Source organism: Thermobia domestica, chromosome 3, assembly GCF_964235325.1.
Source record: "Thermobia domestica chromosome 3, izTheDome1.hap1.1, whole genome shotgun sequence".
NCBI classification, from domain to species: domain Eukaryota; kingdom Metazoa; phylum Arthropoda; class Insecta; order Zygentoma; family Lepismatidae; genus Thermobia; species Thermobia domestica.
In genome coordinates, this window is record NC_137456.1 from 33,308,187 (window position 1) to 33,380,275 (window position 72,089).

Here is a 72,089-nt window from a genome sequence, read left to right on the forward strand (position 1 = left end):
CAATGAAACTGACAACAATATGTGAAATCAACACGTACCATTCCATAGATATTTCAATCTTAAATGGGTGTACAAAATTTGGTCAGTTTCTGGTAAAACGTATGGCTGATAAAGTTGATTGTTTATTTAATAAAAGTTACCTCTAAGAATAAAACTAACAATAATATGTGAAATCAACACGTATCATTCCATAGATATCTTAATCGTAAGTGAGTGTGCCAAGTTTGGTTAATTTATGGCAGAAAGTATGGAAGGAAAAGCTGCATTTGGCACATATTGTTTGAGGCGAAATTGAGTGTTGAATAAGTTAGAAAGATACAGCAGTCATTCATAGAGGTTTATAAAACTCAAGTACTAGTTCAACCCAAAAAATGTAAACGTGCATTACAGTCATCCGCATGGTATTGCTGTTTTGAAAATTTCACATGAATTACATGTTTTTGAGGTCGCTCCTTCAGAATCTGGCATTACTTTTTTCTATGACCCTTTACTAGCAATTCACTAATTAGACTTGAACGTAATAGTATCTGTTTGCTGTCTATTTCATCAAGTATTCACTTGATAGCAGCAGGGTGTCTGTAAGCAATTATGCAGCAGATGTAAGTATAAGGAAGGAAAATTAATTATAAATTTAGTCCCTGTAATTGATATTTAATTTTATCTACAAATTAAATTGTGTAACATGCATAACAATGTCCCACTCGATCTCTGGTATAAATTCTTTTGTAGGTCATAGATTTTTTTCTCGTTTATGTATGAACAAATCAACTTACGTATCATTAGGATTTTAGTTGGATTTGCTTCTGTGATCCCGTGCTTCTGTACTGTAGACAAAGGAGAAATGGCACGTCGTGGTTGTAAAAATAGTCCGAATGTGTTTTGTTATATTTGCGGTGAATTTGTTCCTAAGAGACAACGGTAGTGCTCTACGAAATTTGTTTAAAAAGCATACTTCTATTATTTTCATATAAAACTTGGTGACCAGTCAAAACCATAGGCTCCACATAAAGTGCGCTGTTCTTTTGTTGAATCTTTGAGAAATTGGAATAAGGAAACACAGGTGTCAATGCCGTTTAGAATTTCTATGGTTTGTAGGGACTGAAGAATCATATTGACGATTGTTACTTCTGCTGTTGTGAAACTGTTGGTCTCAATGCTAGAAATAAAAAGAAGGAAGTTTACACAAATATTTTTATTCAGCTATAGGGTCTGTGGGTCATGGTCCAGACATTAGTATCCCAAAATCTTCATCACTGCTACAGTGTTAGTGATTCTAGTTCGCCAAGCCAGAAAAGTGACATAGAAAATGACAACTTCGAACCTCCTAGCGGTTCATCTCAGCCTGTAATTTTTCACAAAATGATCTTAATGATTTGGTTCCCAACTTAAATCTGTCGAAGGAGACAGCAGAAGTTCTTAGTTCTAGGCTTCACGAAAAGGATCTCTGTCATCTGGAACGACATTTGCTCGGTACAGACAAGGGCAATTTTCACCCTACTTTGTAGAAGAATCTCTTGTGACTAGTGATGTGTTGGATTTGCTTAATCAGTTAAGTTTCCCTCTATTTTCCACTAGCTGGAGACTGTTTGTTGATTCTAACAAAGGAAGTTTAAAATGTGCCGTTTTACACAATGGAAATAAATACCTATGTGTACCTATTGCCTATACGATTTCAATGAAAGGAACGATGAAATTAATTCTAAAGAAAATTAAATACCAAGAACACGGATGAGAAGTGTATGTTGTGATTTCAAGATTTTTAGGCATTTTACTAGTATAGCGATGTCGGTATACGAAGATGCCATGTTTCACTTGCGAGTAGGATAGTAGGACAAAAATTTAGCATTGGGTAAGAAGGGAATTATCATTATGGGTAATTTGGAATCCAGGATCTAAAAATATTGCACATGAACGTTTAGATCATTAGGACAAAATATAACTTCCACATCTTGGAATTAAGTTGCGAGATTGGATTTTCTCGGTAACTACAAAAGCCCAGATTATAAGAGCAGTGTAGATACTATGTTGTTATAATTTCAAGAACTTAGGTACGACATGAGTAATAAGATATATGTTCTGCATTGAGGTCTGAATAACATTCCAGAAAATCTTGATCAAAAAATGAAAATGAAATCTTTGAGTTTTACGTCCCACGGTTATGCCGGTTAGGCTAAAGGAGACGTAAAAATCTTGATCAAGTGCGTGAGAAGCAAGATGAAAGATTTAACTAGGAAATCAGATATGGAGCATAGATACCAGGGAAGGTGGAGTGTTTGCATGATAGCGGACTATTGCTGGAGGAAAAAACAGACAAACGGTGGAAGGAAAACATGAGAAACTCACCAAAGCTTACAGAAAAAAGCGTTTCAGATGTGCATGGATACCTCGGTGGAAGAATTCTTTTGATCGAGATTGTACCCACTCATGCATCACATTTTTCACCTCTTCATCACTACTCCAATGTTTGCCACCCATCGCTTCTTTGAGTTGTCCAAACAAATGAAAGTCACTGGGGCAAGGTCTTGTGAATAAGGTGGGTGAATGAGACTCAAATTTGATGTTATCGATAGTCTCCAAGTCGAACAGGCAGTATGCGGTCGGGCGTTGTCGTGCTATAGGGGTACTCCTGAGGACAAAAGTCCTCGCCGTTTACGCCTGATTGCAGGGTGAAGTTGATTTTGCAGCATGTTTGAATACGAGGCATTGGTTACTGTCACTCCTTTTTCCATGTTTTGTTCCAAAATGATTTCATTATAATCCCAGACGAGAGTAAGCATGACCTTTCCTGCTAATGGTTGAGTGCGGATTTTTTTTTGATTTCGGCGAAGAGCTATGTCGCCATTCCTTCCTCGCTTTCTTGGTTTCTGGTTGATAATGCACATCGCCTGTAAAAATTCTGTTCAGAAATGCATCACCCTCGGCGTTGAAGCAACGCAAGTATTCTTCACAGGCGTCGACGCGACGATCTTTCAATTCAGCAGTCAACTGACGTGGGACCCTTCTTTCTGATACCTTATTGAAATGCAGAACATTATGTACAATGTGTTGAGCTGAACCAAAGTTACTGTTGCGATTTCTTTCAGTGTAATATGCCTGTTGTCCTTTAGAACCTGTTCCACTAGCGCAATATTGTCGTCGGTCACTACGCGGTGAACCTGTCCCGGTCGAGGAGTATATTCCACAGATGTTATGCCTACTTTTAAAGTTCCTACACCACTCATACACTTGCTGCAGGGACAAACGCGAATCACCATACTTTGCTACCATCTTGCTATGAATTTCAATTGGTTCCACACCTTCTTTACTCAAAAACCGGAAATGAAATGAAAGGAAATTTAAGTTATACGTCCCACGGTTATGCCGGTTAGGCTAAAGGAGACGGTGATGATGAGAGATGAGTGAAATGGTGGAATAAAGAAAGTGGGAGGAAATGGGAGAACCCCGAAAAAACGCACGAGCACGTTTTTTGTCGACAACAAAGTCCACACGGCACGATCTGGGATCGAACCAGGGATCCCAAGCACAGAAGGTGAACGCTCTACCACTGAGTCACCGCGCCCCCTACTCAAAAACCGGATCACCGAACGCTGTTCTAATGCGGTGCATGTGGACAGTGGGGCGGCCATCTTGAAACTGCTCCTGTGGTGGCGCTTGTTTTACTACTCCCTTCTGCCGCCTACTGAATAAAGTAAATATTGTTAGAAACAATATTGCCAACTTTCAAAGTAATAGCATAACATTTGATATTTATAATAAACTAATAGCCACATTCTAATATTTATTTGTATAGACAATTATAAAAGTTGACATTTTTTATAGAAATAATCAAAACATCTTTGTTATATAACTTTGTCCACTGAAGTAGGAAATGAAATAAAAATTTTAATTCCCTAATTGCTAAATAAGAAAAGAAAGAAAGAAGAGAAAGAAAAAAGAGAACAAACATAACTGTAATATTATTCATAAGCAAAATGGGTCACATTTCACTGCAGTGGTGAGATTCAGTGCCTTATTTATTCATATAAGAAGCAAAAGTCTTTACGCTAATTTATTATTTTACTTGGAAGTTAGGTACAATTTTAACTACAATAATTAGGCGTAATAGACCTACTGACAGCTAGTCCTGCAGCATCTATTTCCGGCTGAAATACATATTGGTTCATATGATGCAAATAATGTGGTTAGCGGTAGTCATTGAGATGTGGAGTGGTTGTCATCGGACACACATGAAACACTGCTACATAACACATGAGGTTCAGTTTGAAACAATAGTTCAGCCTCATCATTCGCATTCCGTACAAGCTGACTCTTCTGATGGCATTGGTGATTGTCTTCTCTTGGAGATCGTAAACCCGCAGATGAACTGTAGGGCCATTCCACGCGAAAGTGAGCCTGAACCCAAATTTTCGAAAACTGTCAAAACCAATGCATTTTTACGTATATATGAAGTAAATAGAACGAAATTTACTTTTTCACAAAGAAAAACTTATTTATATTTAGAATTCACGTAAAATTTTAAGTCTAAGTTGTGAATTTGTAACATGTCAGCTGCAAGGAAATTTTTATTCTTGTTATCGACAACATTTTACGGTATATTGTGCATGTTTGGCTGACGGAACTTCGAGCTATTCAAGATGCTTCTGTTTGCTACAAGCTGGAGTTAAAAAAGTGTTTACAGGATAAAAATTGTTTATAATGTCATTAAAGATATAAACGTCAACTTGAATGTCCTGCCCGTGACAGAAAACTACCAAAAGTTATTGTACTGAATTACTAAATTTGAGAATGTGGTTCGTACTTAGCAGAAGTAACAATTTGCACGTGTACTTCACATTTACCAAATTTTGGACTAATGCTAATAATATATTTCGATTTATTTCAATTTTAAAACTTTTCCTGCCCGTGACAGTGGGCACGCCACTGGTGGGAAAGTTTGTGTACATTGGTTATTCATAATAGAAAATTATTCTATGTGTAGTAAAATAACGTTTTCTAAGCATGAACATCATATACTTAAAAAGAGGATTATCTGTTACTGTCAGTATGATGTTTTAACTTAAAATAAGTGTCATATAAATATTATCAGTAGCGTTACATTCTTGTTCGTTTCAAGAGAGAAGTGGATGGGATTGGAGTACGTACAAAAAGGCCAATATGGAACTTTGTGAAACAAAAGAAAGTAATTGTAGAATGTGCTGCTGATTTCGTAGCAACTTTAAGCTCTTCGTTTCAAAATATATTTGTTTTCCTGCTATCATCAGTAGAAATTGAAAAAAAAAAGAGGTTTTGAATAAAAGACGGGAAAACTCTCAATTGCCAATTGAAAGTCTCCAATCAAAACAGTTTTTTTCCCCGCAATTTGACAGTGAAAATTTGGTAGTTCGTCGAACTTTTAAGTCAGAGCTTCATCCGGGTAAAATCTTTAAATTTGTAACAGAGTTTTATTCTGATTCTGAAAATGATGATTCGGAAAGCCATGAAGCTATCCTGAGCGACGACTTTGGTTTGCATGTTAACAAGGCTTGTGTTAGACCAGCTGTTGAAGATATAACACAAGGAACATTTTTGTTGATGTAATTTTTCTCTAGTGGACAGAAAAAGGAAACATAGACATGCAACTATCGCAAAAAGCCCAGTAGAAGAGGACGAAGTCAAGGAAATTCGTATGAAGACCGTAAGCGATTGCGGTAAAATTTTCAAGACTGTTCAAGATGTGTCTTACGTGCATTTCGATCAAATAATACCTGTGATACAGCAGTGCCGTGCCGTGGGGGCGAGCAGGGTGACGGGCCAGGGCGTCAAAGTAAGGGGGTGCAAAATTCAGGAGGAAAAAATAAAAGATATATAAAAAATTTAAAGAAAAAAGTATTAAAAAGTGCTGAAAATTAAGGAAAAGCAGAGTTTACTTTTGACCGCGTCGCGCCAACCATGGTGACGCTTTCCGGCTGGTCTGCCGACGTCACTCATATTTACGGGGGCGCCGTCTCGACGCGTCGTATACTCTCGCCCTGGGCACTGATTTTCCAAGGCACGGTTACTGAATACCAGCAGTTACTTTATATACTGTTTGACAGTGTTTTGTATGAATTTTCCTACAAGATGGGCGTAAATGGGCAAATAAAACCATTTCCTAAAGTGTAGGTGGTGAGAAATAAGTGTACGTCATATTATTATTTGTATGTGATAAAAGCGAGCCTCAAGTAAAGTAAATAGAATTATTTGTGTACAATGCTATAAGAGATCAGCAAAAAATTGACTTACTTTCGATTTTATTTCATTTCTGAAATTATTCTCATTGAGATTTTGTGTGTTGATTCACACGGTGTCCTGCCCGTGACAACCATGTGTCCTGCCCGTGACAGTAAAGTTTAGTTTATTTATTAATATAAATATTTGGCAAATTTCTCTTATGTGGAGTTTGTTTTAAAAATTCATCATTTATGCGTTTCCGATGAATAAAAACATTTTGAGCTAAGAATTCACAGAGTTTTGTAACATTCACTTGGTGTGTCGAAAGTCACTTCTCTTTTTTGTCCCCGCCCGTAACAGACGTTTAGGAGTTAATATTTTCTACTCTAAACAGAAAAAAAATACTGAAAGCTGCAGCTACATATACTTCTAAGACTAGTTTTAGACGGAAGGATTTATCGTAGCATTTCTCGTAGCAAAAATCGTATCATCGATATCCTACCGTGTAAAGTAGCAAATGCTATAGCATTTACCATGCCATGGCATATCCTATGGCATTTCTTGTCGATAGAACCTGCTCTATTTGGTAGCATTTTCCCCAGCATTTCTGCTCCGATTACAGCGCCGTGGTGTGTTAAGGTGGATCACTACCCGGAAGTCAGTGTAAGCATTAATCCATTGCCTTAATCAATGCGTAACGAAATGGCACATATTATAAGTATTGCACTATAAAATAGAGTTATGCGTTAGCTACAACATAAGATACTATTTCCTGTGCTTGTGTATTCTGTTATCAAAAAAACTAACATATAAGAGGAAAACTTGATGAGTTTAAGATGAGTACCCAAGATGGCGCTTGCTGTTAGATCTTGCTACTCCTGTGCTAATTTGTGAAATTTTTACTTATAAGCATAAATTATTTTACAAGTAGTTATCTCTTTACGGAATATGGATACTATATGACCGTTTTTTGTTTTATGTTTTACATTTTATCCAAATATTATTCTAAGTTTAAGGAAATAGTTTTAGCGGCTAAATCTCATGCTTGCGCAGGACGCCATAATGCTTCGTTGCCAAACTTGTATGTGTGCTGTTGCAGTCACAGTAGTAGGGCAATACCTTGTTAGCGTTTGAAGTCCAGAAGCGGAACCTATGAATTGTGACAAAACTATTACAATTAATAAAAGTTTAAAATGGGGCAACGGGAGGAATCATATAAAAGAAAAAAAATCCAACTCAAAGTAGAAGGTCGAAGAGCCAAAGGAAGCAAAAGGAAAGGGAGAATAATTTGAAGAAACAGTTAAGCGCTTTTCAATTTTTAACTGTTTGTTGCCACGTAAATATTATATACACGCAGTGGCGTATTTACGATTTTGTTTCGGGAGGGGCTTTGCTAACTTTCGGGGGGGGGGGGTTGGGCTTTGCCTGGAAATGTGAAAATTCTGCAAGATATTTCATTTACTTTACTATACTAAGTAAGATTTCGGGGGGGGGGGGCTTATGCCCGGAAGCCACTCTTCTAAATACGCCACTGTATACACGTATAATATAAAGCTAGTTTTTTTTCACTATTATTTTGAATGTTAAATATGTAAGATGTGTTCTTTCGTTTTTCTTTTCATTCTTTCTTTATTTTTTATGAAATTTAATTTGCTTAGGTAAAGTATTATATCTTCTTGAAAATAATTTATTTATGTTTTTGAGCTTACGTATGTACATGAGTAATTGCCTGAACCCGTTAGTGGAAAATACTAATTCATTTCGCTTACTAGGGAAGGTCGTGGGGTGTTACTCTGACTTCATATTGATCATATGCTCAGTCGACTCCTTTTTACATTTGAAACAATTATGCAACCAGAGAAATCCTCAATAGCAAGCGTGTTCGAATTCTGAGCGTTAAAAGTTCAATTTTTTGAGATACACGCTTCATTTTTGGTACTGGGGTGTTTTCTTGGGTGCTCGACAGAATGATGAGGTCAAAATTTGCAAAATAGGGGAACTTATTGGGGAGAGGTTGAAGCTTGAAGGGTAATGGCGGTTTACAACTTGCAAATTACCAACTGTTTGGCCGGGTCAGTAGGCTAATAAAATATATTTGCCACTCCTATTCTACTCTATTGTCATTTGAATGTCACTTTCCAGTGTGGCCACCTTAACAGTGAACAATGACATATGTCTTCGAAACGCTTTGCCGCGGAACTAACGTGAACGGGACTTTTAACTCAGCCGGCGTTTGTGTATTATGGAAAAAATAAAATATTTCAGTTTAACATCCAACGAGTATGCCCTTTAGGCTAAGGAAGACGATGATTAAGGCAAATGAATGATGATGGAAGAATAAATGGAATTAGAAGAAGGGAGGAAACGGGAGTATCCCGAGAAATCCCATGGACATGATGGTATCCATTGTGGAAGACAGTGTTTCAATATTTCAGCACTAGCCATTTGTTTTTTTAATTTTCAACGGATTTTAATGAGGATTGTTTGAAAATAGTGATCAAATTTCAGGCAATATTTTACGGTATTCCGCCAAAAATGTGACCAAAAAGCAAACAATCGGCTAGCGATGAGTGTGCACATGGCTACCGATGATGTGTTAAAACACCGTATTCGGCGATGTATAAGCATAGGCCGACAGGGTAGGAGTACTGCTCAGGTTTGTTCCGCGACAGGCCTCTCTGGCGCTGAGCGAGCTCTTTGGATCGCCATTTACGCATGATTAACCACAAATGAAATACCGGTGGTATAAATTAATATTTGTATTCACTGTCAATGCCAGTCCTTAGTGGATAATTAATTTGATTTAACTTTATTTTAACAATAACCTGATTTTCGTTTTCCATATATGATACTGTGTTGTAGTGCGCCCCAGTGCTTTTTTTTTTTTTTTTTTTTTTTTTTGCTGAACAGCTGATCCGGAAGAAACAACGTATTGGTGACAGAGCGTTTTGAGAAAATATTGGTCTCACTCCTAACTACAGAAGGGGGAAGAACACTACAATATAGATCATCGTACACGACGTTCTTCATTGCACACCTGGCAAAGCGTTTCCGAGATTGATGTTATTGTTCAATTTGAAGGTGGCCACACAGGAAAGTGATATTTGAATGACACTACGGTCGAATAGGGGTAGCAAATATATTTTATTAGCCTATTGGTACAGTATACCAAATGGGAGGCAATTTGCAAGCCTTCACCCTCTTCCAAATAATTGCCCTTATCTTGCAAAATGCGTACGTTTTGATCTTACCACTGTGTTGGGCGCCCAAGAAAATCCTCTGCTACTAAAATTGAAGCGTTTATCTCAAGAAATGCTACTTCATACTTTCTCCAAAATCTGTTCAATTTTGAACTTTTAACGCTCATAATTCGAATACGCTTGCTATTGAGGATTTCTCCGGTTCAGTGCCGACGCCCGGCGGGGGGCAAGGGGGCGAGACCCTTCTAGTAGCTACTTCTGTCCCCGTGACTGCCACCTAGACTGCCCCCTCCCCCCAGACTCCAACAATCTTTAAACATTCTACATGTAGTATTTTATATGAGTTTCATAACCAATCTCATTGTCAAATTGTAGTCTACTTTCCACGCATTTACTATGTGACAGATTAGTCCTCAAGCTTTCTTCTTAAAGCGTCTGGGTAAGCACGCATATTTCTGTTTTCTAATTTAGCGCCTTTTGAGGTAAATTTTAGTTATACTTCTTTCTTGTGATTTTTAATTATTGTGCCTAGCGAACAATAGTAGGTTTGGTCGACTTGTTTTCTTCTCATTAGTTCAACTTTGATTGGGAACAAAAGAAAGGTAAAACTAGTTACGTAACTTGTTTGTATTTATCCAGGTTTGAAGTTTTCAGTTTCATATTTTGTTTTATTTAAAACTTCTTTTTTCTGAAACATTATTCTGGGCTTTCAATATTCAGAGGATGTGCTTATAACAGCTTAGTTTGCAACTACCAGGGCTTAAATTTTTGAAGGGGATAAAAGGAGTTGTGTTTTCTCTTCCTGCAAATGATAATAATAAATTTATGGAATTAAATTGATTCTCAATAAAACGTATTGTCAGAGTGCTGATCTTTCGTTAGTAATTGGTATATACTAATGTTCCCTTACTTATTTTGTTTCAAAGTGCTGACGTGACGTCTACCATATTGACTAGGAACTGCTGAAAAATTCGTAGCCCAACCCAGAAGGAGTGCACGTGGAATGGTGAAGTTTTACTTCTTCTACACTTCCCCCGAGAGTCAATATACTACCTTGTACAGTGCTCCAGTTTTTGCAGAAACGTTAACAAATCTGAAGTTTTCCTTGCACCACTGTTCGTAGCACTACCCCTATCAGATCTAAAATGGCGTCCTTTCAAGTGTTATTTAAGTTTGGGAAATAAGTACACGTAATAGTTAGACGGAGCTAAATATACGGAATAAGAATGGTGATCTAGACATTGAAATCCTAGATTATGGAATGTCAGTTGTGTTCGCAGGGGCTTGATGGACAGGTGTATTCTCCTGAAGGAACAGAATTTCTTTCTTTTCATTTTTCACGGCGTTGAACTTCGAATTTTTCTTTCAGTTTTGTAAGTAATGTAGGGATTCTGGATTAAATATCTGACCGTTGCGGAGGTAGTCTAGGAGTACGACTCCACACTTATCCCAGAAGAATGTTGCAAACAGTTCCTCAACCTACTTCTATGTCTTGAACTTCTTGGGGCGATCGAGAAATGAGTGCTACTACTCCATTGACTGTTGTTTCTACTCAGGATCATAGTGGTACAACCATATTTCGTCCATGGTTACTATTCCTGAGCGAAATTGATCAGCATTACGGTCAAATTGGAAGAAGACTTCTCTTAATGCCATCACTCTTATTCTCATGACAGATTTTTTGGGAACCCATTATGCCGAGAACTTGCACATACCCAAGCCATTCTGAATTATCTTACCGACGAGTCCCAAAGAAATGCCCAGAACTGAGAAAGCGGGGTGCGGCAGATCTCAGACTATAATAAGTATATCGTGAATTTACTATACACTTTAAAAACTATATAAATAATAGTTAAATTATTTTTGTCACTCAAAAACTGGGGTAGCCTAGGCCCTCCGTCCCCGGGCTATATCCACCACTGGCTGAAATGTTGTAATTTTCAAGAATAATGTCACAAATTGCATTCATGACTTCGGGAAGAGTCATTGCTTTTAATCATCCTGGATGTAAAGCATAAATTGTTGAGAAATCGGCACGCTTATACTAAGACACACACTTCTTCACCACTGTATATAACGGAGGAGAGTCCCGTAGTGTTTCACTGATTTCCTAATTAATTTACTTCGCTGACTTTCCTTGGTGGAATAAAAATGTTATAACAGTTAGGATCTGGCAGGCACGTAGCCAAGGGGGGGGTCTGGACCCCCCCTTCGAGACCAGAAATGAAAAAAATTAGGGAAGGATGAAACAAAATGAAATGAGAAAAAGAAGGATCAGCGTTAAATATAAAATACAGGAAGCTTTTGGTTACTCTTTCTTATGAGGAAATTTGTATTACTTCAAAATACATGGTTGCGAGGTGAGCGATATGTCATGCAAGAGTCAGGGAATTTGAAATTTCTAGAAAAGTTGCGGAATTCTCAGAATTTCTGCTACTAGTTAGGGAGATTTCAAGCTTCCGAAAGCATAGTGCCGTGTGTAACAGCGTGGATATTTTTTATCATAATTTTTCGTCATCGCATCCTTGCAATATCAAATATGTTATTTCAAAAACAATTTTCTACTGTTTCTTTAACCTGTCATTTGAAACAGACAATAGTTGACGGAATAATAAAAACAAAAAATATGTGGAAAGAAAGTCTGTTAACATTTGATTCAACAGAAAAAGGAACGCAGATATTGCAAAATATTTTACAAGAAAAAATATTGAGTATGTACTTTCTACAATAGTGAATATGTACTTTTTATAATAGTTGAGGTCATAATGAAAGGAAATTTGTTATATTTGAATAAACAGAGGAAGGATGTAAATATTGTATAATCTTTTTCAATAAGTTTTTTTAAAATTATTTTACTCGAGATTTCTTCATAGTTTATTAAAATAGGCTATTTAGCAACATATCCTCACAAACCAATATATGTTGATAGTAAAGTAGTTTAAAACGATCGAGCTCCTGGGCCTTCAGAATTTCATGTAACCCCCCCCCCCGTTACGAAATCCTGGCTAAACGAACCAATATATGTTCCAGTAAAATTGTTTAGAATGATCGAGCCCCTGGTGTGATAACCACAGTATTTCATGTCACGGACCCCCCGCCCCCCTTCACGAAATCCAGGCTACGTGCCTGGATATGGATGTTCTTGAAGTTCGCCGTTTGGGCACACATAATTACTTCAGAGGCCTGAGAAACAATAAGAATTTCATTATTAATATGAAAATTTGAATTTGTACATACAGAGGTATTTTTTTCTAAACTGCGGTTTCATTTTTCTACCTAGTACCTACAACCTACACTTCTTCTGGATTGGACTACGACATTTTCAGCAGCTCCTCGTAAATTCTCTCTCTCTCTCTCTCTCTCTCTCTCTCTCTCTCTCTCTATATATATATATATATATATATATATATATATATATATATATATATATAGAGAGAGAGAGAGAGAGAGAGAGAGAGATACGTAGCATATAGTTACTAGACGAATGTGTTACTTGCAGCATACGCGAAAGTAATTCAATTTATGTTTAGGCTTCAAAAGTTTCATTTAAAAATAATTCATGTGCAGACGTTACTTAAATGCAAACGTGGAGGCGTTAAAATATTAAATAATACTTTTGATAAAGTGGATACTTTCAAATATTTAGGATCAATATTAACAGACGAAAATCATATTCACGAAGAAATTAAATGTCGACTAAAAGCAGGGAATTCGTGTTACTATTCGGTTCAAAATCTCTTGTCGTCGCGAATTCTGTCGAGGAATTTGAAGCTTAAAATATATAAAACGATAATCATGCCTGTTGTTCTGTATGGTTGCGAAACATGGTCGCTTACTCTGAGGGAAGAACATAGACTGAAAGTATTTGAGAATAGGATCCTGAGAAGAATATTCGGACCCAAGAGGAACGAGAATAGGGAATGGCGGAAGCTTCATAACGAGGAACTACATAGTTTATACGGTTTACCCAACATTGTTAGGGTCGTCAAGTCTAGGAGGCTTAGGTGGGCAGGTCATGTAGCTAGAATGGAAGAAAGTAGAAACGCTTTCAAAGTCTTGACTGGTAGACCCATAGGAAAACGACCATTAGGAAGACCTAGGCGCAGATGGGAGGATAATATTAACCCGTTTTTTCCCGGTGTTCCTATATTGGAACAATTTTAAAGACGACGCAAATACCTGCTCAGCTGGCTACATTGTATCGAGATTAGTTGAGAACGTGCCAACTGCAATCACAAGGGATGGAATGAAGAGGTGATGTACTTGTTTCCTGCTCTATTAGCTTTTGCACCTTGCGGTGGTGACGTCATTGTCTAAGAAAATTTTACATACACCATGGAGGAAAGAAAGTAAGAAAATATTCCTTTATTTTTATAATTCTGTCCGTTTATTGCCTCAGATACCTTGATTGCTAGTTGTTTCAAGTCATATTAAAGATTTATAAAGAAATTAATAATTATAATTTGTACAGTGTGATCTAAAGTACAATGTTCCAATAATGGAACACCAGGAACGAATGGGTCCATTATTTTCAATATTGTAAAATTTCATTTCTGTCTCCCAACTTGGAATGTATATTACTTTTTTTATTAAAATATAAATGATTTTTGCTTTCCGTACGATTTCTTTGTTTATATTTACTTTGTTTCTAGCGGTGCAAGCACTCATATCATTCTAAAGGTATTGTAAATAGCTCATAATATTATTTGGTTGTAATTTTATACTATTGCACTATATAATATTATAAATTATTTTCTGAAAAGGTATGGAGCATTGATGTATGCTGGATTTATAATTCTTCACTGAACTATTTAGTATCACGCATGTATTTGATGCACTGAGCCTGAGGTTCAATTCCCTTTGTAGTAGGATTGTACATTCTAGAGATACCTGATGGTTCTATGATTTTTTAATTGCGGGGAATCAAATTTGCGTCTCTTGCACCAGATGCGATAACGTTAACCATTTAGTCATAAGAATTATTATTATTATTATTATTATTATTATTATTATTATTATTATTATTATAACCGCTTATTATTGTGTAACAATTCATTTTTTTATTTGTGTGGTGTATGTGTGAACCTCGAGGATACCTGGATACCTGGAACAATTTCAGCCATACGTTGGACGAGATGTAATTACACCTAAAGACACTGGCTTGGGAAAATACGTTGTAATAGTTGACAAATTGAATTACAAAAGATATTCATTTCAAGATATACGCGGATAGGCTATTTTCGTCACTCACTAGCAAGTGAGTTAGCCGAATTGGATATAGGTTTCACTGGAACTATTATGAAGAACCGAATAGAGAGTTGTCCACTGAAAGATCTATGGGAACAAAAGAAAGAAGGTGGGGACATTTGTTTCAAACCCAACGCAGCTAGCAAATGCATGATGGTGGAATGGAATGACAATCGCGTAGTTCATTTGGTAACTACATGCAATGCTGTGGAGCCTGCAAAGAGATGGATTGCTAGGGAGAAGAAATTACCAGTTCCACAACCTAATTCTGTTTCAAAGTATAACAAGTTCATGGAAAGAGTGGATAGGATGAATGAAAACATTGAAAATTACAGAATTTCAAGCAGATCCAGAAAATGGTGGTGGCCTCCTTTTGCGTTCTGTGATATCCCTTTCCACAATGTCTGGCAACTCTACAGGATAACAGAAGCAAACACATCATTAGATTATCATAAGAAGTATAGTCGAAATATATTTGTAGAAATATAGTTCTCTACCATCTTCAAGCGGAAGGACAAAAACAAGCAAGGAATTTCTGTCACGCATCCGTAGATGTCTAAGACATGACATTTCGGATCACTGGATAGCTCCAGCTTCACACCTTACCACACTCAAACGTAATTTTAGTTGTTGAATTGGTCAGATCTGTTGGAAAGAAAATCAAACGTTATTTCCTAAATATAATCTATATTGATTTTGCATATATCTGAAAATTTAACGTGTTAATATTTTATTCCTATACGTCCCTATAAGAACTATAGGATACATAGTTCAGAATTATTAAAGAATATTTACATTCATATTCTGTAGTAAACATTTATATTTTATACTGTTCGTCCCGTATTTCATACTATAATATTCGTACAAAGTATATTTGCAAAATAAAAATATGAAAATTGATCGGTTGTTTTATAAAGAAATTTCTATCTAGAAAAAAGTAGAGGTATAGCGTGGTGTTCTCTTTGTAGAATAAATAACATATATAACAAACATTACTGTCACGTTCGTTAGTAATGTCAGAGTTTAGGAAAAAATCTTACTGGTACCGTTCGTTCCTGGTGTTCCAATATTGGAACAAATACTACTGGTCCCGTTCGTTCCTGGTGTTCCAATATTGGAACATGCCCAAACAGCAGAATTAATTACGAAAAGTGGCAGAATTTAATATTAATCGTACAAATAGAAGCCTCATATTCAGAAAAGCACAGATTTTCAAAAAAATTCGAAAGTAAAAAAATTCGGGCAAAAATGGGTTAAGATGGATCTCGCAGAGATAGGAATACAAAGTAGAAACTGGATCCAATTAGCTAAGGATAGAAGTCAGTGGAGAGCTTTTGTGAACGCGGCACTGAACCTCCGGGTTCCATAGGCCATAGAGTTAGTTTTTAGTTAGTTAGTTAACAGACGTTACTTATTTGTTAGTTACAAATTTTACTTGAAATAACTTTAATTTATAATCATATAGGTCTAATATAAAAACAGCAGCGAAATACACAATGCAATGTAAAATAGTCAAACGTAATAAATATGTCATTTTTGGCATGGCAAATAGTCACCCCCGAAAATGTATCTGCGCCTCCTTTGCCCCCTAAAAACTTAAAGCTTGCGTCGTCACTGCTCCGGTTGCCTAATTGTTTCATAAGTAAAAAGGCGTCGACTGAGCATAATATCGATACGAAGCCAGAGTAACACCCCACGACCTTCCCTAGTTAGTATTTTTTTTAAAATCATAAAACCTACAGCCTGAATTTTTTCTCTATACACAAAAGAAAGCATGTATAGCTTCAGTTCAGAAACGCAATGACAATAGCAGAAATGCAAATCCTTTTTCTACTCCGGAGCTGCAGTGGCTCCGTGGTAGAGCATTGACATTTTCAAATTTTGAAGCAGGCAGTATAAGAGGAGTGAGTCGATATCCGTTTGTATGTTCCAGTTCAAGAAGACCAACTAATAATAATATAGGGATCCGAACCTTGGATCTTTTCAAAGTCTCCTTTACAACATCATTCAAATGGAAAGTTAATAAATTATAGTAAGGAACTGGTAACGAAACAAATAACAGCACTTCCACGGTCCTAGGAATCGGGCGTTACACATATCACAGGCATATGCCGTATACCCACCGTCGCTGGTACGTCAGCTCCAAAATACACTGGTCAATACCTGTAAAAAATACAAGTGGGATAGCAATGCATGATTTACGCCAGATGGATGGTGGGAGACGAAAGTGATGTTTGCCCTCCACTATTTAGAAGTACCTTACCTTATGACAAACACTTTATATCGCATACGCTTTAATCACTGAAAGAAAACATAACTTATGAAACGCATCTCATTATCATTATATTCGTTTTGAGAAAATAACAAGAATGGTAGAAAACATTGTATTGATATTCACTTCACTTTTATTACGTGGACCACATACGATATAAAACAATACTAACATTTGCACATTATGATTAATATTTCAATCGAAGATAAACTGGCCCAAAGATTTCGGAACGACACGTAAGCGCGCACGACGATTCCGGTGAATATACGAAATAAAATTCACTACTGCACTGTTGAGTAAAAATGAGTTTTGCGTCGCTTTCAATTGTAGAACGCACTAAACCTCTTCCATAAGTTTCCTCATTCGAAAATGTCAACTACAACTGTTGAATATATCTACGTTTCTAAGTATAAGTCGATGCTCTCCTTGGCATTGCGATATGTGAATTTCCACTATATTATTATGTTGTTTTCGTTATTCACTAACAAATGAAAATATAATGATTTGTTTCCTTAGATTCGAGTATTGTGTTGCTCAAATCATCTTATATTATTTTGGAAGTTAGCACTAAAACTTTACATACTTCACTGTCTTCGTGAAGACAGAAACTTAGTACATTCAACTCACATGACGGCTCGTAGAACACACACACTTCTCTTCATGCGTCACATAGTTGCCAGTTAACAGCGCAAGAATACAATGACAAAACTAAAATATAGTTCGTAGAAAACATTAAGTTTTGCTTTATAATATTGCTAATTATATATAATGAATGGTTCATAGGTTAATAGAAATCACATTAAAAACACTAATAGTTCCAATAAATCGTGGAACTGACGAGTATTGATAGAATTTACATTGTCACGTAAAAATCTATCATCGTCATGAGAGTTCTCTGCGTGGGCGTTTGCAACGAGAGTAGCTAAATTCCTCCACCTTATATGGGCTGACGGGAGGAAGCGAAACTGTCTTGAAAAGTGAGGCACCTTTTGGGTAACAAATTCCTTAGCATTGTTCTCCTCCAAATGTTAACTAACTGCGTTATATTTCTAAGAGTTGACGCTGGGGAAATACGAGGGTTGGTTTAAAAATACAAGCCAATCCATACTGTTATAGCAGTATTGAGTAAAATGGAAATAAAAGCTCTCATTTCTCTTCGTAGTAAATCATGTACAAAATGTGATCGTGTCTAACCACTTTTCTATCCGTAACTCATGTGGCAACATCGCATGTGTCGCAATATGCTCTGCCATCTATTGAGAAAGTTTTACCCTAATGGTGACTAGCGATCCAGCTTAAAAGGAAGCGAAAGATTTTGTCAAATATCCATGCTCTTTGTTTTGTGTGGGAAATAGAATTGTAGTAAAGAAAAATGAGTTGGAGTAGGGATGCTATTATTATGTTGATAAACAAATATGAGGAACATCCTTGTTTGTACAAAGTTAAAAGCGTGCAGTTACACTATACGGATCCACACAGAAATTCATTTTAAAAAATATTTTCTCGTTTCATTTAATGTACCTGCAGTAATCATTTTTGAGGTGTGCTCTTACATTCAACGGTGCAGGTTCACTTTAACAGGTCTTTTTCAAGACAGCTGGCAACGTGTAGTTTTACTATACGGATCTACAGTATAGGTAGTAGTAATAGTAGTAGTAGGAGGAGTAAGTAGTAGTATGTGTATTAGTAGTAGGAGGAGTAAGTAATAGAGAGTAGTAGTAGTAGTAGTAGTAATGGGAACGGGTTAAAAACTTCGAAGGGTTGCTTGGGTTCTGTTCTCGATACAAAATGGGGAAATTACACTCTCCAAAATTTTATGGCAGCTTATTGAGGATTACGTGCATTTCAGGTTCGACTTTTAATTTCTAAATTTAAACATAAATACGCATCTCAGATGTAAGTGCACACCATATTTCCATTACTTATACACTACTCTATTAAAATATTATAAATTTCTTCTGTAAATTTTAAAATCTATGGATCTGTATAGTATAACTGCACCGTTAAAAGTCCTTTGTATCATAATTAGCATATGCAAAAAAGGGCTTTAGAAGAAATAGTGACTGAAATATCTGTTTTTAGTTTCCGAGCCATAATTGCGCTTTTCTCCAGTGATTTGTTTGCTACGTCGCGACAAAATGCTGATCAAAATGCTACCGTGTGAAAGCAGAATATACTTTTGATGCCATAGAATATTATACGAGATTTTTGGCAGCACATCTGCTACGATAAATGCTTTCGTCTAAAACTGGCCTAAGTCCGTACTGCTCATATATCATACAATTAGCTTAATTTATGTTGTACTTTAAGAAATATACAACTTTAAAGCATCAAAAATGTAGTGTAAATGTTTGGCCCGTGAGGTTGGAATGGCTCTGTAAGCATATTCCATAGCAGCATCTGCGTTTAACAGAAAAATACCAATCGCAATAAAAGCTGAGAGTTCTGTACCAACAGTTGCAGATTTACCTTCGGAAAAACATGATTGCAGACATAAATTCCTTAACAAAAACAATTAGCCATTAGTCAAGTAACTCAAACTACAATAGACAATATCTAGATGGCACATTGTCTATCAAGAAAATGTTTGATCTGTACAAGAAACAATACCATTCATATCCACAGCATCTACGTTTTTTATATAACGATCCCTGGCGGAAACCACCAATTCTATATAACGACGAATTCCCACAATTCATATATATTTATATAACTACAAGGCTACTGATTCATCAAAATCCATTTTATACACTGCATGAAGATATTATCTTTTATTATATCACTTAACAAATTAAAGATATACACACTCTAAAAGTTCTCTAATAACTCAACAACACACTCTAATAACTTTTACGATGAATAACGGGATAATAAGTTTTACGCTGTTTGCATGGAATTTTGACGAGAAAATACTGTACTTACATACATAACTTTTATGCCCTCCTAAGGTTAACCTTTACTGGAAAATTGTTTAGAAAATACATTGTTAAAAATGTTATGTAAATGCATTGACAAAAAAAAAAAACCGCACAGTATATGTAGTTTATTTCTAGTGGGTTCTCTATTGTAATGCTACAAACTCGCAGATTTTTTTACCTATATATCCTGCTTATTTATTTTTCCGAGTTAACAGACTTTACCTGAAAATTAAAAAAAAGAACCGTATTCCTAATCTACACCGTTTATTTTATTTTATTTGTTTATTTATTATTACTTATTTATCTTTTCGTTTTATTTATTTATTTTTTCTTCTGTATTTCAAGAATGAATTTCAGAACATTTATTTCATTTTGTTGATACGACATACTTTGTATCTAGGAAAAAATAAAACCACGAGCAAAAAATTTTCCGAATACGAGAAATGTGTTGCAATTTCATTAGTGCAAAAATACGAACACAACGGACTGACTTGGATCCAAGAAGCTTAAACCTCCAAATCCGGCCGTTCAAACTAAAACCAAGATTATCCACCATTTGACCGAGACTTAACCCTGAACGTTGTTAGTGCAACAGAGATTTACACCGAGCTTGGTTATGATCCTCGTTCAACTGTTGAACTTCGTTGGTGAACACGACCGTTTATTTGGATCCTGACTTGAAAAAAAAGAAACATTTCATATTTTCTTTTGGACTCCTTACAACTACCAATCAGAAAACAGTAACGCATGACGACATTCAACTTTATTTCTCGCTGTAATTTCAAAACAATGCAGCTGGACAAATGCAAAATATGATTTTTTGTATAACGTGAAGCACGATTTATATTATTTAAAAAAAAAACTTCTGAAGTAGAGATGGTATGCAGTGAAGTAAGTAGTGGCCACCCGAACACTACAGGTGTGAAAAATGTAATTACATCTTTCAAAAGAATAAAGTGTGCAGGTTTACCTTTGGCACATCACTCAAAATAATTGTTAAAAATTATAATTCCTTCACTAATTTTCTTATTGTTTTCTAAATGATTTGTGTTGGGCGACATGAAAATATCCACATACCATAGTTATACTTCAAGTGGGTATCATAAGCAATTGAAAAATGATAATTCTTTTACTATTTGCGTATAAATGTAACGTCCGGATGCTTGCATAAAAATTACAGCCGAAAAAACAAACAAAAAACTGCGCTAGGTCGCCACTAAAAAGCATGAGTAATATCTAACCGAAGCTGTGGGACCCGAGTGTTAGGGACGGGGTGCGTCAGAGAAGGTGGGTATCAGCATAAGCGAGGGTAGTGAAAACGAATGAGACTTTGGCATTGACATGGGTTTCAATAGCATTTGTCATGGTTTCATACTAGAAGCGTTCCACTTGTAAACAAAATACAACTTCTATACACTTGTGCAGAAATTCACCGCCGGTGGAATAGTTTCTATAAACGCATCTTTCATATGAACACTTATTTTGTTTGTCGTAAAGCACTTGTAATAATTTGACACTAGTAATCCTACACATATAAAAATAAAATTCAGATGTGCTACGCCAAAAGTAAACCAGAACCAGAAACAGAAACAATGAGAGTTAATTGTCATCAGTGTTGTGTGGCCTTCGTGCAATTTAGGGAACAGTTCTGCAATGCTGGCACAATACAAAAAGTCCGGTTCTAGTGCATAAGGGGAGCTCCCGTTGCGGTATAATTTTACTTTATGGGCTATGTGGGAATTTTTGTGGGTAGTGAGCTTAGCGGATACGCTAGTACCTATACTAGAAAATTGCTCTTTCTTCTTTATTTTAGCTTTCCGTGCCCGATAACTGCCCACATTTACATAGCTGGGCAAGTCATTTGGTGTTCAGTTCTACAAACTGGTGGACAAAAGGATCTGCAGACCTTTTTCCAGTTGATACAAACTCCCTCATGTTCGTGTCTCGCAGCCGAATTCTCGGAGATACTAATTTCAATAGCATATGGAATTCTGAATAGTCCATTCTTTTTACTTTTTTTTTGTAGGAACGGGGATCTTCTGTAAGTAGTTCATTATTCACCACTGAAAATAGGGTACTTTCCTGTGCACTCTTGCGACGAAGAATTCACTCCCTGGTCCAGTAGCTCATCTTTACTCTCTCTCATTTTTTGAGGGAGGGGAGGGTGGATTTTGTGGCAACAACAGAGCAGATGTCGCTGGTACGGCTATTTCATTTTCTTCGGATGAATTCATATTGTGAAATAGAAAAACAATAATATTTACAGTTACGACAATTGATTGCCCTGTGAGTAACACATTCTTTAAGTGTTTATCATCTGTTTAATACAGTGACGACAAGATGCCCTGCTGGTAAAACCTACCTAGTTTTAGGATCGTCTGAGACCTCTACAGGATAAAATAAATTTGAGTTTTGAGTTAAATCTGGAAGTTTGAGTTAAGCAACACTATCAAGTTTTAACCTGGGTTGAATCCTTAGTTAGCTCCGTGTGAGACGGGCTTTAGTTATTGATATATAAACTTTGGTGCAAAGTAACCCCATGGGTGGGTTACTTTGCACAACGTAAAAAAAAGTATGTTCAACTTCCAATAACGTTTTTCCGCAATGTTTTCCCTTCAGTATTTATACATTTTTCTTTCTACACAAAAGTGCCTGCAGTCCACAAATACTGATATTAGAATGAAGGTACCAATATCTGTACTCGTTTGAATTATCGATATTTTTTTTTTTAAAAAAACTATGTTTTTCTGGTATCGGCACAGGTACTGCATTCTGAAAGTTTAGCACATGTCCCACAAAAATGTCAACTGAGAAACAAAAATAATCCCCGTGAACTGATTTATTCTTGGTTATTCCTTAAGTTCAAGGTTATCGTCCCAACTGTAATTAATGGGATAGTTACGGGATTTGGGACTTCCAGGCTGAAACTCACCCAAAGCGCATGATTTTTTAAAAAAAATTAATGTTACTCATTCCTATGCGTATAGTCAGCAAGCCTCCCCCTAAAAAAGTCCAATGATTTCTAAATAAGAAAAATTCAGAGTCTTTGTGTATAAGCTTCTCCCAAACTACTTTCCTGGATTCGCCACTGTTCATAATTAATTTTCCAACCAGTTCGTTCCGGCATATTCCTAAATGGGAAATTTACCTAAATTTAGAATGCAGGAGGTTCCAGTTGTAATAATTTCCTATCTAAGTGGTATTTAGGACCGGTTCAAAGTGACCACGACCAGAAGCTGTGTCTTGTGCCAAGTTTTACTTTCTGACTAAAAAGTTTCACATTTCAATTTCAACTATTGCATCAAAGTCCGATTATACACTTAAGTATTCTACGAAATTGACTTAACTTTAACGGAAAATCTTGTACGTGATATATTTCAAATTTTGGCGACCTTTACAGTGACTGCACCCATACCTTTAAAAGAATGAACCCTTTCGGTAATTAGAACTGATGTTAACCATCGACATTATAGCCAAAATACAGTTAGATATTCTATCTTACTTTGCCAGTTGATAATTACTCATTTCTGCTCATGGTTTTGCCCACAGAGGACTGTGGAACTGTTTTTATATTTGGCGCAAAATATCACCTGATGTGCATAGTAACACCGTCTTATGTACATTAATGTAATTTGCCCCCATTGTTGGCTGAATATACTTGCATTTTTGTAAAAAAAAAAAAAAAAAATAAAAAATAAGGAATAAGTAAAAAATTAGTGGCAAAAATGAATGAAAAGACTATTGTTGATGTTCCATTAGTATAATAAATTAATCATATCACATAACTTCTGTCATAGTAATTAGACACTAACAAACTAGGAAAAATTTTGCCAGGAAAGGGAAATTTTGTAAGGGAAACTTACCAACACTGATAAATGCTTTGCAAGCAAACAACGAAGTTCTTCGATCGTGATTTTTTCAAAGAGTAATTATTCTGTGATCTATTAAGATCTGATTGCAAGTATAAAATTGCTTCAATGAACGTTCTTGTAAGTCATTTCATTAAAGCTGGCAGGATAAAATAAAATGAAAACATCAAGCACAGTTGCAAATTCGTATTAAATTTGGAGGCATAATGGCTGGTGAAGCGTCTGTTAAGTTGGAATTTTTGTGCAAAGAGATTGATTATGGTTTTCCTCAGGAAGATCCACTCGAAGGGAAAGGATGGACATACGAAACGATAACTGACAGCAAAGAATTAATATTATCTACAACCGAAGGAGAGCAAACAAGAGAGAAGTATGTAGCTATGTATTCTTCGGATGTCAAATTAAACATTGATACGCAGAAATCTGATTTTGCAGTAAAAGATCCTGCCTTTGAAAATAATATAGAAGCACTAAGAAAAGTAGAGGTTGAAAAGACTTGCCCTTCTTACTTTGATGACTTTAAGCAATTAACGACAAGTCGTTCAAATTCGGTTGGGCCAGAAAGGTAATGTTAAATTTTATACTCACTAATTGGTTCAGATTGATAATACAGTTACATGTGTACGGAAATTTTATAGTTGTAAGGAATGCTTTTCGAGAAATAGTTACGGGAGATGGGCCTACGTCAAACGTAAATTAATAATCAACAGTTTTGAAGTGGCGCGGCACACATAGACTAGTTGTACGCAGAAACACAAGTAACGGCTCCCATAAAAATCTCATGTAGCTCCCTTCCTAATGAAGGAATGATTACCTAATTATTTAATACTCATTTCAAAGCAATTCTTGTATATATTTTTGCTATGGGTACTTTGCGATAGTCTTTCATTTATAGAGGCTTGTTGAAGAGAAAACCTACGTGGCTGAAGGGGATCTGATAATTTTTGATATACAAACGTGATGTTTTGTATACCGGACAAACGTATAGATGTTTGTAACTTTATCCCCACATTATCTACGCCACTTTTCCGAAGGTCTTCCAAAGACATTAATAAGATATTTGTCTAACAAAACATAGGTGGATATTTATTGAAAAACCCAAAGATAAATTCTTGCATAGTTTATTTCATTTTCAGAAAGTCGGCTTTTTTATTTTCAACAATCAATTTTAGGGGACGGAGTGGCACTTATCCATATAGTTTTACATCATAGCGCTCCAGTGTACGTACAAAATTAGAATTATTGTGTAAAAGACACGAATCAAATTTTGGTATACATTGTTCGGCGTAAGCTCTAAACTGCGATAAACAAAGCCACGTGAAAATAAATCTCGCTGACTTGCTGTTCTCCTACCAACGCCTGTATTCCTCCGCAAAATAGTTCATGTGATTGCATCATTACTTTTACTATGAAGCTTCATATAAAACTGCTATATTATTATAAATGACAAAAATATATTACGAATTATTTAATAATACTGCAATCGAGTGTGGCTAATGAAAAAAATAGAAATAAACACTAAACATGCGCAGTAATTATGGCGCCAACTTAGCTATGGACGGGTGTTCTGCTATTAAAGTCTAATAGATGGCTGGCATGAATCCCGGTTTCACGGGTGTTGTGGTGTCACACCAACAAGGCAAACCTTTGCTCACTAAGCAACAATTGTTTACAAGCGAAATTCAAATACTTTTTTTGATCTTTAGAGTTTCTTTTCTTTCTTTTCTGCTGCTGCTGTATCTGGACAACAAGAGACAGTATCGTCAAAATGCACTGTATAATTTGCTTCTCCCCGTGGGGAGTTGGAGTGATACATCGCTAGCCGATCGTATTTGTGATAAGCGGAAGGATACAAATATTTTGTTTACCGGAGTTTAGAGCTTACACTGAACAATGTTTAGGTTGCCGCTAGAAAGAAGGAATGCTATGTAAGTCAGGGCAGGACCGCAGCATGTTGGCCCGAGAGGAGCGAAGTGTTAGGGAACAGTCGCGTCACCAAAGGTAATATACAAGTGAGCAAGAATAGGACAAAACACAGTATCTGGCATAAAGTGTATTATTTTTATGCTGAATTGTTTATTTGTACGCTAGTAAAGACGTTATATTCGAAACATTCGTATACGTTGTCATTGCTTACATATTTGTGTTCCAACATAATACGTTACTAACGTAAATTTTGCAATTATGTTGATCCCTTAAATCTCGGACATTTCTCTAGTACCGCGCCATTTACTTTTAAAATTCATTTCATTTACAATGGTTACTACCTACTTACTGTGTGAATTCGCACATAACAAGTTCGATATTGATTTATTTATTTTTATGAAGGTAGGCATCTTACAATCTGGAACACAAAAATTTACGATATCTATGTACCACCCTACTAAATATTATTTCGAATTGGGACATGATTTTACGTTGACTCGGACAGCGACTTCAATCGTTTCTTATTGGTTCTGTCACTTCCTGCAACTATTTCTGCCACAGTCAGTTGTTAGAACTGTTTTTTAATTTATTTTTAAAAAATTAAAAAAAAGTTCTAATAACTGACTGAGGCAGAAACAGATGCAATAAGTGACTGAACCCATAAGAACCTTTAGTGCTCTCACGTAATATATAGTCCACTTTTCATACGCAAGTTCTTTAACTGAAATTTAATTACTTACGTTACGAATCAGCTGAGCGTGCGAAGCGGGTTAGAAGCCACGGAGGTGTAATTTCATTGCACGTTTTCCACCATGATAATACCACACGACATTAGGCCACGATCGGGTGGAGCGACTGGAGTGTAATTCCTAAACTGCTCCGGGAACGGTGTCAGAGAAATCGGTTACGATGTCCGAGTCAAAGTAAATGAATGCCCGAATTGGTTATATATTGATTACAAATCTGGGGATTTTACAGTAAATCTGTAAAAATGAATGCTTGCTTGTTGATTCCTCTGGTATAGAAACTCACAGAGTAGAGTTTGAATACTTTAAAGTAGTTGTATGTAAAACATCATTTGGTTGGAAACTTTAACTGGAGAGAAGGAAGCATCAAAGTAAAAAGGTTGGTTACACAAATTCCCCCCCCCCCATATATATATATATATATATATATATATATATATAGAACAAATCAATCACGTGTGAAACATGGAACTTGGTTCGTAGTCTGTTTTCAAACAATGAGTTGAAAAAACACATGTAACGTACACATCAGAAGAGTACTATCAAGGTGAGAGACCCCCTAGAGTTTGGAATCTGGGGAGATATGAAAATAATCGAAAAGAGCAGCTGTCAATATCGAATCCATTGTCTTGGAGGTCAGTAAACAAATCGATGGTAGATTCAGTAACAGTAAGCCCAAAGTAAGTCAAGAACAATCTCAATTTGCGCATTTGTTCATTTATAATAATACAAAACAAAATACTTATTATTAACAGTGAATTGTAATTTTACCGGATTAGACACGGATAACGCAAAAATATTACTCTTCTCTATTTATTTTGGTTTTTTTTTAAAAATTGTTTTCATGCAACTGCTAATGTTTCTGCTGGAGATGATGAAATAGAAGTTAATGCAGTTCACAGTAATAATTTTTTGCTAACCAAGTGCAATAAAAATTGTTTATTTTAAATTGTTTTTTCAACAAAGCACACAAGAAATAAAATTGCAAAATGTAGAAATATAATGCAAAATAATTTCCCGACGGCTCTATTTCAAATATATTTTGAACTTCAACCAGCTACTGTATTGAATTTTTCTTCCTTCTAACTCCAGAAAATGGATCCTAAGGTCAGGTCATTCTTAGTAGATGAATAAAATAAATTACCTTTTGCGTGTTGCTTTTTTTTTCTAGATTTTAGACGGACGTGATAACGGCCCTAGATACAAAACAAACATTTTTTTTATCTGTTTCGTTTGAAATGTCTTGTGACATTATGCGGATTATTGTCGCCACTCTAATTTAGAACTGTGAATGTACTTTCGGCCTTATTTTACTTTTATTATGCGAGTGAAATAAATATTTTTGTGATCTCTTTAACAGTGAATGAATACACACTGCATTTTGTAGAAATGTTTCTTGTGTGCTTTAGTAGAAAATATATTGTAAAATCAAGGATTTTTTTTTCATTTCTTAAAATGGTTTCGAATCTGAAATTTGATAATGGTTTCTTCTGGTTTGGAATCTGACACAATATCACCTCTAATTTTTTTGAACTGTATACGGAAGTCTTTTTGGTAAGTTATTGTAGGTAATGTGCATAAAACAAAAGACAGCTTTTGAGACATTTAAGCTATTACTTGCATAAGTTAAAGAAACCTTATAGATTGGTTTCTCTGCCCGTTCGTTTGTCATCAGCTATCAGAACAAGAATTGCAAAAGAACCGAGAAATGGATTTCGAAATCGGTTGATCATCCGAAGAATACGTTCCATCTCCTCTGTTTACTCTATTCAAGTCCGAAGTTGTTAAAATTTTTCATTTTTAATTTTAATGTTTATTGCCAGAAGACGAAACTTTTAATATAACGAGAATCGGATGTTTTTAGATGATTCATCGACTTAGTGCAACATTCAAAGCTATTCAAATTATTTATTTATTTATTTATTTAACAATCACTATATACAGCTAGAGGCAATTTTATAGTGGATACGTAACAACAACAATAAAAATCAAAAGCAATTGGAAAGGTATCAGCCAGGGCCTATTTAATTGGTACTATCCCGGTATTTGCCTAGTATAGCGCTGAGGGAGACAGGAAAACCCTAGTCAGGATGGTCAGCAACGGGAATGGAACTCACGACCTCCGGAATGCGAAGCTACAACGAGAAGCGATTATGTGTAAAGGATTCAGTATCTATATATAACATACGTATCATGACTGTCTATAACTGTCAAAACCGGTTGTTTTTCAGATTTACTATTACTTCAGCTTTCACATTTTGTGCTAACTCCTTTTCAAGCCGGTGCGATTGAAACCGAGCCTGATGCATTTCGGTTTAAATATTTGTCACCATAGAACGGGAACGATAACTGACATTGAAAAATATTTTTTTACATGCTATAGACGGTCTAAAGAGGCTATACTACACGCGCAACACTCTAGCAAATTCGGAAAGTTTGAAATTTAATAATATAATTCGTTTCTATACTGACACTTCTGTATTCGTTTCTATACACTAAAGACGGTAAGGGATATCGAGATATGCTTTGTTACAATCGGTTCAGCTTCTGAAAAGTAGTATCCATCTTCTCCATTAAGTCTTTATTCAAACCGCTAATTTTTTTGAATTACCATTTCCAGTTTGAACATTATGGCTTCTGAACAAAGACAGACAAGCTTGTGTATGTGGATTTTTCTTGGTTCACCTTTTTTGTTAATTCCAATATTTCATTGATTTCTCACCATTCTTTGTCCTTTAGCCTAGCCGAAATATCCGAGAGATGTGAAACTACGGAATTTATTTAATTTAATTTTGAATGGAAACGGGTCAATGGCTGAACATTCAGCTCTGATACACGATGTCCGTGGTGCGATCCCCGCTCGCGCCAATCGGATTTTGTGGTACACAAACACCGTTTTAATAGGTTTCCTTGGGGTTCTTCTATTTTCTTTCCATTTCTTCCATTTCTCATAATCACTGTCTCGTTTAGCCTGGTCGGCAAAAGCATGTGACATAACATTTAGATTTCATTTTCGTATCAAAACGAAAACGGTAGCAGGTAGGGTAACGCGCGTCTCTGAAAAGAATTCGGCGTTTAATTGCAACATATGATAACCAGAAACACTTCTGTGCTGAGGATTCAGCTTCGCAACACAATGTATAATGACTATCCTCAACAATTTTAAAGTGAGTCCTCACTAGCAAAGTATTAAAGCGTTCGCTTCTGGTGCATGGGTCCCTGCTTCGACCGCAAGTCGTGCCAAGTGAACTTTGTGTTGGACAAACATCGTATGAGTGGGTTATGTCGTGCTTATCGCCCCTCCCTCTAATATCACTGCACAATTTCTTTCATTTCTTATCATCACTGTCTGCTTTAGCCTAGCCGGCGGAAACATAAAACATACAACTTAAAGAATTTTAAAATGGGAAGTTGATCACATTTACAATTACGTCCAATTTCAGAACTGATTTTCTTACAGCAAAAGCGCTAAAAGCTATTAACTTGCGGTTTCTTGCAATCGATTTGTCATTTAACGAACATGTTCAATTCCTCCGTTAATATTCTATTCAAAGAAGAAGTGATTAGAAATAATGATGTCTGGTTTCAACATTTATAGCCACACAAGAAACAGTAAAAAATAGGGAAAAATATTTTCTTCAAACGGTTTAACGTGACTATTTACAGCACTATACGAGAAGCGGAAGTCTTAGATTTACCATTGCGGTTTGAACACCGATTTCCTTAGAGGCAAAACGCTAAGGAATAGGGATGTGTTCTCCGTGTCGAGATTCCTGGTCGAGAAAACGTTACGTTTTCCCGTTGAAACACTATTCAAACCATAGGTATTTAAAATTACCAGTTTCCAGTTTCAAATTTTATCGACATAAAACGAAAATTGTAAGAAATAGCTTGTAATTATTTTATTTAAAAAGATTTCAGCCATTTTCAGCTTCTCATTACAAGTTAGCATAACTATCGACAACACTGTTCAAAACAGAAATTGTTTCAAGCTTATCATTATTACCATTTTTAACACTTACATCTATGGAACAAAAACGATAAAACATTATATTAACTACTATCCTAAATAATAAAGTAAAGCAGCGATATTTGGTTCCTTGTTAAGACAATGATATATGTATTATCCGCGCCACGTTCTTACCATTTCGACATTTACCTTGTATATCTCACACATTCGCTAACATCCTATCACTTATTCAATCAATTAAAAGCATTTTACAAACTCGTTTAACTTGATCATTTGTAGTTCTCTTAGTAAACAAAATATTTCGGAGAGGTTTTTAAACACCTTTTTATTTCCTCATTTTCATATGTACGCAATACTTTGTCCGCTTCTATCCCTCTGCTGAGTATCTTATAAATAAAAGCTAAAGTTATTGGGCCTTATGCAGAGACGTTCTTACGCGTCATTAGAGCCATGCTGAAGAGTTCGATGGCCTCTAGTATAACGGTAATCATACGACTGCACGACTCTGCATTAACTTCCGTTAAAGCACCGGACTTACAAGTGTAAGGTCGTGAGTTCGCTTCTAATTTGGGTCACACTTTTTTGGTATGCAATATTATATTCGTTAGTACATGTGTAATTATATCAGTAAACTTTCGTCCCGTTCAATGAATTTTGTTCATGTGTCTGTTACCAAAGTTTACCGGCTTGTAAAATTCTAAAGCAAAATATCAGTGATGTAGAAGAAATTTCCTTTGGTTGTATAATAATTTATGTAAGTGATAGTTGTTGATATAATCATGGAAATAAATATAGATATTCGCATAGACCTATCCTGCAGCCACAGTTGCAGTTTTAACATATGGTCTGTAAACATTACTTGCAACCGAGTAGAAAGGAGATACTGTCTGTTGACCAGTTCAGAAGATATCTCAACTGTAAATAATGCACATGCAATACTAGGATGAAAAGGAGATAATTTACCCAACTATCTCGACTTTAATTAAGCTGAATAACAAAAGATTGTGCAATATATTGTATTATATAGATGATTAATAACATGCAAGAAAGAAGACCTACGAATTTTCAAAACAAAATTTTGAGTAAGTTACTTAACTTATGTGAAGTAAATGAAGCTTCACGACGCTAAATGTATAGTTGATGTTTACAAAGGAAAGATATCATATATATTTACAAAAGTAATGCGATCAAAATGTCTAAGCTAATAGGTTCACTTTGTTTGCGACAGAAATATGCATGGGAATTGTAATATTCTTCTGAAAGTATAAAACTATGTGGGCGAGTTTTTAGGTCAGAAGCGACAAGTGAATATTATACAACAGGGACCTATTAAAGTGCGTATTAGGAATCAAGGGTAGCGCTCGGTTTAATCGTATATTTTATTCAGTAGAGATGTTTTCTTTCCTGACGCCCTGAGCCTACGGGACCACTTAATCACACGGTGTCTCTGTTTTGTATATTACCGTATGTAAACTAAAGTTAAACGTTGTAGAGTATACTGCATTTTCTTCAGTTTTCATATATGCAGTTAAAATTACACAGCAAAATTTACTATCAAAACTTCTAATCGAACTCGGGTCTGTAGGAAATATTTAACTCTTTAGGTCTTCATTCATTCTTTCGTGAACGTATGCACAATAAGTTCTTTGTTTGTAACCAGCAAAACAAACACCGGATAGCGAAGGTGACACCTCTACAAAAGTATGTCCAGAAAACCAATGCTTAACTTCAACTTTTGAATTCCACATATCGTTCAGTATATATAGCCAGCATAAGCTTATTGTACCTTGGCTCAGGATCGTTGCATTTTCACAATCGTACCTTTGGCTGGATTGAAATATTGACCAGTTTCAAGACGCATTTCTCAAAGAAAAAGGAACTTTAACTAAGAAAATTTAAGTGTAATGTGTACTTTCTTCGGAATGCGTTGATGAAGCCTCGAAATAAGATATTTTGTAAATTTTTATTTTAAATGTGTACTTCTTTTCTAGTTTCGACCTTCTAAATATCTATAATGGTTAAGTGTTCATCACAACATAAAGCATATTGTATCATAATTTTCAATCCCTGCATAGTGCGTTTAAAAAGGTTATACCATTTATAAATCCTTAAAACTATATCACCAACACGAAGCCCATTTTTCCGAATTTTAGAAAAAAAGAAGACATTTGGAAAACTTAACTTCAAAATTTATTAACCAACCCTCGTATACACTGGAACAATCTAGAAGCTTTCTTCATCAGTTTGGTATTTTGTACATTTATGTTGGTAGGCCTCTCTCTAATTTTTACGGCCATATATTGTCGAGAAACAAGAACTGCTCACGTGATAATAACATAGGAATGTTCCTTCGAGTCTAATTTTCAGGACAATCAATTCTCACCTACGCACTTCTATAACCAAAAGCTCATTAGACAATAATTCTGGTCCTGACGCTAGGAGTGAAAATCGGGATTTTCCCGGTTGGCCATATACAAGCTTTGCTTTGCTAACTAAAATGCTCAGTGGGTGTTTGGTACACGCCAGTCACTTTAAATGCACCCACGAAGGCGAGTGGGGTGCATTACTTTTAAGAGTAAGTACTCCTCTTAAAAGGGTTGAGCAATTCGCACGCTGCATCGTTATTAACATAAGTAACAGTTAAGTTTTTAGAGTTTATAGCCAGTGATATTCTACGCATCCGCACTTGGATATTGATGGTGGTCATCAAGCGAACAAAATGATTGCATATAAAATAATTTTTGGGCTGTATACTTTTAAGGGCAATTAAATGCCAATTAAGCATTAAACTGAATTAGGTCTATCAGCATTCTTACATGAATTTACTGTTGTAATATACGCATATTTTAACGTAATTCGAGAGGCCATTAAAGGACAGCTCACGTTTAAAAATGGTTGCTCCTTCTTACTTCTCAAGTGCCTAGCTTATAAATGCTAAATGAATAGAGAATATTTATTATAAATGTTTAATATTTTTAAAGGTAGATTGTATATCTCTCTTGTTATGTAATATATGTTTGCAATTAATGCCCGTAAATGTGGTAGCAAAAATTGTACTTCGCCATTGCCAATAAGGAGTTCTGTTGAAAATAAAATTAAGTAATGATTATATCAGCCAATGATCATGCGTTCGCTAATGTTATCAAAAATCCGTGCAGTAATGTTAATGCCTACATACCTGTTGCAATTAATAATTAAATAAAATAAAAATTTACATTTGTTGTGAGTAATACCAATAATTAAAAAAAAATAAAAAATGTGAGTTGACATGTAAATCCAAGTTTATTTAGAACATTTCAATGAATCTTTCGTTTCGTTATTTGAGCAATATGATTGTTGAAACGAAATTTTAAATTACTGTATTTCTTTGGTATTTTTAATAAGTTAAAATTTAGTATTTTAAATAATCAATATGTAATTTATGCTATAATATTTTCACGAATGCTTGATTTAAACATTATGGTGTTTCACTAATGTTTTCATGTAAATAAATATGAATATTTTAAGTATAATAATTTTCTAATTCTATATCATGTGTTTACATTTTATAATCAAATATTACAAAATATTTAAAATAAAAAAGTTTAAGTATTAATGAAGTTTATTGTAAAAAGGTGCATACATACACATTATACTACACCAAATACACATCCTAAAAATTTGGTTAACACTTCTATACTTGTTTGTGGCCTCAGTTTTACGTAATGAACTTTTTAAGTTCAAACCATTGAGCAGCAGGAAATAATAGCACCAACTGGGACGATTGCTTATTCCTATCAATAAAAAATTAAATTGGAACCTCAAATTTAACCTACGCATCTCCAAGCTTATCCTGGCCTCAGCCCAAACAAACTTTCTGTAAATTTGTTGTCTAGTAAATTCAACTACAGGACCCGGGTGATATCAGCTGACTGTTCAAAAATTAACAGTGAGTAAATGTAACATTTATTCATTAACACATTTAAATAACCACCTCTTCGTTGAAGAAAATTAAATAAAATTAAGAATGAAAGGTTAAAATAATAAAAAAAACGCCAAATTAAAGTTACTTGTTTGCTTGTAATTTTCTATGTCAGTTTAGTTGTATATTTCATATTCAGTAATATTATATTTTTTGCACAGTTTAAGCATGTTGTCATTTACGTTGTACGGTAATTCTCGTTCGTTAATATTTGTGCTAAATTAATCACTTACACATGTTACTCTACATACACATGTTTCTATACACTCTATATCATTTACACATAGTACTTACGTTTTGTTGACCCATATACCCAGCTTCGGTTTCAATAAATCATAAGTACGAACGTGGTTGTAATTTGCCGTGGCAAAGTTGGAATATGTTTATAAAATCGTAGCAACGACATAAAAACACTATTACAACTAAGTAGATGTAATGAAGAAAAAATTTCCACAAAGTGTTCTCCCGTGAACATTTTTGTGTATTAACTCGCGAACAAAACCGGTAATTTGAACTAGATTCACTCAGGAAAAAAATGTGATTCTTTTACATACATCGGCAGTTCACATAAGTAAACGGGAAATTGCGTTATTTAGATGAAAAATGATTAAAATACTCTTTTGCCTATTTTTTTTTTAAATTTTGTGCCACGAAAACTTTTAGACGTGCAGTTTTAATGGTTTCATATGTTAGAATACCGAAACTAGTCTATATGTTGGGTTTAACCCTTAAGAGATCCGGTGTTTTTGGGCTATTTTTTAGACTTTCAGTCAAGCACTTACTGCATCGTCACTATTTATCCTAGGATCATGGTTCATACCTCATTCTTTTCAGAATGGAGCTGGCTTTCAAATGATACCACTTACCGTATACCAGGAGCAGAAAAAACGATGTCAAAGGGAAATTTTGAGAGGGATTTTTTTTCTCGCACTTTGGGCCCCCCTGGAGCGACCCTGTGTGAACGTAGCCATCTTTAAAAAATCTGATAAATAGTACTTGGTATACTGAATGTGTGTGCCAAATTTCAAGTTTCTATCTTGAATACCCAGGTCGGGAGAAATTTTATCAGGAATTCCCACCATGCCCCAAATTACCGTAAAACATCCCTTCAGAATGAAACTGCCTTTCAGGCGGTATGACTCACGTGTCTCCATCATGTATCTAAGGCGGGAAAATGAGGAAAAACTGGATTTTTAGGGTCAAAATATCCTTTTTTCAACTTTTAGCCCCCCTGGACCTCCCTCTGTTTTAACGCAGAGATCTGAAAAAATCTGGCAAATACTACTCGGTGGGCTATGCACAATTCCAATTTTCCAGGTGCAAAAGTAAGCCCGCCAAAAAAAATATACCGACAATGTCCCATATTCTCGTATACAGAGGGAAATTTTTAAACATTACCTGAGACATCCCTAATTACCCTAGGATCATGTTTCGCCCATCATTCTCTTCAGAGTAGAACTGCCTTTCAGGCGGTACTATTCACTTATCCCCATTATGTATCTAAGGCGGAAAAATCCCGTGAAAAAGATTTTTTGGTAAAAATTTCTTTTTTTCAACGTTTAGCTCCTGTGTACCCTTCTGTTTTAACGCAGAAATCTGAAAAAAATCTGGTAAATACTACTCGGTGGACTGAATATTTGTGCACAATTTCAATCTTCTAGGTGCAAAAATAAACCAGCACAAAAATAGTACCGAAAATGTCCAAAATTCCCCTATACAGAAGTATATTTTGATAAAAATTCCCTGACCCTTCCCTAATTATCCTAGGGCCATGTGTCGCACATCATTCTCTTCAGAATTGAACTGCCTTTCAGGCGGTACCATTCACTTGTCTCCATGATGTATCTAAGGGGGGGAAATGAGGAAAAACGGGATTTTTGCGTAAAAATATCTCCTTTTCAACTTTTTGACCCTCTGGATTCCCCCCCCTGATTTAACGCAGAAATCTGAAGAAAAAATCTGGTAAATACTACTGGATGGACTGCATGTTTGTGCAAAATTTCAATCTTCTACGTGCAAAAATGTGCCCGCCGAAAATACTTTACATACCCCCCCCCAAAAAGTATTACACGAAAATATAAATTTTAGACTTATGACGTCATCACTTCCTATGTCTCGACACAGGAAGGTGTGAAACCATCCGTAATGTCTTCTGCAATTCCTCTGAACTTGAAAATCAACAACAACAAAAAAAAAAAAAACCGGACGAAACAGCTCAAATAGGAGAGTTATAACGCAATGTACCATGAAACACCCCGTATGGTACAAATTGTACCCTGAGATCCCCAAAGGGTTAAGGTGAATGGGTTAACAGCTGAATAATTTTTGATGAAATTCCAACGGAAATGTAGATATCCTAGTTTCTTTTATATGCTGGCAAAGCTGTGCTCACTAAACTGCATCAGATTATGTGTAATGGATATCTGTGCAATACATATTAGGAGGGCAGATCGGAAAATAACGCAAAATATTTTTTCCTCCAAAAAATTAATATGTACTAAAAGCAAACAAAGCACAAATATACTTATTTTATACGCGTTCCTACAGTCACCAACTTTCTCGATTCCTTTCTATCAGCATGGCACCAGTTTCAAGATTCCTTGTTCGTGAAAGTCTGTTATGGTAGAGTATAGGGATGTGCGGACTGCTGTTTTCACTTCCGTATCTGTTGCAAAAATTTGAACGTTGAGGAATTTCTTGATGAGACCAAAGATATGTGAAAATTTGAGACCAAAGAGACGTGTAGACTGGCAGTAATTATAAAGTTTGACGTTGTCATCATTATTCACGCATAGCAAAACGCAACATTAACCAAAGTTTTAATTTAGGCTGCAGCTTTTACAGTGGTTCCTTGTTTAACAAATTCCGCAATGAGACCACAAACGTCCCAGAACACTGTCACAAGCAATTTTCTCGCAAATTGAATCACGTTTAGTTTTTGTCGTTTTGGGAACAAGTATGTTTCCACTCCATAAAGGCCTGCTTGTTCTCGGGCGTCTAATAGTATGCCCAAAACTTATCTCAGTTCACTATTGCTTATAGCTGGCATAACGCTTTAGGTGATCCAAGCATGTCATCATTCCCGACCTTCGTGGTTATCTGTCAGTTTCTTAAGTACCTAGCGAACACCAACTTTAAGGAATTGCAACCTGTCCTGAGCTAGGTCGTACACTACAGCATAGGAAATGTTGAATTTCTTCGATAAGGTTTGCAGGTGCACACGACAGTCATTAAGAATTACAACGAGATACTTTGTATAAATTGAAAATTACTTGTATTTTTGGGCAGAAAGTGCTTCTACATAAGCACTATACCAGATATAATGTTAATTTAATAATAACAAAAGAAGAATGTTTTTAATATATGTAAGAAACATACATTATAGTATAATTAGTTGCTATGTTGTTGTTGATGGATACCTAACAAACATGTACGATTGCAATACAGTCTATGTACATATTCGTTCAAAGAGAATCAACGAATAAAATTGTTCAAAACGTGTCATCGTTTTGTAATTTCAATATAAAAGGTGAGAATACTAGTAAATGTAATCACGGAAGATATTTTAATGTGTAAACAAATACTACCACTCAAGATCTACTTATATTATTAGCCGAACCAGGTTGATGACTACCTTTGGTGAGTCGTTGTAAAAATTTTGGTTTACCTCACCCGGGATTCTTGTAAATTCATATCCCGAAGTAAAGTAAGGGTGAATTTACTTCTGTAATAAGGTTAATGACTACAAACTTGACAAGACTTAGAAGTGGTAGAATAATCACAAGAAAAATGAACGGTGAGGCAATTGAGAAAGGAACCAGTGATAGTGATAACGGTGAACGAAGTGTAGCACCAGGAATGACATTAGAAGACCGAATTTTATTAGTCTTACAGCGGCAAGAACAAAGCCGAAAAGACGGTATGGAAGCCATGAAGCAGGAATTAAAACAGACGATGGAGCAGAAGTCCGAGGAATCCAACAGACAATATGAAGAATTAAAGCAGACGATGGAGCAGAAGTCCGAGGAATCCAACAAACAATATGAGGAATTAAGTAGACGAATGGAGCAGAAGTCAGAAGAGACGAAACAATTTATTATTCAGGCAATGAATGACATCACCTCACAGTTTGATGAAAAGTTAAAAGAATATCTGAGGATTGCCAGGATAATCAAAACCATCTAATCCAAGAAGTCAGTGGTGTAAAAAGGGATTTGGAAGTAATAGAATCTTCTGTACAGCAACAAAAGATTCAGGTCACGGATAACTCCAACCAGATACGTGTGAATACACAGTTGATAGCTACCTTACAAGAGAAAATCAGGACACTACAGATCAAGGACAACACATACCACAACAACATGGATAATGATCGTGTAGAATTCCCTTGTTCACAAGAGATGACTTCGCCTTCACCCATAACTGATGAGGACATTATTTTGGAAGAAATTCATCCGAGGAGTACAGACGGGCGGGAAAGAGATGGTGCAACTACACATCGCGCCATAGGTAGGAATTGTCACTCAACAAGAACACGGAATGATAAAAGGAAGGTAAAGTTAAGCGTAAAGATGAGTGAAATACGTGCTATGAGTAAGTTCAGTGGTAAATGTAATGAGAATCCTACTTCTTTCCTAGAAAAATTTCAGGACGAGTGCAATATAATGTGTATAGATAGATCACAATATATGAAACTAATCCCTCATTTATTACTCCCACCATGTTTTTTATGGTTTAAAGCAGTACGAGATCACGTTAGTACGTATGAGGAATTCAAAGCAGCGCTAATCGCAAATTACGAAAATGACTTTTTGCTTGCAAATAGAGATGCCACGATTAGAAACCAACATTTCAATCCTCGTTTGCACAAATCTATTGTCGAGTTTGTTGTAAATACATACAACGAATTAAAAGTCGTAAATCCATTGCAATCGGAATCTAGAATCATAGCATCAATTCGAAATTTGTTACCGTTTAAGTTACAACAGATCCTGTTTTCTACCCAGTGTATGAGTTTTAACCATTTATTAATGCTTGTTCAATGTTATGAAACTCAATACCATGCTCTGAATCAACAAGCAGGAATAGGCAAAAGTAAAAATAATTCAGATCATTTTGTACCTGTTCGGAATCTAAATATCCGTAGTGTGAACGATACGGAACACAACCTAAACCGAGTAAATTCAAGCAATCAGAACGAGCAAAATAGGGAGAGCTATGTAGGGAATCCGCCTAACCTAATTAGTCGTGACAATCTTTATGTAAGACCATATACCCAAAATAGGTTCAGAAATAGACGACATACATGGCGAAATTACAGGAATACAGTAAACTACGTGGATAGACGTAATCGGGGGTTAAGAGATGGCACTTCGCATCAAAATCCAGATATTGATGCAATTCCTGTACAAAATAATGTGGGACATAATAACGATTGTGCAGTACAATGTACTTTATTAGAATCATATGCAAGTACGAATGTAAACTAACTGTAGTTGATGAAGTAAGAGTTAAATCCATATCAGCTACTGATTCTTATGAATATGTTTGTGTAAAAATAGATTTATTTTCTTCCTTTTGTTCGTCTGAACGTAGGTTACGTTTAATTTTTGATTTTTACTTAATTTAATTTTCTTTAATTCTCATTAACCAATGATAATTTTCAAATGATTTTTAATTCTCTCTTGTTAATGTGAAGAATTATAATTCGATTTATAATTGATCAAAGGCAAAGGTTATTTATATTATATGGATTTGTGTTGAGAATTTGTTGTCAAAGATTATGTTAAGAATATGGTTCATTCTATTAAGCTATTTATTCGACGACTGTCTTTATGCGCTACTTTATATATTACCCGAATAAGATTCTTCTATATTCTGATGCCTTATGGATACAATGTATATTTTGAAACATCAGCTAATGTTGTTATTATATAATGCGCCCTGGAGAGATCAAATATTATTTTCTTAACATCACCGTTTTAATAATGATTGAAACTGCTAATCATTGTGGTTTATGTTTTAAAAGGTAATTTGTCTCTTACGATTTTTAGCTTCGCACCCTTCATTAATTATATTATTAAGCGACGACGTTTTTGTAATAAAAGATAAATGATAATGGATTAAAAAATTTTATTATACATGTATTTATATATATGAAGCTTAATAAAGATATATATATATATGAGGGCGATCAAAATGTAAAGGACATAAGTAATGTAACATCATTATTGTAAACGGACCAGTGGTTCTTAAATATAAAAGCCAAGCTCGCTTGTAACTTTTATATTCAGTCCCATCGTCGGGCGACATTTTTATACAACGAGATACTTTGTATAAATTGATAATTACTTGTATTTTTGGGCAGAAAGTGCTTCTACATAAGCACTATACCAGATATAATGTTAATTTAATAATAACAAAAGAAGAATGTTTTTAATATATGTAAGAAACATACATTATAGTATAATTAGTTGCTATGTTGTTGTTGATAGATACCTAACAAACATGTACGATTGCAATACAGTCTATGTACATATTCGTTCAAAGAGAATCAACGAATAAAATTGTTTAAAACGTATCATCGTTTTGTAATTTCAATATAAAAGGTGAGAATACTAGTAAATGTAATCACGGAAGATATTTTAATGTGTAAACAAATACTACCACTCAAGATCTACTTATATTATTAGCCGAACCAGGTTGATGACTACCTTTCGTGAGTCGTTGTAGAATTGCTTGCCGGATGGCACTGATAACCTGCGGTGTTGAAGGTCTTATCGGATGTGCGGAGCGTGGCGGAAAGGAGAATAACTGCAAACAGTGCAACAGTCTATACAATCGTCCTCATATACGGTACGCATGTTACAGTAACTTTCTCTTGGTGTGTACCCTTTGATTCTTTGAAATCTAATCATAAGTGGTTTCTCTTCACACGTGGAGGAGAGTAAAGGGACGCAATATTTGTTTCGTAGTTCAAGTTTCTGTTGCTAGAGCTTGATAGGAAGACATACAAATCTCTACGCGCAAATTTCAAACTCGTCATGCAATTTCACCATTTCAGCTGGAATACCTGGGGAGAAAAAATTATTGTGGTTTACAACCTGCCCTCGAATTTAAATCATATTATAATACACTCACTGGACAAAAAATTGGTCATCCTTGTGCAGAAGAAGAGATGAATCGTAAAGCCTGTGCAGATGGCGCAGCAGTCGAGTCACGTGCACAACTGTGCCCGCACTGCCTCTACGGAACCATAAGGCAGCTTCAGTCAGTGAGACAAATGTGTTAAAAGTGGACAGTGTCCGTCAAAATGGGTAAAAGTAACGATGAAACAGAGTGGCAAAAAGGGGGAATCGTGTTTGGCCGTGTCCATGGCCATACGGTGAGGGAAGTTGCTGGATTTGTTGGTGTTTCGCAGCGAACTGTGTAACGCGTGTACAAGCAGCAGTGTCGTACACGTGGCCACGAAACACGGCGTCAGAATTGTGGTCGGAAGATCATGACTAAAAAGGACCGGAGACGCGTTTCTCGGCTTGCTAATGAAAATCGGTTCCAAACCCGACAGTAATTGCTGCAGACAGTGAATGCAGGTTCATCCCAACCTGTTAGCGAAAGAACATTACGACGGGAACTGCATGCATTGAACATTTGGAGTCGGGCACCTCGCAAGGGGCCAAATTGCTTAGACAGGCACATAAAGCTGCGCGTCTTCAATGGGCCAGAAATCACCAAACGTGGACAGTAGCTGACTGGCGGAAGGTAATGTGGTCTGACGAATCATGTTTTTGCTTGTATTCCAATGACGCTTGTCGTCGAGTCTACCGAAGGCCACATGAAGCATTTCATCCTAAATGTGTGCAAGGGCATGTTCAAGCCGGAGGTGGGTCCGTGATGTTTTGGGGTGTTTTTCTTATCATGAATTTGGCCCACTAACTGAGGTCACCACTACAATGAACCAGCATGTGTATTTGAACATTCTGGATGAGCAAGTGTTGCCTTTCAGTCAACATCTTCATGATGAGTATGCTGTGGAGACTTATTTTTCAAGACGACAACAGCAACGTTCATAGGGCTGCTGGAACCATTTGTGCGTGGTATGAGGAACACTCCTGAACCCTCTTCCATCTAGATTGGTCTGCAAATTCATCAGACTTGAACCCCATCGAGAATCTGTGGGACAAGTTGGTACAGCGGGTGAAATGCCGAAATCGGCATCCACGCAGTGTGCGGATTTGCGCGATCAAATCATGAACCAGTGGCTTCAACTGGATGTGACATACCTGCATAACCTTGTGGACTCGCTTCCAAACCGAATCCAGGCGGTTATCAAAGCCAGCGGTGGTGTTACACGCTAGTAATTACTGCTGTTCACGAACTCTTGAGGAGTGACTAATTTTTTGTCCGGTGAGTGTATTATGTATTAAGGAAACTACGGATATTTCCCGTTTTCGTTCCTTAAAACCAATAACACTTGTCCACTGGATTTGAGTAAAGATTTTAATTACGAGGTCCGACAATACCGTAAGAAGAATGTCTTTTTAGCTGATGCTGGCATCCCTGCAAACTTATACTGCCACTACAAACGGGATTGAGGTAACTTGTGCGAGCTAGTTAATATCAGACGCACATTTTCTTGATTTATGTTCAGTTCATCTGCAATCATTTTCACGGTTAATCGTCTATCCAGTCGGAGAAGTTCCCTCTTTCTCTGTGTGCTCTCTTCCATTCATATTGTTGTGAGTCGTCGACTGCGATGTTCATCTTCGATTTCTGTTCTGCCTTCCGAAAACATTTCGTACCAACAATACACTTCTGCCGTTGACAACAGTTTATTTCCAAAGGCCTGCTGAATCTTCCGGTACGTTTCCGAGGCAATCTCACCAAGTTTCATACAGAAGCAGGTTGCGTTGCACTGGTCAATATAACGTGCTTCCGTTGTTGTGACGATGATCCAACACACGATCACACTCTTTAACTTCTAACTTGACAATGAAAATACTTCGTGCGTGCCACGTGTTGTCCTATTGGAGAAGGCCCAAGACCACACGCTGGTGGCGGTTTCACATTGCAGCGTTGCTACCAGAAGCTGAAACACTCTTCTTATTACTTTCCGTCTGACTTCGTATATTGTAAATTTTACCTTCGTAACGTAATTCGCTTGTCAGATACTGTGCTTTCTGCGTACAATTTAAAAGTGGTCTTCTACTCATAAAACACTGATTGTAATGATAGCAACGTAAAAAGACAATAAAAAGTAACAAAAGCGGGGACAGTGTTCATCTGTGTAAAATTTACTTTCAAGCTATTCATCCGTTTTATTAAATTATAGCAGACAAGCTGTATCTCAACTTTAAGTTCTTATTAATATTATACTGAATGTTCCTCTTCTCCCACTTAAATATAACATTTTCCAATACACCTGTACATGCAATCGTTTATTTTAAACGTTAAGCTTGTATTAAATTTTCCTTCTTTAACAAGGGAGACACATGAGATGATATTTTGACGTATATTTCATGACCCTCCTTCTCTCTTTATGATACTAATTTGAATGAAAGTAGCATGATAAAAACTCAGGTAAAGATCGGTACTTAACAAGATAGCTAACCTATTTCAAGTAGTAGAGGTGCCTTTTTCTCACAGTTAAATATACAGCAAGTTTCTTTAATTTTCTTAATCTTCTGGGCGTAGCATTCTCAAAACTTTTCTTTAAGAAGAGTTCTTTTTTCACTTAGATGAAAAACAATAGACTTAAAGATTGTAAATGGGTTCAAAACTTAAAATCTTGGAGCATTCACATGGTATTAGAAGCAGTAGTAGATATTAGTATACTGCTTGAAATGACGTATTTTGTCCAAAATTTTAAAAATAGTTAGTCTTGTTTTCTACCTTTATCATAATACGAACAGTTTTTGGTAGTTGTAATTGCAAAAATCTCTCGCAATTACTAAATGTTATACCACAAAATTAATGATATAGTACACAAGCACTGTCAGTGAGAGCGTACCACCATTTTCACCTGTAATAATCAGATTTTCATTCCATAGTGTAATGTATGTATGTTAGTATAGATTTTAGTTAAACCCGATAACTCAGAGATAAATGTAGATACGATTTGAGATAAAAAAGGAAAGGACATCCTTTTCTTTGGAGAGTAGAAATGATACTGAAACATCTCAATAGTTCTCTTTTCCTAATATCTACAAGATTTTATGTAATATTACAAGAGCATTATAAATCAGTTTATCGGGGGAAAGTGCGAAACCTCCTTTCTCCTCTTTTTATGGAATTTTAGATTTTGGTTGCATTCAATTTCTCACATCTGATTCTAGCTGCGTGTGAATACTCGTAAACGAAAACCCGATGAAAAAGTAAAAGAAAAAAAAACTAACTTTTAAAACCTGGTATCGCATATAAGATAGTGTAAAAACGGAACATATTTATTGCTCTCCTGAAAGTCTGGTTTTGATGAGGTACGAGGTTTGTCACTTTCGCCGTTCTAAAACTTATGATTACCTTGAAAAGCCTTACGTTCAAATGCAATATTTTTGTTTCTCTATTTTAGATGGAATCGTCTGCATTTCTTTGTTGTTCCATATAATGTACCTAGATTTCCACTCCTTAGTTTACTGAATTTGTTACAGGATCCATAAACATACTGTCTCCACAAAAGCGAATTCAGATGAAATATCTCATGCTTGCAGGGAGCGTAACCAAGGATATAGTCGATCAAATACAGCAAAGCATACGTTATTACATGAGAGTGTTAAACCTTTTCCTTATGTAAAGTGTGAAGAAGTATTTTGTCAAAATTCAATTTTGACAAGGGAGATGTTAATACGTACCGGTGAAGAAACTCACATGAACCAAGAGTTTTTAGAGGGATTAATTGACCCTACCAATTTGGGTACACATATGGTCATACATACAGGTTTAAAGACTCTAACATGCGAAGGGTGTGGTAAGAAATTTAGTCGGCGTTCATTTTTAGCTAGACACATGTTAATACATACCGGTGAAAAACCTCACAGATGCGAAGAGTGTGGCAAAAAATTCAATCGGCGTTCAAGTTTAGTCAGACACATATCAATACATAAAGGTGAAAAGTCTCACTTATGTCATGACTGTGGAAAGAATTTCATTGAACGTTCAAATTTAGTTACACACATGTTAATACATACCGGGGAAAAACCTCACAGATGCGAAGAGTGTGGCAAAAAATTCAATCGACGTTCAATTTTAGTTAGACACATGTCAATGCATAAAGGAGAAAAGTCTCACATATGTCATGACTGTGGAAAGAATTTCATTGAACGTTCAACTTTAGTTAAACACATGAAAATACATGCAGGTGAGAAACCTCACACATGCCCGGAGTGTGGAACCAAGTTTAGTCAGCGTTCAAATTTAGCTGCACACATGTTAATACATACAGGTGAGAAACCTCACACATGCTCGGAGTGTGGAACCAAGTTTAATCATCGTTCAAATTTAAATGCACACATGTTAATACATACAAGGGAAAAATCTTACACATGTCAAGAGTGTGGTAAGAAATTCAATTCGCGTTCTAGTTTAGCTAGACACATGTTGAAACATATAGGTGAAAAACCTCACTCATGACAAGAGTGTAATCGAATTTAATGACCGTTCACACTTAGCTGGACACATGTTAATGCATACAGGAGAGAAACTTCACACACGCCCAGAGTGTGGTAAGAAATTTAGTCAGCGTTCAAGTTTTTCAAGACATGTTAATACAGACACGTGAAAAACATCACACATGATGCGAGTGTGGTCACGTATTTAGTCGACGTTCACGTTTAGTTAGACACATGTTAATACATACTAGTGAAAATCTTAACATGCCAAAAGTGTGGGAATAAATTTAGCACACGTTCCAATTTAGCTGCACACATGTTAATACATACAAGTAGAAAATCACACATGTGCGAAGAGTGGAAAGAAATTCAGTGAACGATGAAAGTTTGTTAGACATATGTCGATACATGCTTGTGAAAAATGTTACTTACGCCAACGGTGTGGGAGAGATTTTTTCGACGTTCAGACTTGACTAAACATATCTAAGTACACAGCTAAAAAATCTCGTACACGGTAAAACTGAGTAGAGATTTGGTCAAACTGTATTTGTTTATACATATGTTGATATATATAGGTGAAATTTCTCATCTATGCCAAGATTCTGGACTTGATTTTTAGTTTAACGTCAAGTTTGGCACCGCAGCTGTGTGAGACATGGACCTTCTTATGAGCGTGGTATCCAAACCACGATCTACCGCCGGGAATCAAACACGGGATTCCCACGGTAACCGCTTAGCCATGAAGGAGCTCCCATGTCAAAAGTTTAAGAAAAAAATTGTCCAAAGTTAAAATTCGGCTGAAGGCGCTAACTAACAGGAAAAAGAGCTCAGTGTGTAAAAGGAGGTTTAGTTTGAGTTCAATTTTGGCTAATATGTTAGTAAACACTAGTGAGTAAGCTGACATACCGAAGGAGTGTTGAAAAGAAAGATTTTGGAGAATATCAAACACTTCGAAAGATAATAAAACAAGAAGGTTATAACGCTCACAAGTGCCATGAGTATATAAAATTTTCACGCAAATTCAAAATTTGCAAAACACTTACACAGCAGAGGCGCGTACAAATATGGTCCAGTAATTTAGCCGATTCTGGTCTTCTGAATGTAAAATGGACCAACATGTTTCGTGCGACTTGCCTGTATGAGAAAGTAAACATTCATAGATACTTCATCATGAACATATAGTGTACCTTAACAGAACACTGAGCGCATGTCCACTGAACTTTTCTATAGATCTTAATAATATACCGTGAAACGTCCAGTACATGTCCTGTTTTTGAAGGGCCAGTGAATCAGTGAGGGACATTGCGAACCAAGTAGATGTTCAGTATATGTCATGAAGACATCGATGTATACGTTTATAGACGTTCACTTGTCATCGATGTGAACCTTAATAGAAGTAAACCTTTTGTCGAAAATTTTCCAGTAAACGTCGAGGAAGTCGAATGTGTGCACAGTGGACTCCCGATACGTACCTGTATAAAAGTGCAATATATGACGTGTGGATGTCAGGAACTGAGTTTTATGAACGTACACAAACGCCCATTATTCTGCCGTAGACGTAAAATGCAGGTAAAACGAACTTTTAGTGTACATCCACTGGACGTTCCTAAGTATGTAGAGGCACGTCCACTGGACGATTCATAAGTATATAGAGGAACGCCCACTTGATATTAGACAGTACGTGTGTGTGCGGCTATGCATGTGAACGACGTCGAATGTTCAAATTAAAGGCAGCTCGTAAGGGAAATCATATCGGGAAAAATAAAGTTTTCTCGCGTCTAACTCATCCATTAAACGTATAATTTAATATAACAATATACAACATTTATTCAGTAGAAGAGGTTGCTTTTCTTCCCTTAGTACCAGGCAAGAAACCTTTTCACTTTATCGAAATGCTTTCCCTTAAGGGACGCCTCTAATTTTGGCTACATCCGACGTCTGAAGCAGTAAAACACAGCTCGTCATACCAGCGTACCTGTGGGAAAAAAATGACATAACCAAAACATTGAAGTCTACAATAAATGCTATATAACAAGTGGATACCAATCGAGCAGTACTTACAGAAACATCGTAAAATGTACTTCAGCAATCAGATCTTTGATTTTTACGTGGATATCATATTTTTATTACATCAACTCTGTAGTACATTAAGTAACTAAACGGCTGTTAAGAATTACTCAACTACATTTTACAAATCTTCCACAAACAAGGAAACAAGTATATACACCCTTAGTTTAGCTTTACTCTACAAGATAATATCTACTACAGTAGTATCATTGATACCAGTTCTGACGCACTTTCTCCATCCAACCCCAAACCCGCCATTGACCATAGTACTTAAACAAAGTTACAGAGCGCAAAGTATCCGCCATTGACCATAGTACTTAAACAAAGTTACAGAGCGCAAAGTATATTGAGTATTGTACCTTGTGCACTGGCTTTTATCACATTTAAAATGATAAAAACTTACATCTAAATCTTACATCTAAAATTACTTACATCTAATTTAACTCTTCTATTCGTTGTATTTCTCTTTCTTGTCTACTCTTAGCATATTGACCATATAACTCTTTTAACTTGGGAATGAAATCTTCTTTCCTTAATTCTATATTATAATGACCCCAAGCTAGCGTATGTATACCATCATTCAATATATATCTTTTGTCATCATAAGCACTTAAAGCTAACTTGTTTTCTTCCACTGAGTATACATTATGCTTTTTACTACGAATATGATTTTGTATTCTATATAACTCTTTCTTTTCTAAAACACAGTTCTCATAGTCCTCAAATGATATATCTTTTATAACTACACTTTTCTTTATACCCTTTGCTTTTCTAATCGGCTCATCCTGATCTCCTTTGTTTTTAATAGCACACATTTTTTATTTCAGACCGACAAACTTTTCTATTACAACACCTTTCAATTCATCTTTAAATTTTCCCAATACCTTTTTATTAACTAATTTCAATCCATATTCATTGTTTTCTTTATAATCAGAAGTATCTAAATATTCATACATATCTTTCATATCTTCGTAAAGGTCTTCTGTTTCTATATGTGCTATAACAGAATCAGTATCAGTCATTAACAATTTTACATTGTCTTCATATCTCTTTTTCAAAACATTGTAGTAAAAATCATACAATCATATTTTAGAGATATCTAGTACTGTCATTCCTACATAGATAGGCTTGTTAAGTACAATTTTAGTTTTATACATATGAATAGCAGCTAAATTCTCAGAGAATATCGTTCTATCTTTAAAGTTAGGTTTAGCTACTAAATCCTCTAACAAATTTTCATTATGTACTAATCTTACATTTATTCTTTTTCTTATATTTTCCATAGTTTTACCAAAGACAGCATTATTAGCTAACTTATAAAAATCCTTCTCAAATTCATTCTTTGCTTGTGACCGTATATTAGTATTTAGATCTATATATTTCTTTAACCAGGCTGATTGTTTAAAAGTTATTAACTTATGTATTTTCTTAAGTTTCATTCCTTGTGACAAGTAGAATTTAAAGTTTTGATAGTGTAGTATATAATGTTCTTTATCATATAGAGTTGTCAATAGCTTTGGAAGTTTTTTGTTATTAATATAGTTTTCTGGAGCTAAGGGAAAATCTGAATGTATATTATGGAGTTCCTTTGGATATTCTAAGTCAACTTCTAAAATATAACCATCTTCAGAATCATCTTTTGTTTCTAGTATTGTTTTTGCTAAATGTTTCTCATTATACTTATTAACATATATCCATTGAAAACCACCATACGGCATGTGATGATTCATCGCCCAACCATACTCGTTATTTGCATCCATTTAAGTTACATAAGAGCTTTTCTTCTTGTCAAAGTTATCTAAGTATTTATTATTAGCAACTGCATATCGATTTGAACATTGAGAGATTCTACCTCTTATACCCTTCTCTATAAATAGTAATTTGTCATAGTCAGTTAATAATTCTAGTTTTTGTTTTGTCATCTTTAACATTGCATCCCAGAAAAACCCAGGACCGGTAAGATACCACGCTGGATCCAATTTATATGTTTTAAGAGCTGTATCTCTGAAATTTTCAATAATATCTGTTAGTTGAAGAACATCTGTTTTGTTGTAATGAACAGTAAAGTCATCTATTAATTTCAGATTGAATTCTTTACAAACTCGTACATGAAGGTTATGACGCTCAGGACTCATTTTTTCTCCTGTTAATCTGTTTGTAAATTTGTCTGGAGATAATGGAACAGGCTCCTTTAACTTTTCCTTAGAATCAACATAATCATATGGATAATCACCTTTTGTAGTAACTAGATCAAGCTTATCAATTGGAAAAAACTTTAATGTTTCTTGAAATTGTTCTGGCTTTAAATTCTTTGCTAACTCTGCTAAGCTTTTTAGTAAAAATCTGAATGAATCAATGAATCTTAACTTGATAGATTTATCTTTTCCTTTTGCATCCTTATATCGAATGGTTTTTGAAAATGTAATGTAATTTTCTTCAGTGTTAGCTATTACATCTATTTTTTCTTTCTCATCTCCACCTCCTAAGCTTTTTATAAATAAATGTGCATCATACCTAGAGAGATTGTGGAAATATACAGGAATAAATCTTGGATTTGTATATTTTAGATTGCAATAAGAATGAGCAGCACCTCTAAATTTACCTGTTAAATGATCATGATCATGCACTTTCGTTTTACGTGACTCTCTACTACTTTTAAGCTTTTTATATTCATTCTTACAATCTACTAGGACTTCTTCTATCTCTTTTCTCTGCTCTTTTATCTCTGTTATGCTGTCATCCTCCTCATCTTCTATTTTGAGATGATGTTCTTCTTCCAAGTGTTTAGCTCCTTCTTTTATTTTCTTCTTTAAATACTCAATTTTAATCTTTAAACCTTCTATTTTCTTTACTAATAAACGTGGTAGATCTTCAAGACTTCCTTCACAAATATGACATATTGTGGCTGATTCATATATTTCTTCTTCCTCCTTAGATAATGGAATCATAGGTGTATAAGTATCATATATTTTTGCTATTTTGATTGCTTCTTCTGTTAACCTTTTTATAAGCTCTTCTGCTACATTATCCCCTATGTATTCTACTGGCTCACTTTTATAGGATTCCGAAGTGCTTTTTACATAGTAAATAAAACTATTAGGTTCATGTAGTTGTTAAGCATTTGAGTAAAATCTTTCAGGATCAGGCTGACATGTACTTATTCCTCTTAGTAATGATTCTAAGTCTGCTATTATTGTGAATGGTATTCTTAAAGAACGCCTATCATTTACAAATTCTAATATCTTATTCCACTCTCTAGGCAAAATGATTTTAGCAGCAGAATGTAAACCACAGTATTCTTCATGTTGTTTTAATAATTCTTCTGATTCAAAATGTTTAGCTAGACATCCCTCACATAAAAACCTCTTATGTCCATCTTTTGTTATTTGACTTCCAACAAGCTTCCATAAATCTTTAATCAAGCAGTAATGTGTTTTATCTTTTTTCTTTAGATATAAAAGACGAAAATGATTTTGTTTTCTTTCTTTAGGTATTTTAAGTGGGTATATCTTTTCATTATCATCTAGGGCAAAGACACTGATAGATATATTAGTTCTATTTTCAAATTTTGGTATATCTGTAATTTGCATAGGAAAGGGGATATCTTTAAAATATTTATCTAATTCATGGTCATATTGTCTAGGAACTCTTTGTGGATCTTTATTAACAGGATGTAATGCTCTTAGAACAGACCATAAGAAACATTTTTGATCTTTGTTTTTAATATTAATGCATGCTTTTCTTCTTTTAATTGTTTCTGGAAGTTCTATATATGATGATCCATTCATTGCTACGTATTTATTAATTCTTAACTCAAGATAATTAACAGAATGCAAAGTCCAACCTGAACCCTTTCCTTGAAACTCTTCCATCTCTGTTCTAATTTTTCTAGTTGCATTTTCATAATACTCATTTAGATCGGTGAAGTGAAGTATAATTTCATTTGATGTTTTAAAATTATGTTCTCGAATCTGCTTATCTTTTATGAAGTTACATGTGAATGACATATTTACTTTAAGTGCATTAAAATATTTAAATCCATTTTTAATCATACTTTTAACTGGTTTGCTAATTGAACATAGGAAATTAGAAGGATCTTTATATTCACCTGTGTTTTTTATTTTGAAAGTGTGTAATCTATGTTTAAATGCTGTTTCTTCGAATTCTACTTTGATGGGTATACGTGCTGGCTTCGGTCTTTCAAATACTTCTTCTTTAAATGGGAATATATTTCTAATCTGTTCATCATCATATTGTTTAAGAAGGTTTATTAGTTCTGCTTTTCTTAATCGGGAATATCTTTTGATTCCCTTTTCTTTACATAAGTTTTTTAATTCAACAATAGTATGTTTAATTAAACTCATAATTACTCTATCGTTTTATATAGAAAATCTTACTATTACTCAATTTTTTATCTTCGCCGAATTATTTCTAGTCATTTTTTGTATTATTTTACTTCCATATATCCTAATACAACGCTTAACATTGTACACTCCTGCCATTGTCTACATATTACGCGTTGTATTAGAACACGACTTTTATGGGAATAACCCATCAAAGTTACATATACACATATTAAAATTACATCATTTTTGTAAACTTATTCATCATCGTGATAATCATCACTACCATATTTATATTCATCATCACTATCCAAATCAGATGTTTTTTGTTGTATTATTAATAATTCTTTTTCCTTTAACAGTATTTGCTTCTCTAGTAGTGCTGTTATGAGTTTAAGATCATGATGAATTAGTTTAAGTCTATCATGTAATAAATCAAAATGTGTCTTCATATTTATTATATAGAAAATTAGCAAAAATGATCATTATTTTTTAAAATTTATATATATACGATAGAGTAATTATGAGTTTAATTAAACATACTGTTGCTGAATTGAAAAACTTATGTAAAGAAAAGGGAATACGAGGTTATTCAAAGCTTACAAAAGCAGAACTAATAACCTTAATCAACGAACACAGAACAACTACCACAAGTTCACAACAACTAACTGAACTTATAAAAGACATGGCTCAAAAATTAAATCCTGAACATATCGTAAACTACTTTTAAAATCCACTTTGTAAAAATATAGTTATAGATGTACTTAATAATCGAAATGTCGAAGAATGGAGACAAATTTCAGAAATAAAGGATTTATCCGATAACTTTCTACATGCTTTCAGAAACAAGATAAATTGGTATTCAGTTACATTTAAACATAATCTATCACTTTCTTTTATTGAAAATCACAAAGAACACGTTGATTGGGTTAGATTATCAAGAAGAAAAGATCTGACTCAACACGAAATCATTATTAATAAGTATGGCGATATGATTTTCTGGGATAAATTGTGTGAGCCAAAGTATGGATCAAAGTCTTATCCTCATCTAAAACCAGAATTCGTATTAAAACATAAAGAACATACAAGACGACATATAAAATGGCATTACTACACTGATGAATATGCTCGACAAATGACGGAAGATTTCCTTAATGAGTTTAAAGAAGAGATTGATTGGACTGCATTCACTGAAAGAAATAACTGGAGAAAGTATACAGAGAAACAAGCTATTAATTTTTGTACACAATTCAGAGAATACTTGCAATGGGATATAATCTCTTATCTTACAAATTTGCTCACACTTGAGTTCCTCAGAACATTTAAAGATAAACTCTGTTGGGATGCAGTTTCTAAAAAGTGTCATATTGAAAGAAAAGAACAAACAAACTTCTTGAGCGAATTTAATTCTCTTATCAATTGGCGAGCTATTACACCACAACTAGATGAAACACATGTGAGAAAATACCAAAATAGAGTTTATTGGCCAAATGTTAGCTTAGATGATAAAAGCGAAAAATTCATTCTCGAGTTTGAAAGCAAGGGTTTAAATTTAAGTGAGATAGTATATACTTGTTGGAATAGGAGTTTTTCTGAAAGCTTTATAATGAGAATCAAAGACAAGATCAATATAGTTCAATTCTTAAGATCCAATAGACATGTTAGCGATAGCCTTAGAAACAAACTAATGTTACTTTCATCAGGTTTACGCTTAATAAAAAACTCAGAAGAATGTCCAATATGCAAAGAAACAAAAACTCAATTGTGTAAAACAGCATGCGAACATGTGTTCTGTGTTGAGTGTATGGTTACCTGGTTAGGAAATAATAACACTTGTCCTTTGTGTAGAACGGTTATATATAATAATAACAATTGATAACCCGGTTTATTCTAGATATTGATAGCACGTTTTTATGAAGAATTAGGTTAGTGTAGATTATTGTTAAACTTTTATGATCAATAATCATAAAAGTTATATTTACATAACCCTGACCTTTATAATATCTCATCATCTTCTTCTCCATCCACATGACAATCATACTTTTCTTTTACTTTATTTAGAAGGTTGATTGTGTTTGGGTACTCCCTTACAACTAAAACAATCATCATTCATCTTAGCTTAAACACAAGTAGAATGATTCGCTATTCATACTAACCTTTTATGTAATAATAACCATAAAAGACATTATATATTTACACTACAACATTACTTTTATCTATCCAACTATTATGTGATTCATCAAATCCTAACCATTTAACGTATACTTTATCACCTTTCTTTCTCAACACTTTCTCCACCAAGTATTCATCTTTGTCTTTCGTCTTTAATAGTTCTAGTTCGTAAAATCTACCTTGTACATCCTCTTCTTTTAAATCTTTAATTCTATAGGTAGGTGGATTAGATGGAATTACTTCACTAATAACAAATACTTCTGTTGACCAATTAGGTGTATATCCTTTCTCAAATAACCCTTTCGACTTACTTATACGAACATAATCACCTAACTTGTATTTGGGTTTAACACGTTTATATTCTTTCTTATACGCTTTCTCCAATATTGTTCGCTCATTTTTCTTGTTAACTTCTATAGGTTTTAAACCAATTGTTCTATGAATATGATGATTATACTCTTTAACTAATGTTGGTAATGCATCTATCTATTTATAATTTCCTTGTGTTGTGAACTTCTTCCACATGTTCTGTTTAAGTGTTCTATTGAATCTTTCAACAACAGAAGCTTTCTTACCACTATAGGTTGAGTAATGATTGATATTGTTTTTTCCCATCAAATCTACAAATTCTTTATTGTAAAACTCTTTACCTTGATCTGTTTGTAAGTTATTAGGTTTTCTCATTTTTAATATTGGCTCAAACGCTTTTGTAACATTCTTACCACTCTTATCTTTAACAGGAACAGCAAATGCATATTTCGAAAATACATCTATAATCGTTAGCAGATACTTATAACCTTTATTTAATTTGGAAACACCTTTTAATACTCCACTATCCATTTCAACAAGATCAGCTTGCCAAAGATCATCGATACCTTTTATAACTACACTTAATGTGTCAAAGTTTTTTCTAGATGGTTTGTGAATTTCTTCTATAATGTCTTCTCTAACACCTTTACCTTCTTCTAGTCAATCGGGCTTTTTAACGAATTGAGATTTAGTAACACCACATACAGAACAAATACCTTTCTTTAGATATCTTCCATTCTTTGTTTGTTCTATTCTAATGGTATCTTTCTCCGTATCTGTCAATTTCTTACACTTAACACAATACATCATCATTATTTATTGTATAGAAAATCAACAAAAAAATTAAAATTTATCATTACCTAATACTATAGCAAACGTCTTTAGGAAAGCTCTCTTTCTATGTACATTACAACAAACAATAATTGACCTTCTTCCATAGCTGAATTCTTATTTGGTTTAATTGTGATTATATCACCCTTTTTAATGTTTACAGGTAAATTTTCAATCAAAGTATCACCTAAATATATCTCTAGAAAGTATTTATCCAAACTTAATTCCATGTGCATTATTTTTCCATTATAGAGAAATTGGTAACCATTTGAGAGATTAAATATTCTAAAGATTGGATCTGGAACATTTCTAGTTCTCAATCGACATAATAAATTTATAGTTTCTTTTTGCATAATCAATTTAGTAGTATCCATCCTAATCTTTTGAAAATCTTCTTTCTTTATATATGTGTCTTGTAATGTTTTTAATACATCTTCAAATTTGTTTCTATCACCTTCCAATTGACTATTAACATTACTATTTATTGAATCTAGCTGTTGTAAAGTTACTACATCATGTTGGTCAATTGCATCACCTACATTAACAAGTCTTTTGTTTTTGAAATCAACCCATGTTATATTATTTGAAGTAAAAACTTCACTTACATGATTGAGGTTTGTAGTCCTCGTTATAGTATTACCAAAGATATCCATATTTATTATATAATAATTTGAATTATTTAACAGCAAGTAAAACAGTTATACGAGCTCCACCAAAATCAATCAAATCACCATTCTCATCTTTAATTGAAACTTTGAAATTATTAAATTTATTGTGATGTATTGGGAAAAATATCTTTTCATTACGTTCATATATGATTGGTTCTCTAAACTCTGCATTTGTTCTAAATGTTGCAATCAAGTCTGTTTCGTTGTGTGTTGTATCATTGTGTTTTAAAATCATACCTTCTGATAAATCACAGTGAATATTTATAGTATCAAATGGGTGAAACTTTGGTATCTTATCTCCAACATGTTCTGTGTTTCTAGCTGTTTTTTTCACTAAAACCTAATACAGTGTTAATGGTGTCTAAGGTTATATCACATGGTCCGCTAAATATTTTAACTCTATTTTTCTCTCTGTCCTCAGTAAATTTAATATTTTTAAAAGTATCACCAGTGTATGGAAGATTTGATTTAATATATTCTTCTAACTCTTTTAAATTATATTGACCAGGTTGAACTATGAATTGTTTTGCAATATTAGAATAGCCAGGAAAGTTACAAAACGTTAATTTATTATTTTTTTCTGTAATGTTTGGAGTTAAGTATGTTGTGTAAAATCCTGCAACAGCTACTTCTAAATCGTTTTCAAATGGGTAGTGCAAAGACATGTTTAATACAGATGAATAACCATTTAAATTACTTTCATTTATTATATAATAAATAATTAAAATGGATAATTGGGATATTAAAGCAAGGTTAACAGAAGAAACAGCGAAGAGAAAGAGGAATGGAGAGTTGTTACCTGATGATATAAGATGTTTAATAGTTGGGCCTAGTGGTTGTGGTAAAACGACGTTAATGATTGATAATTTTTTGTTGGCACCTAAATGGTTAAAATATGCAAATGTTTATATATATTCTAAAGGTTTAAATCAACCTAAATACCAACACTTAATACAACTTTTTCGAGATATAGAACGTAATATTAAAGACACAATAGCAATAATAAAAGGTAACAATGAAGAGATTATTCCATTAAATGAATGTGAAGACTATTGTGTGGTAGTATTTGATGATTTCATATTAGAAGAACAAAATCACGTTAGAGAATATTTTACTCGAGGTCGTCATAAGGGTTTGAACTGTTTCTATCTTGGACAAACATATTCTAAAGTACCAAAACAATTAATTAGGGACAACTTAAACTTTCTTTGTATATTTAGACAGGACAATGTAAATTTAAAACATATATATGATGAATTTGTTACATCTGATATGTCGTTTGAAAAATTACAATTATTATGTAGCAAGTGTTGGAGTGAAGAACATGGTTTCTTAACAATAGATATGACTAGGAAGGTAAATAATGGTAAATATAGAAATAAAATTAAAGAATTTCTAAAAGTGTAAACTAAACGTATATGAATGCAGGTGAACGTATATGTTATGTTATGTTATGTTACGTTTTTATTTTTTCTTTATATAATAAATGGATGTTAATAAAGCTAAGAAGTATATTAAGTTAAAAGAAGAACTTGTTAAAAGATTTACGGAAATTAAACAAAGTAATCGAAGTAAGTATGATAAATTTAAAGAACAAGATCAGCCTGTTATTGATGCAATTAAAGATTTAGGGCAAGATATATCAAAAGTAGCAGAAGAAAAAAATAAAAATCTAATTCAAGAGTTAGTTCCAGTTGTACATAAAAGTGCGAGAGTGGATTCAAGCTTATTAGAAACACCATCTATGTATGAGAGTCCTATAAATGAAAATGATACGCCTATAACAGAAGAAATAAAACACATGAAAAAACAAATTAAATATACAGTAGAAGAAATAGAATCTTTAGAAACAACTCATCTTGGTAAGATTGCCTCAAGATATGCAACTAGAGATGATAAAAGTTTTGGAATACAACCATATGATGAAGATGGGAAAATTATACATATGATAGGAAATGCATAAGTTAAAATTCATGGTGATTTATTTATTAATAATCGACATTATACAGGAACAGAAGGTTTATGGGAATTATTGACAAAACATAATCCAACAAATTATAATGATGATGATCTAGAAAAATATAAACTAATAGTAATTGATTCTAGTGTTGCATTTCACAATAATGATCCAAGTACAAGAAAACAAAAATCTAGTAAAGGTAAAAAATATAAAGAAATTATCAAACCTATTTGGGATGAATATATAAAACCAACAACACCTTCAGAAAAGACACCAAAATCTGGAGAAGGAATAAAAGTATATAACGAATTATCAAAAGAATACATATTGATGGATGATGTTAGGAAGTTAATTGATCGTTTAATTGTTATTGATGGGGAAGAAAAATCTGGAAATGATAACTTTTATAATGAGAAAGTAGGTATTATGGATATGATTAATTCTAAACTCATACAATTTATACCTAATGATCCAAAAGATATAGGTTATTTGATAAAGATATTGAATACGCTGCCACCAAAATTTTGGAATAGTGAAAAGTATGGAAAAGGATTAGTAAATGATTTGATTAATAAACTTCCATTTGAGTTGCATATTCCAGGATTTCAATATTGTGGTCCGGGTAGAAAACTTCACGAAAGATTAGAAAGAGGTGATAAAGGTATAAATGCATTAGATGAGGCTTGTAAAGAACATGATATATACTATAGGGATAATAAAGATACAGAATCAAGACATATTGCAGATAAGGAATTAGAAAATAAAGCTTGGGATAGAGTTTTTGATAAAGATGCTAATTTAATAACTGAAAAACTACCTGCACTTGGAGCTGCTTTAGTGATGAATACAAAAGTAAGATTTGGTTTAGGTTTATAAATAACAAAAGTAAGATTAGGTTTATAAGTATTTTTAAGTTTTAGGTTTATATGTACTTTTTATGGATATTTTTCATAAAAAGCTTTTAATTATATAATAAATATGCAGTTAAAAGGTTTTACGTTTACGATTCCTAATCAGGAACTTAAACAATTAAATATAGATCACATTTTAACTAACAAACAACTCAAACAAAAGGAAGCAAAACTAAGTAAAGGACAATGTATGTCTCTATCTCTTTCTATACCACAACTTAAGAAAATAAACAAAGAAATGAAGACAAATGATAATAAAGTTCATTATGGTGGTTTTATATTTACTATTCCAACGATTTTAGCTTTAATAGGTGCTCTAGGTTCTGTTGCTGGAGGTGCGGCTGCTATTGCTAAGACTGTAGATGATGCAAAAAAGAATAAAATGGAATTAGAAGAACAAAAGCGATATAACTTGGCAATGGAAGAAAAACAAGGTGGTAAGCTTTCAAAAAACGTAAACTCCAAAACAGTAAAGAAAAAGAAGAAATTAAACCTTTAAGTAATTTAGACCTAATACAACTTGTTAAAAAACTTAAGATAATAAACTTTAGAGGTGTATTTATGAGTGATGAATTGCCTAAACAAGCAAGGAGAAATGAGTGTGGTATTGTTAATTTTGATACGTCTAAAAATATAGGAACGCAATGGATTTGTTATTGGAAAAAAGGAAATAGAAAGTATGTGTTTGATTCATTTGGAGGTAATCCACCAAAAACACTCGTAAAATATCTTGGTCATAATATAGAGTACAATAGCAGCCGTATACAACATTTTAACGAGGTAATTTGTGGACATTTATGAATTACAGTGTTAAAAATGTTTACAGATGGGTATAGTTTTTCAGAAATTATTAGTCAGGTGAATAGGAATAAGAATATTTGGAGAAGTTATATTTAAGTTTTATAGGTTTATTTTATGAGCTTAATTCATAAAACGATTACAAATATTTTTTATAATAAATATGGATAAGACAGAATCATATGAATTACAATCCTTTAAACCTAATCAAAAAACAATCGAGAATTTAAATAAGCCAAACAGGTCTATTGAATTTGATATTGACGTGGGTGATGGTTTCATACATCCTTATTATGCTGATATTTATGTAACTTTTGAAATTAGAGGTAGAGACGCTGATGGAGAATATACTACTGGTCAAAATATTAGACTTATTAATAATTTCTTCCCACATTTGTTTTCTCAAATTCAAATTAGTAAGCATGGGCAGATATTAGATATTATAGATTATCCTGGTTTAACTTCAACAGCTGTAAACACATGTACGATTTCAAAACCAGAGGCAAATCACTATGATGAATGTGGATGGGAAGGAATTACGTGGGCAAGAACAGATGAAGAAATAGTGTTTTTGCTAAGACTTTTGCCAGGATTTTGTTCAGATTTTAAAGATATTATGTGGAAAGGAGGATTGAAATATACATTTAAAAGAAGTGGTTCTGATGATAATGCATTTGCTATTTGGAAAACAAAAAAGCAGGATGGAACATATGAGAATGATCAACCGCATCCAGGTAAAATTAAGATTACAAATATGGAGTTAAGAATGCCTATTGTTAATTATGAACATAACTATGCCACCTTGTTAAGATCTAATATGTTAAAAGAAGGTAAGATTCCTATTTCATTCAGCACATATCAATGCTTACAGAAATCAGTTAGTGGCAAATATTTAGAGTTTGATTTAACCACACTATTTAACTCAAGTGAATTTGATATGCCTAATTTTGTGATTGCCTTTTTCCAAACTGATAGAAATGATAATCAAGAAAAAGATTCAAGTTATTTTGATCATTGTAAAGTTCAGAATATCCATTTTCGTAATTCTAGAAATGAATCTTTCCCATTAGAATCTTTAAACTTAGATTTTGCAAAACATAAGTATTTGAAAGTTTATGAAATGTATACGGTATATAAGCGAGCTACAATTGGAAATACTGAGATGTTTTATTATCCTAAAGAATTTTTAGAAAATAGGCCGATGTTCGTAATTAACACAAGCAAGCATAAATCAGTAACTGTAAGTGATAGAACTAATTTGAAATTAACTGTTAATTTTGAAAGCGATGTTCCAGATAAAACAATTTGCTATGTTGTTATGATTGGTAAGAGAAATTTAGAGTATGATGTTGAGAAAGAAAAAATAATTCAGAAGATATAAATCAATTATATGTTTATTAGATTTGTTTAGTTTGTAAGTGTTTTTATGACAATATAAAAACTTATTTAATAAAATGACTATTCCAGATAACATTCCACGTGAGAATTTAATTGTGTTAATTGAAGATACTATATTAAAACTTGAGAAGTTATTAATGAAAAACAAAAGGAAGTTTAAGCGAATAAAAAGTGTTTATACTACTCTTATTACGTTATCAATTCTATTATCAGCTTCTACAGGGTTCATCAATGTATTTATTCCTGTTACAGTGTATTCAATTATTACAACTGCATTTGCTTCGGCTTCTGCTGTTATCACTGGTCTATCAACACAGTTTAATATAGCTTCAAAGAAAGAATATTATAAAAATATGGTGAATCGAATTGGGCTGTTTAAAGATGAGCTTAATGTAATTAAGCTCATGAATGGTGAATTAACAGATGAAAATGTAAGAGATATTGTTAACAGAATCAATGACATACTTAATGAAATTCGAAACTATTAGAAAAAATCTATATAATAAATATGGCAAAACACGTTGATTTTTTAAATAAACTTGGAAGTCTTGAACAAAAACAGGTTATTGGATTAAGAGAATTAGAATTAAATACAGAATATAAGATTGTGAAAATGGAAAAGATTAAAACTAAGTTTGGAAAGAGCATATTAGTTGAGTGTGAGGAGTTCAAGGTTTTTCTTCCACCTAGATTTACAAAACACTTAACAGATAAAATGATTGATGAGATCGTTAAAGATGGAATAAAAATCAAATACACTGGTTTAAAAGATAATTATCCAACTGTTGAGTTCTGTATGTAAATTTCAAATGAGAATCGGTTTTGTAAATCCAAAAAATAATAAAAATGATCAAAAATAGGTCGTCAGAAGTAAAAAATGGAGTGAATAGAATGGATCCTCAAAACAAATTTATACTTACTAATAATTTCAATGTAATTGTTAAAAATGTGCAAACCGAAGTTCAAGTAGTTTTTGATATTAACGGCTGTCTATTCAGCTTGAATTATGATCAGTGGACAGAGTTTAAGAAGTCATTGTTCCCCATAGAGAACGAGGTTAGCAGAACATTCCATTATCAATATCCGAACTTGTAATTTTAAGTATGTTTTAAGTGTATAAGTGTTTTTATAGTATTAACACTATAAAAAACTAAGACCTTTGGATATACAGAACATAATGTCATTTGAATTTTAAAGATACATATATAACTAAGGGATTTATTTGAGTTTTTTGTAATTATATCCTTAGAGTTATGCAATTTATAAGACATTCAATAGACAGGAAATTTATTTCTCTATTGAATGCCGTTTGAATTTTGAAAATCGGTTAATAAACAACGGAGATATATCAAATGTAAAATAGTATCCTTAGAGTTATGCAACCCGCAATACAATCAAAAATAGCAGATTTATTTCTCTGTCGAATGTCGTTTGAATTTTTGAAATCGTTTAATTAGGGACCAAGTTATTGAATTTTAACGTTATTTGGGGGTATTGGGGGTGACTGTCAGTGTTGCCAACTCATTTTTAACAATTATCATATTTATTAGTAATGGGGCGAATTCATCCGTATCTGTTTTAAAGCGATATCTTGAAAAATTAAAATCCTGGAACGTTCCGAAAAAATATATTGAGTTGGAGACACTGTTTTTTTCTTTTTTGAACATTGATGCTTAAGTTAAATTTACCAGCTAGGTGGCTATGATCAAGCAGTTACTCACTTATTCAATAGATGGCGTTACATGCGGTATGTTTCAGAGTTATAAAAGCTAGAGAGTTGCGGACAGATTTTGCATCAAGGATTTTCTTCAAAGTGATGACCTTGAATCGAAAAAAGCAGGACAGACCACAAGCCGTGACAGCCAGTTAGGACGGACAGGTAGGACGGACAGTTTTGGTGTTGTTATTATTACATACTCAGAAGAAAGAGAGAAGGAAACGATTGCGCTTACATGTTGCTGTGAGAAGAAGAGAAAGAGAATCGAATTCCAAGTCACGTTCTAAGAAGAAAAGAGAGAGGCTATAAATCTAATACATATATGTATGCTCATGCTTCTCTCAACTAAATATATCTGTGAGCGTGTGTGCGATGAGAGCAAGTGTATATACATGTATCTGTAGCAGCTGTATACAACATACTAAACTTTAAACTTTTATAATTCAGTTATTTATGATCCGATTTACACCAAACAAAAACTATTTTTTCAATCAAAGACAGCACTATAAGTTATAAGTTTTTAAATGTAAGCGTTTTATGAGTAATTTCATAAAACAAATGTTTATTTAGCTTTACTCCCAATTTGAATAAGGCATCATCCTTACCCTCCATTTCAAAAATGCACTTATATAATCATTCCACTTCTTATTATTAATATGATTAATAAAGATATAATGGTTCTTAAAACTAAAATAGTAGTCTAAATTCTTATAGGGTAATGCATTATTCCACAGCTCGTGTATTTTATTAAGATGATATTTTGCTCTTTCATCAAGTTGAGCTTTCCCATTCTTGTAGTCGATGTAAAATTCTAAAAACATTAGTTTGACATAATTCAATTCGTTTTGTAAATCTATAAATTCTTTTTCAGATAATTGTTCGGGATTTACAACACGATAGGGAAACGCTCCTATTTTTTCTGTTTCATCATTTTGTTTGCTCATTTTGTTCCGGCATGCTTTACACTCATCTCGTCTTGTATTTCCATTTCGAGCAAATTCTTGATATTTTTTTAATTCTCCACAAATTACACACTTTTTCATGATTTATTAAATATAAAATATCCAAAATAATTAATTCATTGTTTTGTTATAATTACATTGATTTCCGCAATTTGATTTTAAATGTGATAAAAGCCAGTGCACAAGGTACAATACTCAATATACTTTGCGCTCTGTAACTTTGTTTAAGTACTATGGTCAATGGCGGATACTTTGCGCTCTGTAACTTTGTTTAAGTACTATGGTCAATGGCGGGTTTGGGGTTGGATGGAGAAAGTGCGTCAGAACTGGTATCAATGATACTACTACTACAAAACAGATTTAAGCACTAATTACAAACGCCTATAATACATGTAATTCTTCCTTACGTGCAGGTAAAGCGGGATTGTATAATTCTCTATATGAATATCTGGATACGACGTAATTAAATCATGATGCACAGAGGTGACTGTATTTACGTGATTTACTGTACAAAATTGACTTCCATTTGGTTATTATGTGCACTTCAAATTTTTGGCCTAGAAATGAACCTTTCTTTTTTTTGTCTAAAAAATCTCTCAAGTCAAAATATAGTAAAAAAATTTAAACATCAAAAATATCCTCGAAAGGATTTTCTTTTTTTCTTTTTTTTTGTTAAGTTTCAACTGGCTGTCTTCGCCAACGAAATTGAAATAAATGATCTCATATTAAGACATCAATTATGTCATTAATCTCTGCACATTCTGTTACGCATACACATTTATCAATATAGTTATAATTGAAATTAAGCACGTAATTGACATGAATAACAAGACGCAACACATACCGCATACATATGCCTAAATACGTCCAGGGGAGATTCAATGTACGTATGCAGTGCCTTAATCAAGGGGGTTGGAACACCCAAGAACGTGCCCGCTTACGACGGGCTAGTTATTATTTACCTGGTACGTTAATTTCTCGAGAGATTCGTTAGTTTGGCAAACAATCATATATGAAAAATTAAGAGCATTTAGTTCTTCTGTTATTTATTAATAAAATACTTTCCTCTGTATTCTTCAACTTTAAAAATTGAATCTTCTATTTTGAGTGAGCTGTGCACAGTGCGAATTCCTCCTATATTTCCATGCCCAAAATTACTGTTGGTCTCCGTATTTGCGGATAAAAAGTAAATTACTTCGGAAAGAGTTTGTCGGGTACATTGCGAAGATAAACATATCATACCTTCCTTTTCTATGACAGAGGAGACAGTAAATAATCTGAGACATTTTTCAACGAACAGTGACATTGAAATCAATGTACAATATTTTCTGTCTCCTCATCAGAGACAAACGTCGGCTGAACATTGTGTTGTAAAAGCAGTCACAACATCGGAGTTAAGATGCAAATTACAAATAAAGTTTTTCATTAAGACTGGGATATGTATGACGTAATATCTTCATCCTGTTATCCTTTTATATGTATAATTCTATATAAATATATTTCTAACTGTTGTCAACAAAAAACAAAAAATGTTTTTGGTTATATATCTGTATATTTAAACCATATTTTGCAATGAGGTCATGTGGGGTTGAAGTGATACGAAGGCTTATTTTTGATCATATTTTAGACGGGTTTCATTTTTGTTCTTATAGATATTTGCCATCATTAGGAATGAGGAGATGGTCATTCCGCTTAAGTCTTATAATATTAGTAATATGTTGTGACCTATGCTTCAGAGCTTACAGATATTCATTCAGGCCAAAATAACTACGTAAGTGTCTTAACAAATTATTATTCTTAGAAATACATTTGTTAAAATTTCAAGTTAAAATTAATTTTTCACTAAAAATTAATTTACTTCGTGTGTTTTTGAGCACATTTTAAGTCATAGTTTTCTTTTTTTTCTGTCATAAAACATGCATATTTCTAACTTTTTTGGTCATAGAGATTTGAACCCTAGTTGTTATATTTCTCCGCTTATGATTGGTAACCTATATCATTTAACCCTTTGGGGATCCCATGTTACAATTTGTACCATACAGGGTGTTTCATGGTACATTGCGTTATAACTCTCCTATTTGAGCTTTTTCGTCCGATTTTTTTTCAACTCCAGAGACATTGTAGAAGACATTACGTATGGTTTCACACCTTGCTGCGTCGAGACATAGGAGGTGATGACGTCATAAGTCTAAAATTTATATTTTCGTGTATACATTTTGGGGGGGTTTATGTAAAGTATTTTTGGCGAGCTTATTTTTGCACATAGAAGATTGAAGTTTTGTTCTAACATGCAGTCCATCGAGTAGTATTTACCAGATATTTTCTTCAGATTTCTGCGTTAAAACAGGGGGGGATGCAGAAAGCCAAAAAGTTGAAAAAAAAGAGATTTTTACCAAAAAATCCCGTTTTCATTTTTCCGCTTTAAATACATGATAGAGACAAGGGAATGGTACCGCATGAAAGGCAGTTCTATTCTGAAGAGAATGATGTGCGACACATGGCCCTAGGGTTATTAGCGTAGTGTCAGGAATTTTTAACAAAGTATACTTCTGTATAGGGGAATTTTGGACATTTTCGGTATTATTTTTTGGGGGCTTATTTTTGTATGTAGAAGATTGAAATTGTGCACAAACATTCAGTCCACCAAGCAGTATCTACCAGATTTTTTTTCAGATTTCTGCGTTCCAACAGGGGGGTACAGAGGGGCTAAACGTTCAAAAAGGGAAATTTTTACGAAAAATTCCCTTTCACAGGATTTTCCCGCCTTAGATACGTGATGGGGACAAGTGAATGATACTGCCTGAAAGGCAATTCTATTCTGAAGAGAATGATGGGCGAAACATGACCCTAGGGTAATTAGGGATGTCTCAGGGGATGTTTAAAAATTTCCCCTCTGTATACGGGAATATGGGACATTGTTGGTATATATTTTTTTTGATGGGCTTACTTTTGCACCTGGAAAATTGGAATTGTGCATAAACATTCAGCCCACCGAGTAGTATTTACCAGATTTTTCAGATCTATGCGTTAAAACAGGGGGGACTAAAAGTTGAAAAAAGTATATTTAGACCCAAAAAATCCCGTTTTTCCTCATTTTCCCGCCTTATATACATGACGGAGACACGTGAGTTATACCGCCTGAAAGGCAGTTCTAAGCTGAAGAGAATGATGGGCGAAACATGACCCTAGGGTAATTAGGGATGTCTCAGGAAATTTTTTACCTGAGATCATGGTGTTTTACTGTAATTTGGGGCATGGTGGGAATTCCTGATAAAATTTCTCCCGCCTTTGGTATTCAAGGTAGAAACTTGAAATTTGGCACACACGTACTATTTATCAACTGGTTTTTTGTATGGCTACGTTCACACAGGGCCGTTTCTAAGGGGCCCAAAGTGCGAGAAAAATAATTTCCCTCCGAAATTTTCCATTTGACATCAATTTTCCCGCTCCTCGTATATGGTATGAGCATATAAGTGGTATCATTTGAAAGCCAGCTCCATTCTGAAGAGAATGAGGTATGAACCATGATTCTAGGATAAATAGTGACGATGCAGTAGCTGCTTGAGTGAAAGTCTAAAAAATAGCCCAAAAAAACAGGTACCGGAAAGGGTTAACTGCTAAGGACAGGATTCCATCTTTGATTCTTATGTAAGTGATTATTGAACAAGATATAAAAAGCTGCTCTAAGAGAAACAAATACCTTTTCAGATATCCTGGATGCGGGCCTACGTACTCCAGAAGTAGCTATTTCAAACATATCGTATGTTGGTTCCTAGCATTTGCAAATATTAAAAAAAAATAATTTAAGGGTAGATCATACCCTCTTATGGTCTAGATATAAGGAGAAAAGTTAATGTTCGCAGTAATTCTATACGGTAGCTTTACTGTCTGACCACGGAATTTTATCAGATAACTTTCATTCTCTATTGGCATCTCAGAGTATATTTTATACTTCTTGAGTAGTGATGGGCTGTTTCAATATTCCCGGTGGGAAGGAAAATAAAAATTGGGAATATTCCCAGGTTTTTTCTCTGGCATATAAATTCCCGGGAAAAAATATTTTCATTTCTTTATTTTCTAAATTATAAGAACTACATGACTAATTACTTTATTTTCATTTATTATCATTTACTGCCAGATTTTAAATAATTTGGAAGTTAAAATATTGAAATTTGTTGACTACTTTTTATAATTCTTAATAATACGATTTTTAAATTTCCAATTCCATTTGTAAGTAGCAAAACACTATAAGTGAAAAGGAACAACTCAGTAAAGTAATCTAGAAATTCTGTTAAGGTAGATTTGAAGTACTATCAATATACTCCGAATCACCGTTGGTAATAGACGTGTCTGTCTGCTGTCTGACTCAGAGCTTCTGAATACGTACTCAAGCTTACCCTAACATGAGAATTAACACATGAAATTTCGATATATGAGTAGGAAGTAAGGTCGTGTGTGGCAATGTTACGTCCAAAATTCTACATATGAGTCAGTATCTTGCAAATATTGTGGAGAAATATGTATGCACAAAGGTTGATAAAATGGTGAGACGTGTTTTCTGGCAGTTTTCCAACTTCATTTGTTTATAACATTTAAAAATTTAATATATTTATAACAGTAGTAGGGTTAACTTTAGAAAATCCAGTTACATATAAATATAAACTGTTTAGTGATGTAAAATTATGTGGACTTCTATACCAAATGTTTTTCAACATATTTCAATATATAGTAAGTAAATATACATTTGTGCGTACTCTCTAAACATAATAAAATAACATAATACCGTTCAGAATATACAAATTAAAGAATCATCTGGTGCTAACAGTAATAAATATACTATTATTAAGAAAACGAATTTGATTTTTAAATCAATATAGTAAAATGCAAGTTTCTTTTTTTACACATGAATTCCCGGAATATTAGCATTTTTAAGAATCTTCCCGGGAATATTTTCTGGGAATTTTCGCAAAAAATATATTTCCGGGAACTTACCCATCACCATTCTTCACTAGCATTCTGGTTGTAAGGTTTGAAGATCCCTTGTCTGCCTAGGTTTAGATCAAGCATGCAATTAGTATCTTAATCTTCAAAAAATGTCAAAATCTTTAATCGCCTTGGAAAAATCATCGATTTTCGATTATTTTACCTAGTAAATAATGAAAAATGATTTTTTTATTCATACAAGAACAGAAACAAGGATTTTCAATGTAAAAATAGTAGCACAATTTTTATATCTGTACATAATAAGTACTATTAATATACTTTTGGTTGTTACATGTCGCACATGTGTTAGTTCAAAATCAGAACAAATTTTGAGACACAAATAACCCAGCAGGCTATCTATTCCGGTGATCCTGTAAGAGTAGTTCCATGGGAGTATATTTTTGTGTGAATTCTGACTCATCCTAAAATAAATTTCAAACATTGTTGCTATTAAAATAACCATAATTCCCTTCTTATCAAGTCTTCAGGTCTGAAACTCCTTTTTCCTCTAAGTAGCACTTCAACTGTCTCAGCACCTAAATTCTTGATTTCATGACAAAAATCAAGCCAGGAGCCATGTGTACCAAGTGCAAAAAGCATGTTAACTGGTCGTCAAGAAGGTTAGCATTAAGCTTTCTCTCTCTCAAACCCGACACCCCATTGTATGTATGTATCAAAGAGAGAGAGACAAAAACCTTATCTATGCCCTCTTTTCAATCAAATGCAAGCTATGCGCTTGTACGTATATCTATTATCTGTCAGGAAAGTAAATGTACACCTTTTTCTTGAGTCTGGCATTCCTGCGCTCTATTCATGGAGAGTATGAGAATTAAATCAATCAAATATTTACTTAGGGATAAGAAGAAAAGCCTAATCTGAATAAGACATTGCAGAGGGGCAAAAGCTGTCAATACGAATAGTGCATAGTGTAAATAAAGGACGACACCGAAAGAGAAAGCCAGAAACAGCTGCTAAACGGAGAAAAACATTAAAAATTGTCGAAGTGAGAACATAAAAATGCAATAAATATGTCAAGATCTAAGCATTTACCAAGCAACGATCTTGGTGTTGTGGTTAAGGCGCTAGATTACAAATCCAAGGAACGGCGGTTCGAATCTGCTCCAAGTAGAATATATATATATATATATTAAATAATGCATACAGCACACGAAAGGTGGTAAGAGAGAGCGTATTACCCGTTTAATATGTTAATTGAAAACGAGTTCAAAATTTCGGTATTAGAGAAGTGAGACAATGAAAATGAGGAAGCAAGTATATTTAATCAGGGATTGTATCAGAGGGTGGTGTCCGGAAAAACTGGAAATTTTCCCGAATTTCGCCCATGTGAGTCTACGATAGGCAAATTGCATTAGAAATGTGTGTATTGCAGAGAGAGAAAGAGAGAGATACTCCACTAACTTAGAGTATGGTGCTTCCATTCAAATCAAGATGACAAATAGACGCTTACATAACAAGAATGCCGAATACAAACAGCCACAAAACAGCAAAGTAATAATGGCAAACGTTATCACCTAAGGTTCCAAGATCCGAACAACATATCACTAATATCCCGAATGCCAAAATATTGTGACTTACACAAGTCCCCCATTCCCCAAATGTGTCCTGTGAAAACAATCACAAGTTTTGGGATGAGAGACCATACTGAGACTAGAATATTAAACTATATAAGTAGACTTTTAGCAGATTCGTATTCAGTTATTTTTTCCACAACCAGTTTTATTGATATTCAAGAAAGCAAAAGCACTATATTTGTTAACGACAAAGCGGTTATTGCAACACTGCGTTACACAGTGAATCATGCATATTACACTCGTGAGTTTTGCTATGCAGAAGCTAGCCACGGAGGCACGCTGAATAACGCCTGAAGGAAGCAGCGACGACACATAGCGATACAGTGAACGGAACAAGCAGTGCATTACAGACATTTCAAAAAAGAAAAAAAGAAAGATCCCTCATTCCACACTTCATGCTGTAGTTCTAACTTCCATTTCCCCATCAAAGTTATATGCCTAGACTATTGTACAATTCCATTACACTTAATCCAGAGCCTTCAAACAAAATTGTTCTACGAAGGGAAACATAGAACACTACACTAATAGATATACCATACATAGAAAGTTAAGTAGTAATAGATGAATGCAATTAACCCCACATAATATCGGTTGTCTAAATATACACTGGTTTCAAACAATTAGACATATAACAAACATTTACAACATAATTATAACCTATCATATGTTAATTCCATTTCATAAGTGGTAGAATGAAAACCGTAGACTGACCGTGGAATGAAAAATAGAATGATTTCTTAAAAATTACAATTATGAACACAAGTTCGTGAATGAAACAATGACGTTCAATGAAAAGATGGTCCAAGGTCGGATTTCGAGAAATAACTTGATAATGACATGAAAACAGAATTTTATAAAAGGAATGGTTATGATGCGCTAGACACAACATGGTTGGCTGTTTCGTCTCGTCATGTGAAAATGTCTCGTTTTAGAGAGGCGAGAAAAATCCTGTGTTTCGTCTTGTGCAGTGGCGGATCTAGCTCGGGGGCGGGGGCCTAGGTCCCCACTTTCAGATTGACGAAAATAATTTAAGCTATGATTTATATAGTTTTGAAAATTTAGAGTAAGGTCATGATATACTTATCATAGTCTAAATTCAGGTAGCCCCCAGTATCTACCTTCTAGATCCGCCACTGGTTTCGTGGCTATCCCGGTGTCATCTCCTGTTTTTGAAACGAGACAAATTGTTATCTAGTCTCCTTTCGTCTAATTTCCTTTCGTAAACCTCATAATAATAGAAGTAAATTTGGAAGCCATGCGACTTCGAAATGTAACGAAGTTTACAAGTTAGTATTGATAATCGGAGAAGAGAGGGCTATGGAATGCTTTTAAGACATTTAAAACGCGACGAGTCCAGACAAGGACCTGTCACGTCTCGGCTAGGAAAACGAGACGAGACAGACGCTTTGTCTCGTCTCGGGTTTAACAAAGCCTATATTGTCTCGCCCATGCTGAATTGGAAGCCTCTCACCAGAAA

At 34.2% G+C, this 72,089-nt stretch overlaps 1 protein-coding gene across 3 annotated transcripts; it reads left to right on the plus strand.

Moving 5' to 3' along the window:
* The first annotated feature begins 23,709 nt into the window (after positions 1-23,709).
* Positions 23,710-50,113, plus strand: LOC145680255 (uncharacterized). Of its 3 annotated transcripts, none has more exons than XM_081750601.1 (2): positions 23,710-24,260; positions 44,866-50,113. In XM_081750601.1, the coding sequence occupies exons 1-2, from the start codon at positions 23,902-23,904 to the stop codon at positions 44,951-44,953; spliced, it is 447 nt and encodes a 148-aa protein (XP_081606727.1). In that variant the 5' UTR covers positions 23,710-23,901; the 3' UTR covers positions 44,954-50,113. The 3 variants fall into 3 exon arrangements, with proteins under 3 accessions (XP_081606727.1, XP_081606724.1, XP_081606726.1); XM_081750598.1 differs by having other exon boundaries at positions 44,945-50,113; XM_081750600.1 differs by having other exon boundaries at positions 23,710-24,065; positions 44,945-50,113.
* The last annotated feature ends 21,976 nt before the right edge of the window (positions 50,114-72,089 follow it).

What these genes read in the sequence shown, in the direction of transcription:
- LOC145680255 (XM_081750598.1), top strand. Translation starts at nt 23,902, where the DNA reads ATGGCTGGTGAAGCGTCTGTTAAGTTGGAATTTTTGTGCAAAGAGATT. An exon ending in AATTCGGTTGGGCCAGAAAG is followed by an intron (nt 24,261 to 44,944) that starts GTAATGTTAAAT and finishes AATTTGTTACAG; the next exon opens with GATCCATAAACATACTGTCT.